Source organism: Canis aureus, chromosome 26 (assembly GCF_053574225.1).
Source record: "Canis aureus isolate CA01 chromosome 26, VMU_Caureus_v.1.0, whole genome shotgun sequence".
Lineage (NCBI taxonomy): Eukaryota > Metazoa > Chordata > Mammalia > Carnivora > Canidae > Canis > Canis aureus.
The window spans coordinates 2,323,598-2,395,686 of record NC_135636.1 but is presented as its reverse complement, the minus strand read 5'-3'; positions in this window follow the sequence as shown (position 1 = coordinate 2,395,686).

Here is a 72,089-nt window from a genome sequence, read left to right as displayed (position 1 = left end):
ACCCGGGGACTATGGTCACCACCTGGGCCTCACCTGGACCTGGTGAATCCGGTCCCCATCTGGGCCTCACTCAGGCCGGGTGACTTTGTTCCCCACCTTGACCTGATTGCTGTGGACTCTTTCATGGCCTCACCTGGACCTGGTGACCTGATCCTATCTGCGTGTCACCCAGACCTGGTGACTCTTTTCCTCTCCTGGGCATAATTGGTACCTGGTGACTCTGTTCCACAACTGAACCTCTCCTGGACATGAGGCTCTGGACTCTCGAACCACTCTGGGCCTAACCCTGACATGGTGACTCTGGTCTCCATTTGGATGTCACCTGGACCAGGTGATTCTGGTAACCCTCTCGGCCTCAACCAGTTCTGGTGACTCTGGCCCTCAACTGGGCCTCACCTGGACCTATTGAATATGCTCCATCTGGGCCTCATTTGGACCTGGTGACTCTGGTCCTTACCTGGTCCTCTCCCAGACCCGGGGACTCTGGTCACCACCTGGGCCTCACTTGGACCTGGTGAATCTGGTCCTTACCTGGTGGTCAGCCGGAACTGGTAACTCTGGTCACCACTAGGATATCACCTGGGCCTGGTGAATCTGGTCCCCATCTGGGCCTCACCCAGTCCTGGTGACGTTGTTCACCACCTGGACCTGATTGCTGTGGACTCCTTCTTGGCCTCATCTGGAACTGGTGACTCTGATCCTACCTGGGCCTCAACTTGATCTGGTGACTCTGGTCCTCACCTGTGGACCATTATGACCTGGATACTCTGTTCCACTCCTGAGCCTCACCTGGATATGATGACTCTCGATCCCCTCTTGGCCTCAGCCTGACGTGGGGACTCTGGTCCCCATCTGGATGTCACCTAGACCAGGTGAATCTGGTACCCCTCTAGGCCTCAACTAGACCTGGTTACTCTGGTCCTCAACTCGGCCTCAACGTGACCTAGTGCACATGCTCCCGACCTGCGCCTCATCTGGACCTGGTGACTCTGGTTCTACCTGGACATCAACGGGACATGGTTACTCTATTCCCACTTGGAGAGACCTGATCCTGGTAACTCTGGTCCTGACTTTGGCCTCTTCTGTAACAGGTGACTCTGGCTCCACCTGGGCCTCACCTGTAACTGGTGTCTGATCCTAAGCATGGCCTCACCTGACCTGGTGACTGTGGTTCCCATCGGGACCTCACCTGGACCTCATGTCTCTGGTCCCACCTGGGCCTCACCAGGACCTGTTGTCTCTGGTACCCACCTGGGTAGCATCAGGATATGGTTAAACTGTTCACTAACAGTTACCCAGCCGGACCTATTAACTCTGGTCTTCACCTAGGCCACACTTGGACATGGTGACACTGGTTCCCACCTGGGTCTCATCTGGACATGGTGAGTCAGATCCCCACCTGGTCCTCACCTGTAACTGGTGATTCTCGTTCCCACATTGAGCTAATGTGGACCTGTTGGATGCAGGGTTTCTAGCTTCTTTTTTTTTAATTTTTATTATTTATGATAGTCACAGAGAAAGAGAGAGGCGGAGACACCGGCAGAGGCAGAAGCAGGCTCCATGCACAGGGAGCCCGACGTGGGATTCGATCCCGGGTCTCCAGGATCGCGCCCTGGGCCAAAGGCAGGGTCAAACCGCTGCGCCACCCAGGGATCCCATGTGTTTCTAGCTTCTCATGTACCTCGTGACTCTGGTCCCCACCAGTGCCTCACCGGGACCTGGTGAGTGTGGTTGCCACCTGCACCACACCTGGACCTGGTCATTCTGGTCTGCACCTGAGACTACCCTGGATCTGTTGACTGTGGTCCCCACCTGGGCTTCACCTGCTTTGGGGACTCTGGTCTCCATCTGGGCCTCACCTGGCCCTCTTGACCATGGTCCTCAACTGGGCAATATTGGGACCCGGTGACTGTGTTCCACAACTGGACCTCACCTGGACCAGGTGATTCTGGTCTCCCTGTGGGTCTCACCGTGCCCTAGTGACTGTGAACCACACTTTGGCCTGATTTGGACCTGCTGACCCTGGTTGGCACCTGCGCCTGACCTCGAACTGTTGACTCTGGGACTTTCAAGGGCCTACCCTGTACCTTGTGATCCTGGTCCCCACCTGGGACTCACCTGGACGTGGTGACTCATATCACATCCGCGTACTCACCTGGACCTGCTTACTGTGTTCCACATCTGGGCCTCAAGTAGACTTGTTGACCATGGTCCCCAAACCGGCCTCACATGGACCTGTTGCCTCTGATCCACACCGGGGCCTCACGTGTACCTGGTAACTCTGGCCCTCACCTGGGCCTCATCTGGACCTAGTGAGTCTGGTCCCCACCTGGGCTTCACCTGGATCTGGTGACACTGGTCCCCACCTGGACTTCACCTGGATCTGGTGACTCTGGTCCCCACCTGGACCTCTCCTGGACCTGGTGACTCTCTTTCCAACACGGACCTCACCTGGATCTGGTGACTCTGTTCCTCAGTTTCGCCTCACCTGGACCTGGTGTCGCTCGTCCCCACTTGGACCTAACACAGAACTGCTGAATCTTGCCCCACCTAGGCCGCACCCAAACCTGGTGACTCTTGTCCCCAGCTATGCCTCAATTCGACCTGATGAATCTGGTCCTCACGTGGGCCTCACATGGACCTGGGACTCAGCTGGATAGAGTGGCTCTGGTTCCCACAAGGGGCTCACCTGATACTGCTGACTGTGGTCTTATTCTATGCCTCACCATGACCTAGTGATTCTGTTCCCCATCTGGGCCTGCATGGCCCTAGTGACTCTGGTCCTCCCCCAGGCATCATTGGGACCTGGATACTCTATGCCACACCTGGGCCTCACTTTGACCAGGGACCTCTGGTCCCATTCTGGGCCTCAAACTAAACTGGTTGCTCTGGTTCCCGCTCTTGGCCTCACCCTTACCTGGTAACTCTGGTCACCCGTTGGGCTTCACTTGGGCCTGGTGAATCTGGTCCTTAGCTGGACCGCACCTGGATCTGGTGACTGGTCGCCACCTGATTCTCCCCTGGACTTGGTGAATCCTGTTGCCACCAGCGCCTCACCTAGACCTTGTGACTGTGGTCCCACCTGGACCTCACCTGGATCTGGTGGCTCTGGTTCCCATATGGGGCTCTCCTAGACCTGGTTCCTGTGGTCTCCATCTGGCCTCACCTGGAAAACAATGACTCTGAACAATATTTGGGCCTCTCCTGGACCTGTTGACTCTGGTCCTTACCTGGGCATCATTGGGACCTGGATACTCTCTTACATACCTGGGCCTCACCTGGACCTGGTGACTGTGGTCCCACATGGGCCTCACCTGGACGAGGTGACTGGTTCCCACAGGGACCTCACCTGGACCTGGTGACTCTGGTCCTCATATGGACATCATGAGACCTGGTTTCTCAGTTCCACATAGGGGCCTCACCTGGACCTAGTGATTTAGTCCCCCTCTGGGACTCACCCTGACGTGCTGACTCGGGTCCCCCCTGGATATCACCAGAACCGGGTGACTCTGGTCCCCCTCTGGGACTCTCCCGGAGCTGGGGACACTGGTCCTCAGCTGGGCCTCAACAGGACTTGGTGAATCTACTCCTCACTTAGGCCTCGTCTGGACCTTGTGACTCTTTTCCCACCTGGCATCAATGGGACATGGTTTCTCTGTTCCCCACCTGGGCCTCACCTGGACATGATAACTTTGCTCCACACTTTGGCCTCAACTGGTCCTGATGACTCTGGTCCCCCCACCTAGGCCTCAATCTGGACCTGGTGACTGTGGTCCCCACCTGGGTCTCACCTGGACCTGGTGACTCTCGTTCCCATATGAACCACACCTGGACCTGGTGACTGTGGTGTTCTTGTAGACTCACATTTACCTGGTGATTTCGACCCCACTAGGGCCTCACCTGGATCTGGTGACTCTGGCCTGCAGGCAGTCCTCACCTGGACCTGGTGTGTGGGGTTGCCACAGGACCTCACCCATACCTGGTGACTCTGTCCCCATGTGGGCCTCTTGGACCTGGTGAATCTGGTCCTTCCCTGGTCCTCTCCCAGACCCTGGGACTCTGGTCACCACCTGGGCCTCTCCTGGACATGGTGAATCTGGTCCCCATCTGGGCCTCACCCAGTCCTGGTGGCTTTTTCGCCACCTGGTCCTTATTGTTGTGGTCTCCTTCTTGGCCTCACCTGGAACTGGTGACTGATCGTATCTGCACGACACCCAGATCTGGTGACTCTGGTCCTCACCTGGGCATCATTGGTACCTGGTGACTCTGTTACACACCTGAGCCTCACCTGGACATGATGACTCTGGAACCTCTCTGGGCCTCACCCTGACCTGGTTACTCTGGTCCCCATCTGCATGTCACGTAGTCCAGGTGATTCTGGTACCCCTCTAGGTCTCAACCAGATCTGGTGACTGTGATCCTCAACTGGGCCTCACCTGCACCTAGTGAATATGCTCCATCTGGGCCTCATTTGGACCTGGTGACAATGATCCCTACCTGGGCATCATCGGGACATGGTTCCATTTCATGGCCTGAAGGTTGTCCTCACCTGCACCTGGTAACTCTGGTTCCTACCTGGGCATCATCGGGACATGTTCCACTGCATGGCCTGCAGGTTGGCCTCACCTGGACCTGAGAACTCTAGTCTCTAACTCGGCATCATCGGGACATGATTCCTCTGCATGGCCTGCAGGTTGGCCTCACCTGGACCTGGTGAGAGGGGTTGTCACTTGGGCCTCACACATGCCTGTTGACACAGGTCCCCACGTGGGCCTCATTTGGACCTGGTGAATCTGGTCCTTCCCTGGTCCTCACCCGGAACTCGTAACTCTGTTCACCACCTGGGAATCACTTGGACCTGGTGAATCTGGTCGGCATCTGGGCCTCACCCAGTCCTCGGGACTTTGTTCCCCACCTGGACCTGATTGCTGTGGACTCTTTCTTGGCCTCACCTGGAACTAGTGACTCTGATCCTATCTTCGGCTCACCCAGACCTGGTGACTCTGGTCCTCACCTGTGTATCATTGGTACCTGGTGACTCTGTACCACACCTGAGCCTCACCTGGACATGATGACTCTGGAACCTTACTGGGCCTAACCCTGACATGGTGACTCTGGTCCCCATCTGGATGTCACCTGGACCAGGTGTTTCTGGTAACCCTCTAGGCCTCAACCAGATCTGGTGACTCTGGTCCTCAACTGGGCCTCACTGGGACCTAGTTATCATGCTCCCCACCTGCGCCCCATCTGGACTTGGTGATTCTGGTTCTACCTGGGCATCATCGGGACATGGTTACTCTATTCCCCACTCGGACTGACCTGATCCTGGTAACTCTGGTCCGGACTTTGACCTCTTCTGTACCAAGTGACTCTGGCTCCACCTGGGCCACACCTGTAACTGGTGACTCTGATCCTAAGCATGGCCTCACCTGACCTGGTGACTGTGGTTCCCATCGGGACCTCACCTGGACTTCATGTCTCTGGTCCCACTTGGGCCTCACCAGGACTTGGTGTCTCTGGTACCCACCTGGGTAGCATCAGGATATGGTTACACTGTACACTAACAGTGACCCAGCCGGACCTATCAATTCTGGTCTTCACCTGGGACACTCCTGGACATGGTGACACTGGTTCCCACCTGGGTCTCACCTGGACATGGTGAGAGGGGTTGTCACTTGGGCTTCACACATGCCTGGTGACACAGGTCCCCACGTGGGCCTCACTTGGACCTGGTGAATCTGGTCCTTACCTGGTCCTCACCCGGAACTCGTAACTCTGTTCACCACCTGGGAATAACTTGGACCTGGTGAATCTGGTCCCCATCTGGGCCTCACCCAGTCCTCGGGACTTGTTCCAAACCTGGACCTGATTGCTGTGGACTCTTTCTTGGCCTCACCTGGAACTAGTGACTCTGATCCTATCTTCGGGTCACCCAGACCTGGTGACTCTGGTCCTCACCTGGGCATCATTGGTACCTGGTGACTCTGTTCCACACCTGAGCCTCACCTGGACATGATGACTCTGCAACCTTTCTGGGCCTCACCCTGATATGGTGACTCTGGTCCCCATCTGGATGTCACCTGAACCAGGTGTTTCTGGTACCCCTCTAGGCCTCAACCAGATCTGGTGACTCTGGTCCTCAACTGGGCCTCACTGGGACCTAGTGATCATGCTCTCCACCTGCGCCCCATCTGGACCTGGTGATTCTGCTTCTACCTGGGTATCATCGGGTCATGGTTACTCTATTCCCCACTCGACTGACCTGATCCTGGTAACTCTGGTCCGGACTTTAGCCTCTTCTATACCAAGTGACTCTGGCTCCACCTGGGCCACACCTGTAACTGGTGACTCTGATCCTAAGCATGGCCTCACCTGACCTGGTGACTGTGGTTCCCATCGGGACCTCACCTGGACTTCATGTCTCCGGGCCCACCTGGGCCTCACCAGGACCTGGTGTCTCTGGTACCCACCTGGGTAGCATCAGGATATGGTTACACTGTACACTAACAGTGACCCAGCCGGACTTATCAACTCTGGTCTTCACCTGGGCCACTCCTGGACATGGTGACACTGGTTCCCACCTGGGTCTCACCTGGACATGGTGAGTCGGATCCACAACTGGGCCTCACCTGTAACTGGTGATTCTCGTTCCCACATGGACATCATGTGGACCTGGTGGCTGCAGTGTTTCTAGCTTCTCATGTACCTCGAGAATCTGGTCCGCACCAGAGCCTCACCGGGACCTGGTGAGTGTGGTTGCCACCTGCACCTCACCAGGACCTAGTGATTCTGGTCTGCACCTGAGACTCCCCTGGATCTTGTGACTGTGGTCCCCACCTGGGCTTCACCTGGATTTGGGGACTCCGGTCCCAATCCGGGCTTCACCTGGCCCTGTTTTCCATGGTCTTCAACTGGACAAAATTGGGACCCGGTGACTGTGTTCCACAACTGGACCTCACCTGGACCAGGTGACTCTGGTCCCACTCTGGGTCTCACTGTGCCCTAGTGACTGTGAACCCAACTTTGGCCTGACTTGGACCTGCTGACCCTGGTTGCCACCAGCGCCTGACCTCGAACTGTTGACTCTGGTTCTTTCAAGGGCCTACCCTGTACCTGGTGATCCTGGTCCCCAACTGGGCCTCAACTGGACGTGGTGACTCTTGTCACCACTGGGGACTCACCTGGAAAGCCTTACAGTGTTCCACAGCTGGGCCTAAGGTAGACCTGTTGACCATATTCCCCAAGCCGGCCTCACGTGGACTTTTGGCTGTGATCCCCGCCGGGGCATCACGTGTACCTGGTAACTCTGATCCTCACCTGGGCCTCATCTGGACCTAGTGACTCAGGTCCCCACCTGGGCTTCACCTGGATCTGGAGACTCTGGTCCCCACCTGGACTTCACCTGGATCTGGTGACTCTGGTCCCCACCTGGACCTCTCCTGGACCTGGTGTCTCTCTTTCCAACATGGACCTCACCTGGATCTGGTGACTCTACCTCAGTTTGGCCTCACCTGGACCTGGTGTCTCTCGTCCCCACTTTGACGTAACTCAGAACTGCTGAATCTTGCCCCACCTAGGCCGCACACAGGCCTGGTGACTCTTGTCCCCAGCTATGCCTCAATTCGACCTGATGAATCTGGTCCTCACGTGGGCCTCACATGGACCTGAGACTCAGCAGGATAGAGTGGCTCTGGTTCCCACAAGGGGCACACCAGATACTGGTGATTGTGGTCTTATTCTATGCCTCACCAGGACCTAGTGATTCTGTTCCCCATCTGGGCGTGCATGGCCCTAGTGACTCTGGTCCTCACCCAGGCATCATTGGGACCTGGATACTCTATTCCACAATGGGCCTCACTTTGACCCGGTACCTCTGGTCCCATTCTGAGCCTCAAACTAAACTGGTTACTCTGGTTCCCCTCTGGGCCTCACCCTTACCTGTTGACTCTGGTCACCCCTTGGGCTTCATTTGGGCCTGGTGAATCTGGTCCTTAGCTGGTCCACATTTGGATCTGGTGACTGGTCGACACCTGGGCCTCACCTGGACTTGGTGAATCCTGTTGCAACCTGCGACTCAAATGGACCTTGTGACTGTGGTCCCACCTGGACCTCACCTGGATCTGGTGGCTCTGGTTCCCATATTGGGCTCTCCTGGACCTGGTTCCTGTGGTCTCCATCTGGCCTCTCCTGGAACACAATGACTCTGATCCATATTTGATCCTCTCCTGGACCTGTTGACTCTGGTCCTTACCTGGGCATCATTGGGACCTGGATACTCTCTTATATACCTGGGCCTCACCTGGACCTGTTGACTGTGGTCCCACCTGGGCCTCATCTGGAAGAGGTGACCTGTTCCCACAGGGACCTCACCTTGACCTGGTGACTCAGGTCCTCATATGGGCATCATGGGACCTGGTTTCTCAGTTCCACATCAGGGCCTCATCTGGAGCTAGTGACTCTCGTCCCCCTCTGGGCCTCATCCTGACGTGCTGACTCGGGTCCCCCCCTGGATCTCACCAGAACCGGGTGACACTGGTCCCCCTCTGGGACTCTCCCGGAGCTGGGGACACTGGTCCTCAACTGGGCCTCAACTGGACCTGGTGAATCTACTCCTCACTTAGGCCTCGACTGGACCTTGTGACTCTGTTCCCACCTGGCATCTTTGGGACATGGTTACTCTGTTCCCCACCTGGGCCTCACATGGACATGATAACTTTGCTCCACACTTTGGCCTCAACTGGTCCTGATGACTCTGGTCCCCCGACCAAGGCCTCAATCTGGACCTGGTGACTGTGGTCCCCACCTGGGTCTCACCTGGACCTGGTGACTCTCGTTCCCACATGAACCACACCAGGATCTGGTGACTGTGTTGTTCTTGTAGAATCACTTTTAACTGGTGACTCCAGTCCCCACTAGGGCCTCACGTGGATCGGGTGACTTGGCCTGCAGGTTGGCCTCGCATGCACCTGGTTAGTGGGGATGCCTCTTGGGTCTCACCCACACCTGGTGACTCAGGTCTCCACGTGGCCCTCTTGGACCTGGTGAATCTGGTCCTTACCTGGTCCTCTCCCAGACCCGGGGACTCTGGTCACCACCTGGGCCTCACCTGGACATGGTGAGTCGGAACACCACCTGGTCCTCACCTGTAACTGGTGATTCTCGTTCCCACATGGACATCATGTGGACCTGGTGGCTGCAGTGTTTCTAGCTTCTCATGTACCTCGTGACTCTGCTCCCCACCAGGGCCTGACGGGGACCTGGTGAGTGTGGTTGCCACCTGCACCTCACCTGGACCTGGTGATTCTGGTCTGCACCTGAGACTACCCTGGATCTGGTGACTGTGGTCCCCACCTGAATTTCACCTGGATTTGGGGACTCCGGTCCCCATCTGGGGCTCACCTGGCCCTGTTGACCATGGTCCTCAACTGGGCACAATTGGGACCCGGTGACTGTGTTCCACAACTAGACCTCACCTGGACCAGTTGACTCTGGTCCCACTCTGGGTCTCACCGTGCCCTAGTGACTGTGAACCCCACTTTGGCCTGACTTGGACCTGCTGACCCTGGTTGCCACCTGCCTTTGACGTCGAACTGTTGACTCTGGTTCTTTCAAGGGCCTCCGCTGTACCTGGTGATCCTGGTCCCCACCTGGGCCTCACCTGGACCTGGTGACTCTTGTCACCACCGGGGACTCACCTGTACCTGCTTACTGTGTTCCACACTGGGCCTCAAGTAGACCTGTTGACCATGGTCCCCAAGCCAGCCTCACATGGACCTGTTGCCTCTTATCCCCACCGGGGCCTCACGTGTACCTGGTAACTCTGGTCCTCACCTGGGCCTCATTTTGACCTAGTTACTCTGCTCCTTACCTGGGCATCATTGGGATCTGGATACTCTCTTATATACCTGGGCCTCACCTGGACCTGGTGACTGTGGTCCCACCTGGGCCTCACCTGGACGAGGTGACTGGTTCCCACAGTGACCTCACCTGGACCTGGTGACTCAGGTCCTCATATGGGCATCATGGGACCTGGTGTCTCAGTTCCACATCGGGGCCTCACCTGGACCTAGTGATTCATGTGCACTCTGGGCCACACCCTGACGTGGTGACTCTGGTCCCCACCTGGGTATCACCAGAACCTGGTGACTCTGGTCCCCCTATGGAACTCACCCGGAGATGGGGACACTGGTCCTCAACTGGGACTCAACAGGACCTGGTGAATCTACTCCTCACGTAGGCCTCGTCTGGACCTTGTGACTCTTTTCCCACCTGGCATCAATGGGACATGGTTACTCTATTCCCCACCTGGGCCTCACCTGGACATGATAACTTTGCTCCACACGTTGGCCTCAACTTGTCCTGATGACTCTTGTCCCCCCACCTAGGCCTCAACCTGGACCTGGTGTCGCTCGTTCCCACATGAACCACACCTGGACCTGGGGACTGTAGTGTTCTTCTACACTCACATTTACCTGGTGACTCCGGTCCCCACTAGGGCCTCAACTGGATATGGTGACTCTGGCCAAAGTTGACCTCACCTGGACTTGGTGAGTGGGGTTGCCACCTGGGCCTCACCCGTACCTGGTGACTCAGGTCCCCGCGTGGGCCTCTTGGACTTGGTGAATCTGGTCCTTACCTGGTTCTCTCCCATACCTGGGGACTCTGGTCACCACCTGGGCCTCACGTGGACCTGGTGAATCTGGTAACCATCTGGGCCTCACCCAGTCCCGGTGACTTTGTTCCCCACCTGGACTTGATCGCTGTGGACACTTTCTTGGCCTCCCCTGGTGCTGGTGACTCTGATCCTATCTGTGCGTCACCCAGACCTGGTGACACTGGTCCCCACCTGGGCATCCTTGGTTCCTGGTGACTCTGTTCCACACCTGAGCCTCACCTCGACATGATGACTCTGGAACCTCTCTGGCCTCACCCTGACCTGGTGACTCTTGTCCCCATCTGGATGTCACCTGGACCAGGTGATTCTTGTACCCCTTTAGGCCTCAGCGAGATCTGGTGACACTGGTCCTCAACTGGGCCTCACCTGAACCTAGTGAATATGCTAAATTTAGGCCTCATTTGGACCTGGTGTCTCTTGTAACTTCCTGGGCATCATCGGGACATGGTTCCACTGCATGGCCTGCAGGTTGGCCTCACCTGGACCTCGTAACTCTGGTCCCTACCTGGGCATCATCGGGACATGATTCCTCTGCATGGCCTGCAGGTTGGCCTCACCTGGACCTGGTGAGTGGGGTTGCCACCAGGGCCTCACCCATGCATGGTGACACCGGTCCCCACGTGGGCCCCAGTATGCCGTGGTGAATCTCGTCGTTACATGGTCCTCACCCGGACCTGGTAACCCTGGTCACCACCGGGAATCACCTGGACCTGGTGTATCTGGCCCCATCTGGGTCGCACCCAGTCCTGGGGACTTTGTTCCCCACTTGGACCTGATTGCTGTGGACTCCTTCTTGTCCTCAACTGGAACTGGTGACTCTGATCCTAACTGGGCCTCACCCAGATCTGGTGACTCTGGTCCTCACCTGTGGACCATTATGACCTGGATACTCTGTTCCACACCTGAGCCTCACCTGGACATGATGACTCTGGATCCCCTCTGGGCCTCAGCCTGCCATGGTGACTCTGGTCCCCATCTGGATGTCACCTAGACCAGGTGAATCTGGTACCCTCTAGGAGTCAACTAGACCTCGTGACACTGGTCCTCAACTGGGTCTCACGGAGACCTAGTGAATATGCTCCCTACCTGCTCCTCATCTGGACCTGGTGTCTCTGGTTCTCCCTGGGCATCACTGGGACATTTTTACTGTATTCCCCACTGGGACTCACCTGATCCTGGTAACTCTGGTCCTGACTTTGGCCTCTTCTGTACCAGGTGACTCTCGCTCCACCTGGGCCTCACCTGTAACTGGTGACTCTGATCCAGAGCATGGCCTCACCTGACCTGGTGAATGTGGTTCCCATCGGGACCTCACCTGGACCTCACATCTCTGGTCCCACCTGGGCCTCACCAAGACCTGGTGTCTCTGGTACCCATCTGGGTAGCATCAGGATACGGCATCATGTGGAACTGGTGGCTGCAGTGTTTCTAGCTTCTCATGTAACTCGAGAATCTGCTCCGCACCTGGGACTCACAGGGACCTGGTGAGTGTGGTTGCCACCTGCACCTCACCAGGACCTGGTCATTCTGGTCTGCACCTGAGACTACCCTGGATCTGGTGACTGTGGTCCCCACCTGGGCTTCACCTGGATTTGGGGACTCCGGTCCCGTTCCCGGCCTCACTTGGCCCTGTTGTCCATGGTCTTCAACTGGACAAATTTGGGACACGGTGACTGTGTTCCACAACTGGACTTCACCTGGACCAGGTGACTCTGGTCCCCCTCTGGGTCTCACTGTGCCCTAGTGACTGTGATCCCAACTTTGGCCTGACTTGGACCTGCTGACCCTGGTTGCCACCTGCGCCTGACCTCGAACTGTTGACGCTGTTTCTTTCAAGGGCCTACCCTGTACCTCATTATCCTGGTCCCCAACTGGGCCTCAACTGGACGTGGTGACTCTTGTCACCACTGGGGACTCACCTGGACAGGCTTACAGTGTTCCACAGCTGGGCCTGAGGTAGACCTGTTGACCATGTTCCCCAAGCCGGCCTCACGTGGACATTTTGGCTGTGATCCCCGCCGGGGCATCACGTGTACCTGGTAACTCTGATCCTCACCTGGGCCTCATCTGGACCTAGTGACTCTGTTCCCCACCTGGGCTTCACCTGGATCTGGAGACTCTGGTCCCCACCTGGACTTCACCTGGATCTGGTGACTCTGGTCCCCACCTGGACCTCTCCTGGACCTGGTGACTCTCTTTGCAACATGGACCTCACCTGGATCTGGTGACTCTTCCTCAGTTTGGCCTCACCTGGACCTGGTGTCTCTCGTCCCCACATTGACCTAACTCAGAACTGCTGATTTTGCCCCACCTAGGCCGCACCCAGACCTGGTGACTCTTGTCCCCAGCTATGCCTCAATTCGACCTGATGAATCTGGTCCTGACGTGGGCCTCACATGGACCTGGGACTCAGCTGGATAGAGTGGCACTGGTTCCCACAAGGGGCACACCTGATACTGGTGATTGTGGTCTTATACTATGCCTCACCAGGACCTAGTGATTCTGTTCCCCATCTGGGCCTGCATGGCCCTAGTGACTCTGGTCCTCACCCAGGCATCATTGGGACCTGGATACTCTATTCCACACCTGGGCCTCACTTTCACCAGGGACCTCTGTTCCCATTCTGGGCCTCAAACTAAACTGGTTACTCTGGTTCCCCTCTGGGCCTCACACTTACCTGGTGACTCTAGTCACCCCTTGGGCTTCAATTGGGCCTGGTGAATCTGGTCCTTAGCTGGTCCACATTTGGATCTGGTGACTGGTCGCCACCTGGGCCTCACCTGGACTTGGTGAATCCTGTTGCCACCAGCGCCTCACCTGGACCTTCTGACTGTGGTCCCACCTGGAACTCACTTGCATCTGGTGGCTCTGGTTCCCATATGGGGCTCTCCTGGACCTGGTTCCTGTGGTCTCCATCTGGCCTCACCTGGAACACAATGATTCTGATCCATATTTGGTCCTCTCCTGGACCTGTTGACTCTGGTCCTTACCTGGACATCATTGGGACCTGGATACTCTCTTATATACCTGGGCCTCACCTGGACCTGGTGACTGTGGTCCCACCTGGGCCTCACCTGGACGAGGTGACTGGTTCCCACAGGGACCTCACCTGGACCTGGTGACTCAGGTCCTCATATGGGCATCATGGGACCTGGGTTCTCAGTTGCACATCGGGGCCTCTTCTGGACCTAGTGATTCTCGTCCCCCCCTGGGCCTCACCCTGACGTGGTAACTCAGGTCCCCACTGGATATCACCAGAACCGGGTGACACTGGTCCCCCTCTGGGCCTCACCCGGAGCTGGGGACACTGGTCCTCAACTGGGCCTCAACAGGACCTGGTGAATCTACTCCTCACTTAGGCATCGTCTGGACCTTGTGACTCTTTTCCCACCTGGCATCTTTGGGACATGGTTACTCTGTTCCCCACCTGGGCCTCACATGGACATGATAACTTTGACCCACACTTTGGCCTCAACTGGTCCTGATGACTCTGGTCCCCCCACCTAGGCCTCAATCTGGACCTGGTGACTGTGGTCCCCACCTGGGTCTCACCTGGACCTGGTGACTCTCGATCCCACATGAACCACACCAGGATCTGGTGACTGTGTTGTTCTTGTAGAATCACTTTTAACTGGTGACTCCAGTCCCCACTAGGGCCTCACGTGGATCGGGAGACTTGGCCTGCAGGTTGTCCTCACATGGACCTGGTTAGTGGGGATGTCACTTGTGCCTCGCCCGTACCTGGTGACTCAGGTCTCCACTTGGGCCTCTTGGACCTGGTGAATCTGGTCCTTACCTGGTCCTCTCCCAGACCCGGGGACTCTGGTTACCACCTGGGCCTCACCTGGACCAGGTGAATCCGACCCCATCTGGGCCTCACTCACTCCTGGTGACTTTGTTCCCCACCTTGACCTGATAGCTGTGGACTCTTTCATGGCCTCACCTGGACCTGGTGACTCTGATCCTATCTGCGTGTCACCCAGACCTGGTTACTCTGGTCCTCACCTGGGCGTCATTGGTACCTGGTGACTCTGTTCCACAACTGAGCCTCACCTGGACATGAGGCTCTGGACTCTCGAACCTCGCTGGGCCTCACCCTGACCTGGTGACTCTGGACCCATCTGGATGTCACCTGCACCAGGTGATTCTGGTACCCCTCTAGGCCTCAACCAGATCTGGTGACTTTGGTCCTCAACTGGGCCTCACCTGGACCTAGTGAATATGCTCCATCTTGGCCTCATTTGGACCTGGTGACTCTGGTCCCTACCTGGGCATCATCGGGATATGGTTCCACTGCATGGCCTGCAGGTTGGCCTCCCCTGGACCTGGTGAGTGTGGTTGCCACCTGCACCTCACCTGGACCTGGTGATTCTGGTCTGCACCTGAGATTACACTGGATCTGGTGACTGTGGTCCCCACCTGGGCTTCACCTGGATTTGGGGACCCCGGTCCCTATCTGGGCCTCACCTGGCCCTGTTGACCATGGTCCTCAAGTGGGAAAAATTGGGACGAGGTGACTGTGTTCCACAACTGGACCTCACCTGGACCAAGTGACTCTGGTCCCCCTCTGGGTCTCACCGTGCCCTAGTGACTGTGAAGCCCACTTTTCCCTGACTTGGACCTGCTGACCCTGGTTGCCACATGCGCCTGACCTCGAACTGTTGACTCTGCTTTATTCAAGGACCTCCCCTGTACCTTGTGATCCTGGTCACCACCTGGGCTTCACCTTGACGTGGTGACTCTTGTCACCACCGGGGACTCACTTGGACCTGGTTACTGTGTTCTACACCTGGGCCTCAAGTAGACCTGTTGACCATGGTCCCCAAGCCGTCCTCACAAGTACCTGTTGCCTCTGATACCCATCGGGGCATCACGTGTACCTGGTAACTCTGGTCCTCACCTGGGCCGCATCTGGACCTAGTGACTCTGGTCCCCACCTGTACGTCTCCTGGATCTGGTAACTCTGGTCCCCACCTGGATCTCACCTCCATCTGGTGACTCTGGTCCTCAGTTTGGCCTCACCTGGACCTGGTGTCTCTCGTCCCCACTTTGACCTAACTCAGAACTGCTGAATTTTGCCCCACCTAGGCCGCACCCAGACCTGGTGACTCTTCTCCCCAGCTATGCCTCAATTCGACCTGATGAATCTGGTCCTGACGTGGGCCTCACATGGACCTGGGACTCAGCTGGATAGAGTGGCTCTGGTTCCCACAAGGGGCTCACCTGATAATGTTGACTGTGGTCTTATTCTATGCCTCACCAGGACCTAATGATTCTGTTCCCCATCTGGGCTTGCATGGCCCCAGTGACTCTGGTCCTCACCCAGGCATCATTGGGACCTGGATACTCTATTCCACACCTGGGCTTCACTCTGACCAGGGACCTCTTGTCGCTTTCCGGGCCTCAAACTAAACTGGTTACTCTGGATCCCCCTCTGGCCTCACCCTTACCTGGTGACTCTGGTCACCCCTTGCGCTTCACTAGGGCCTGTTGATTCTCGTCCTTAGCTGGTCCGCACCTGGATGTGGTGACTGGTCGCCACCTGGGCCTCACCTGGACTTGGTGAATCCAGTTGCCACCTGCGACTCACCTGGACCTCGTGACTCTGGTCCCCACCAGGGCCTCAACGGGACCTGGTGAGTGTGGTTGCCATCTGCACCTCACCTGGACCTGGTGATTCTGGTCTGCACCTGAGACTACCCTGTATCTGGTGACTGTGGTCCCCACCTGGGCTTCACCTGCTTTGGGGACTCTGGTCTCCATCTGGGCCTCACCTGACCCTGTTGACCATGGTCCTCAACTGAGTAAAATTGGGACCCGGTGACTGCGTTCCACAACTGAACCTCAACGGAGCCGGTGTCTCTGGTCCCCCTCTGGGTCTCACCGTGCCCTCGTGACTGTGAACCCCACATTGGCCTGACTTGGATCTGCTGACTCTGGTTGCCACCTGCGCCTGTCCTCGAACTGTTGACTCTGGTTCTTTCAAGGGCCTCCCCTGTACCTCGTGATCCTGGTCTTCACCTGGACCTCACCTGGACGTGGTGACTCTTGTCACCACCGGGGTCTCACCTGGACCTGCTTACTGTGTTCCACACCTGGGCCGCAAGTAGTCCTGTTGACCATGGTCCCCAAGCCGGCCTCACATGGACCTGTTGCCTCTGATTCCCACCGTGGCCTCACGTGTAACTGGTAACTCTGGTCCCCACCTGGGTCTCATCTGGACCTAGAGACTCTGGTCCCCAACTGGACTTCACCTGGATCTGGTGACTCTGGTCCCCCCTGGACCTCACCTGGATCTGGTGACTCTGGTCCTCAGTTTGGCCTCAACTGGACCTGGTGTCTCTCGTCCCCACTTGGACCTAACTCAGAACTGCTGAATCTTGCCCCACCTAGGCCACATCTAGATCTGGTGACTATTGACCCCAGCTATGCCTCAAATCGACCTGATGAATCTGGTCCTCACGTGGGCCTCACATGGACCTGGGACTCAGCTGGATAGAGTGGCTCTGGTTCCCACAACGGGCTCACCTGATACAGCTGACTGTGGTCTTATTCTATGCCTCACCTGGTCCTAGTGATTCTGTTCCCATCTGGGCCTGCATGGCCCTAGTGACTCTGGTCCTCACCCAGGCATCATTGGGACCTGGATACTCTATTCCACACCTGGGCCTCACTTTGACCAGGGACCTCTGGTCCCATTCTGGGCCTCAAACTAAACTGGTTACTGTGGTTCCCCTCTGAGCCTCACCCTTACCTGGTGACTCTGGTTACCCCTTGGGCTTCACTTGGGCCTGGTGAATCTGGTCCTTAGCTAGTCTCACCTGGATCTCGTCAGTGGTCTCCACCTGGGCCTCACCTGGACTTGGTGAATCCTGTTGCCACATGCGCCTCACCTGGACCTTGTGACTGTGGTCCCACCTGGATCTTACCTGGATCTGGTGGCTCTGGTTCCCATATGGGGCTCTCCTGGACCTGGTTCCTGTGGTCTCCATCTGGCTTCACCTGGAACACAATGACTCTGATCCATATTTGGGCCTCTCCTGCACCTGTTGACTATGGTCCTTACATGGGCATCATTGGGACCTCGATACTCTCTTATATAACTGGGCCTCACCTGGACCTGGTGACTTTGATCCCACCCGGGCCTCTACTGGATGAGGTGACTGGTTCCCACAGGGACCTCAACTGGACCTGGTGACTCTGGTCCTCATATGGGTATCATGGTACCTGGTTTCTCAGTTCCACATCGGGGCCTCACCTGTACCTAGTGATTCTCGTCCCCCTCTGGGCCTCACCCTGATGTGGTGACTATGGTCCCCACCTGGATATCACCAGAACCGGGTGACTCTGGTCCCCCTGTGGGACTCACCCGGAGATGGGGACACTGGTCCTCAACTGGGCCTCAATAGGACCTGATGAATCTACTCCTCACTTAGGCCTCGTCTGGACCTTGTGACTCTTTTCCCACCTGGCATCAATGGGACATTGTTATTCTGTTCCCCACCTGGGCCTCACCTGGACATGATAACTTTGCTCCACTCTTTGGCCTCAACTGGTCCTGATGACACTGGTCCCCCCACCTAGGCCTCAATCTGGACCTGGTGACTGTGGTCTCCACCTGGGTCTCACCTGGACCTGGTGACTCTCGTTCCCACATGAACCACACCTGGATCTGGTGACTGTGGTGTTCTTGTATACTCACATAACCCTGGTGACTCCAGTCCCCACTAGGTCCTCACCTGGATCTGGTGACTCTGTCCCGCCGGTTGGCCTCACCTGGACCTGGTGAGTGGGGTTGCCACCTAAGCCTCACACATAGCTGGTGACTCAGGTCCCCACGTGAGCCTCTTGGACCTGTTGAATCTGGTCGCTACCTGGTCCTTTCCCAGACCCGGGGACTCTATCCCCACCTGGGCCTCACCTGGACCTGGTGATTCTGGTCCCCATCTGGGTCTCACCCAGGTCTGGTGACTTTGTTCCACACCTGGACCTGATTGCTGTGAACACTTTCTTGGCCTCACCTGCAACTGGTGACTCTGATCCTTTCTGCGCCTCACCCAGATCTGGTGACTCTGGTCCTCACTTGGGCATCATTTGTACCTGGTGACTCTCTACCACACCTGAGCCTCACCTGGACCCGATGACTCTGGAACCACTCTGGGCCTCCCCCTGACCCGGTGACTCTGGTCCCCATCTGGATATCACCTGGACCAGGTGATTCTGGTACCCTTCTAAGACTCAAGCAGATATGTTGAAACTGGTCCTCAACTGGGCCTCACCTGGACCTAGTGAATATGCTCCATCTGGGCCTTATTTGGACCTGGTTACTCTGGTCCCTACCTGGGCATCATCGGGACATGGTTCCACTGCATGGCCTGCAGATTGACCTCACCTGCACCTGGTAAATCTGGTCCCTACCTGAGCATCACCGGGACATGGTTCCTCTGCATGGCCTGCAGGTTGGCCTCACCTGGACCTGGTGAGTGGGGTTGCCACCTGGGCCTCCTCCATACCTTGTGACACAGGGCCCCACGTGGGCCTCCCTTTGACCTGGTGAATCTGGTCCTTACCTGGTCCTCACTCGGAACTAGTAAGTCTGGTCACAACATGGGAATCATCTGGACCTGGTGAATCTGGTCCCCATTGGGCCTCACCCAGTCCTGGTGACTTTGTTCCCCACCTGGACCTGATTGCTGTGGACTCCTTTTGGGCCTCACCTGGAACGGGTGACTCTGATCCTAACTGGGCCTCACCCAGATCTGGTGACTCTGGTCCTCACCTGTGGATCATTATGACCTGGATACTCGGTTCCACACCTGAGACTCACCTGGACATGATGACGCTGGATCCCCTCTGGGCCTCAGCCTGACATGGTGACTCTGGTCCCCATCTGGATTTCACCAGAATCGGGTGACTCTCTTCCCCCTCTGGGACTCACCCGGAGCTGGGACACTGGTCCTCAACTGGGCACAACTGGACCTGGTGAATCTACTCCTCACTTAGGTCTCGTCTGGACCTTGTGACTCTTTTCCCACCTGGCATCAATGGGACATGGTTACTCTGTTCCCACTGGGCCTCACCTGGACATGATAACTTTGCTCCACACTTTGGCCTCAACTGGCCCTGATGACTCTGATCCCCCCACCTAGGCCTCAAACTGAACCTGGTGACTGTGGTCCCCACCTGGGTCACACCTGGACCTGGTGACTGTGTTCCCCACCTTGGTCTCACCTGGACCTAGTGGTCTCCTTCCTACATGAACCACGCCTGGACCTGTTGACTCTGGCGTTCTTGTAGACTCACTTTTACCTGGTGAATCCGGTCCCCACTAGGGACTCACGTGGATCTGATGACTCTGGCCTGCAGGTTGGTCTCACCAGGACCTGGTGAGTGGGGTTACCACCTGGGCCTCACCCATACCTGGTGACTCAAGTCCCTACGTGGGCCTCTTGGACCCTGTGAATCTTGTCCTTACCCGGTCCTCTCCTAGACCCGGGGACTCTTGTCACTACCTGGGCCTCACCTGGACCTGGTGAATCTGGTCTCCATCTGGGCCTCACCCAGTCCTGGTGACTTTGTTCCCTACCTGGATCTGATTGCTGTGCCCTTTCTTGGCCTCACCTGGACTGGTGAGTCTGATCCTATCTGTGCGTCCGGGTGACTCTTGTCCTCACCTGGGCATCATTGGTACCTGGTGACTCTGTTCCACACCTGAGCCTCACCTGAACATGATGACTCTGGCACCTCTCTGGGCCTCACCCTGACCTGGTGACTCTGGTCCCCATCTGCATGTCACATGGACCAGGTGATTCTGGTACCCCCTAGGCCTCAAACAGATCTGGTGACTCTGGTCTTCAAAGGGGACTCACCTGTACCTAGTGAATATGCTCCATCTGGGCCTCATTTGGACCTGGTGACTCTGGTCCCTTCCTGGGCTCATCGGGACATGGTTCCACTGCATAGCCTGCAGGTTGGCCTCACCTGGACCTGGTAACTCTGGTCCCTACCTGGGCATCATCAGGACATGGTTTCTCTGCACGTCCTGCAGTTTGGCCTCACCTGGACCTGGTGTGTGGGGATGCCACCTGGCCCTCACGAATGCATGGAGACACAGGTCCCCACGTGTGTCTCACTTGGACCTGGTCAATCTGGTCCTTACCTGGTCCACATCCGGAACAAGTAACTCTGGTCACCACCTGGGAATACCTGGATCTGGTGAATCTGGTCCCCATCTTGACCTCACCCAGTCCTGGTGACTTTGTTTCCAACCTGGACCTGATTGCTGTGGACTCCTTCTTGGCCTCACCTGGAACTGGTGACTCTGATCCTAACTGGGCCTCACCCAGATCTGGTGACTCTGGTCCTCACCTGTGGACCATTATGACCTGGATACTCTGTTCCACACATGAGCCTCACCTGGACATGATGACTCTGGATCCCCTCTGGGCATCACCCTGACATGGTGACACTGGTCCCCATCTGGATGTCACCTAGACCAGGTGAATCTGGTACCCCTCTAGGCCTCAACTAGAACTGGTGACTCTGGTCCTCAATTGGGCCTCACCTGGACCTAGTGAATATGCTCCCCACCTGCGCTTCATCTGGACCTGGTGACTCTGCTTCTTCCTGGGCATCATTGGGACGTGGTTACTCTAATTCCACTGGGAGAGACCTGATCCTGGTAACTCTGGTCCTGACTTTGGCCTCTTCTGTACCAGGTGACTCTGGCTCCACCTGGGCCTCACCTGTAACTGGTGACTCTGATCCTAAGCATGGCCTCACCTGACATGGTGACTGTGGTTCCCACCGGGACCTCACCTGGACCTCATGTCCCTGGACCCACCTGGCCTCACCAAGCCCTGGTGTCTCTGGTACCCACCTGGGTAGCATCAGGATATGGTTACACTGTTCACTAACAGTGTCCCAGCCCGACCTATTAACTCTGGTCTTCACCTCGGCCACACCTGGACATGTTGACACTGGTTCGCACCTGGGTCTCACCTGGACATGGTGAGTCGGATCCCCAGCTGGTTCTCACCTGTAACTGGTGATTCTCGTTCCCACATGGACATCATGTGGACCTGGTGGCTGCAGTGTTTCTAGCTTCTCATGTACCTCCTGACTCTGCTCCCCACCAGGGCCTCACCGGGACCTGGTGAGTGTGGTTGCCACCTGCACCTCACCTGGACCTGGTGATGCCGATCTGCACCTGAGACTACCCTGGATCTGGTGACTGTCCCCACCTTGTCTTCACCTGGATTTGGGGACTCCGGTCCCCATCTGGGCCTCACCTGGCGTCTTGACATTGGTCCTCAACTGGGAAATTTGGACCCGTTGACTGTGTTCCAAAACTGGACCTCAACTGGACCAGGTGACTCTGGTCACCCTCTGGGTCTCACCGTGCCCTAGTGACTGTGAACCCCACTTTGGCCTGACTTGGACTTGCTGACCCTGGTTCCCACCTGCGCCTGACCTCGAACTGCTGACTCTGGTTCTTTAATGGGCCTCCCCTTTACCAGGTGATCCTGGTCCCCACCCGGGCCTCAACTGGACGTGGTGACACTTGTCACCACCGGGGACTCACCTGGACCTGCTTAGTGTGTTCCACACCTGGGCCTCAAGTAGACCTGTTGACCATGGTCCCCATGCCGGCCTCACATGGACCTGTTGCCTGTGATCCCCACCGGGGCCTCACGTGTACCTGGTAACACTGGTCCTCACCTAGGCCTCATCTGGACCTAGTGACTCTGGTCCCCACCTGGGCTTCCCCTGGATCTGGTGACTCTGGTCCCCACCTGTACTTCACCTGGATCTAGTGACTCTGGTCCCCACCTGGACTTCACCTGGATCTCATGACTCTGGTCCCCACCTGGACTTCACCTGGATCTGGTGACTCTGGTCCCCACCTGGACCTCTCCTGGATCTGGTGACTCTCTTTCCAACATGGACCTCACCTGGATCTGGTGCCTCTGGTCCTCAGTTTGGCCTCACCTGGACCTGGTGTCTCTCGTCCCCACTTTGATCTAACTCAGAACTGCTGAATCTTGCCCCACCTAGGCCGCACCCAGACCTGGTGACTCTTGTCCCCAACTATGCCTCAATTCGACCTGATGAATCTGGTCCTGACGTGGGGCTCACATGGACCTGGGACTCTGCTGGATAGAGTGGCTCTGGTTCCCACAAGGGGCACACCTGATACTGGTGATTGTGGTCTTATTCTATGCCTCACCAGGACCTGGTGATTCTGTTCCCCATCTGGGCCTGCATGGCCCTAGTGACTCTGGTCCTCACCCAGTCATCATTGGGACCTGGATACTCTATTCAACATCTCGGCCTCACTTTGACCAGGGACCTCTGGTCCCATTAGGCCTCAAACTAAACTGGTTACTCTGGTTCCCCTCTGGGCCTCACCCTTATCTGGTGACTCTGGTCACCCCTTGGGCTTCACTTGGGCCTGGTGAATCTGGTCCTTAGAAGGTCCGCATCTGGATCTGTTGACTGGTGGCCACCTGGGCCTCACCTGGCCTTGGTGAATCCTGTTGCCACCTGCGCCTCACCTGGACCTTGTGACTCTGGTCCCACCTGGGCCTCACCTGGACGAGGTGATTGGTTCCCACAGTGACCTCACCTGGACCTGGTGACTCAGGTCCTCATATGGGCATCATGGGACCAGGGTTCTCAGTTCCACATCGGGGTCTCATCTGGACCTAGTGATTCTCATCCCTCTCTGGGCCTCACCCTGACGTGGTGACTCTGGTTCCCCCTGGATATCACCAGAACCGGGTGACACTGGTCCCCCTCTGGGACTCACCCGGAGCTGGGGACACTGGTCCTCAACTGGGCCTCAACAGGACCTGGTGAATCTACTCCTCACTAAGGCCTCGTCTGGACCTTGTGACTCTTTTCCCACCTGGCATCAATAGGACATGGTTACTCTTCCCCAGCTGGGCCTCACATGGACATGATAACTTTGCTCCACACTTTGGCCTCAACTGGTCCTGATGACACTGATCCCCCGCCCTAGGCCTCAATCTGGACCTGGTGACTGTGGTCCCCACCTGGGTCTCACCTGGACCTGTTGACTCTCGATCCCACATGAACCACACCAGGTCCTGGTAACTGTGTTGTTCTGGTAGAATCACTTTTAACTGGTGACTCCAGTCCCCACTAGGGCCTCACGTTAATCGGGTGACTTGGCCTGCACGTTGGCCTCACATGGACCTGGTGAGTGAGGATGCCACTTGGGCCTCACCCATACCTGGTGACTCAGGTCTCCACGTGGGACTCTTGGACCTGGTGAATCTGGTCCTTACCTGGTCCTCTCCCAGACTCGGGGACTATGGTCACCACCTGGGCCTCACCTGGACCTGGTGAATCCAGTCCCCATCTGGGCCTCACTCAGTCCTGGTGACTTTGTTCCACACCTTGACCTGATTGCTGTCGACTCCTTCTTGTCCTCACCTGGAACTGGTGACTCTGATCCTATCTGCGTGTCACCCAGACCTGGTGACTCTGGTCCTCACCTGGGCATCATTGGTACCTGGTGACTCTGTTCCACACCTGAGCCTCACCTGGACATGAGGCTCTGGACTGTCGAACCACTCTGGGCCTAACCCTGACCTGGTGACTCTGGTCTCCATCTGGATGTCACCTGGACCAGGTGATTCTGGTACCCCTCTCGGCCTCAACCAGTTCTGGTGACTCTGGTCCTCAACTGGGCCACACCTGGACCTATTGAATATGCTCTATCTGGGCCTCATTTGGACCTGGTGACTCTGGTCCTTACCTGGTCCTCTCCCAGGCCCGGGGACTCTGGTCACCACCTGGGCCTCCCTTGGACCTGGTGAATCTGGTCCTTACCTGGTGGTCACCCGGGACTGGTAACCCTGGTCACCACTAGGATATCACCTGGGCCTGGTGAATCTGGTCCCCATCTGGGCCTCACCCAGTCCTGGTGTCTTTGTTCCCCACCTGGATCTGATTGCTGTGGACTGCTTCTTGGCCTCACCTGGAACTGGTGACTCTGATCCTACCTGGGCCTCACCCAGATCTGGTGACTCTGGTCCTCACCTATGGACCATTATGACCTGGATACTCGGTTCTACACCTGAGCCTCATCTGGACATGATGACTCTCGATCCCCTCTTGGCCTCAGCCTGACATGGGGACTCTGGTCCCCATCTGGATGTCACCCAGACCAGGTGAAACTGGTACCTCTCTAGGCCTCAACTAGACCTGGTTACTCTGCTCCTCAACTGGGTCTCACCGAGACCTAGTGAACATGCTCCCCACCTGCGCCTCATCTGGACCTGGTGACTCTGGTTCTCCCTGGGCATCATCGGGACATGGTTACTCTATTCCCACTTGGAGTGACCTGACCCTGGTAACTCTGGTCCTGACTTTGGTCTCTTTTGTACCAGGTGACTCTGGCTCCACCTGGGCCTCATCTGTAACTGGTGACTCTGATCCTAAGCATGGCCTAACCTGACCTGGTGACTGTGGTTCCGAATGGGATCTCACCTGGACCTCATGTCTCCGGTCCAACCTGGGCCTCACCAGGACCTGGTGTCTCTGGTACCCACCTGGGTAGCATCAGGATATGGTTACACTGTTCTCTAACAGTGACCCACCCGGACCTATTAACTCTGGTCTTCACCTGGGCACACCTGGACATGGTGACACTGGTGCCCACTTGGGTCTCACCTGGACATGGTGAGTCGGATCCCCGCCTGGTCCTCCCCTGTAACTGGTGATTCTCGTTCCCACATGGACATCATGTGGACCTGGTGGCTGCAGTGTTTCTAGCTTCTCATGTACCTCGTGTCTCTGGTCCCCACCAGGGCCTCACCGGGACCTGGTGAGTGTGGTTGCCACCTGCACCTCACCTGGACCTGGTGATTCTGGTCTGCACCTGAGACTACTGTGGATCTGGAGACTGTGGTCCCCACATGGGCTTCACCTGGATTTGGGGACTCCGGTCCCCATCTGGGCCTTGCCTGGCCTTGTTTACCATGGTCCTCAACTGGGCAATATGGGACCCGGTCATTGTGTTCCACAACTGGACCTCACCTGGACCGAGTGACTCTGGTCCCCCTCTGGATCTCACCGTGCCCTAGTGACTGTGAACCCCACTTTGGCCTGACTTGGACCTGCTGACCCTGGTTGCCCCCTCGCCTGACCTCAAACTGTTGACTCTAGTTCTTTCAAGGGCCTCCCCTGGACATGGAGATCCTGGTGCCCTCATGGGCCTCACAGGGACCTGGTGACTCTTGTCACCACAGGGAACTCACGTGGACCTGGTTACTGTGTTCCACACCTGGGCCTCAATAGACCTGTTGACCATGGTCCCCGCCGGCCTCACATGTACCTGTTGCCTCTGATCCCCACCGGGGCCTCACGTGTACCTTGTAATCTGGTCCTCACCTGGGTCTCATCTGGACCTCGTGACTCTGGACCCCACCTGGGCTTCACCTGGATCTGGTGACTCTGGTCCCCACCTGGGCCTCTCCTGGACCTGGTGATTCTCTTTCCAACATGGACCTCACCAGGATCTGGTGACTCTGGTCACCACCTGGACCTCTCCTAGATCAGGTGACTCCGGTCCCCATTAGGGCCTCACATGCAACTCGTAACTCTGGTCCCTACCTGGGCATTATCGGGACACGGTTCCTCTGCATGGCCCGAAGGTTGGCCTCCCCTGGACCTGGTGAGTGGGGTTGCCATCTGGGCCTCACCCATACCGGTGACGCAGGTCCCCACGTGGGCCTCACTTGGACCTGGTGAATCTGGTCCTTACATGGTCCTCACTCGGAACTGGTAACTCTGGTCACCACCTGGGAATCTCCTGGACCTGGTGAATCTGGTCGCCACCTGGGCCACACCCAGTCCTGGTGACTTTGTTCCCCACCTGGACCTGATTGCTGTGGACTTTTTCTTGGCCTCACTTGGAACTGGTGACTCTGATCCTATCTGGGCGTCACCCAGACCTGGTGACTCTGGTCCTCACCTGGGCATCCTTTGTACCTGGTGTCTCTGTTCCACACCTGAGCCTCTCCTGAACATGATTACTCTTGAACCACTCTGGGCCTCACCCTGACCTGGTGACTCTGGTCCCCATCTGGATGTCACCTGGACCAGGTGGTTCTGGTATCCCTCTAGGGCTCAACCAGATCTGGTGATTCTGGTCCTCAAATGGGCCTCACCTGGACCTAGTGAATATGCTCCATCTGGGCCTCATTTGGACCTGGCGACTCTGGTCCCTTTCTGGGCATCATCGGGACATGGTTCCACAGCATGACCTGCAGTTTGGCCTCACCTGGACCTGGTGAGTGGGGTTGACACCTGGGCCTCACCCAAACGTGGTGACACAGGTCCCCACGTGGGCTTCACTTGGACCTGGTGAATCTGGTCCTTACCTGGTCCTCACCCGGAACTGGTAGGTCTGGTCACCACCTGTTAATCACATGGGCCTGGTGAATCTGGTTCCCATCTGGGCCTCACCCTGTCCTGGGGACTTTGTTCCCCACCTGGACCTGATTGCTGTGGACTTCTTCTTGGCCTCACCAGGAACTGGTGACTCTGATCCTAAGTGGGCCTCCCCCAGATCTGGTGACTCTGGTCCTCACCTCTGGACCATTATGACCTGGATACTTTGTTCCAAACCTCAGCCTCACCTGGACATGATGACTCTGGAACCCCTCTGGGCCTCACCCTGACATGGTGACTCTGGTCCCCATCTGGATGTCACCTAGACCAGGTGAATCTGGTACCACTCTAGGCCTCAACTTGACCTAGTGACTCTGGTCCTCAACTGGGCCTCACCTGGACCTAGTGATTATGCTCCATCTGGGCCTCATTTGGACCTGGTGACTCTGGTCCCTACCTTGGCATCATCGGTACATGTTTCCACTGAATGGCCTGCAGCTTGGCTTCACCTGTACTTGGTAACTCTGATCCCTACTTGGGCATCATCAGGACATGGTTCCTCTGCATGGCCTGCAGGTTGGACTCACCTGGACCTGGTGAGTGGGGTTGCCACCTGGGCCTCCCCCATACCTGGGGACACAGGTCCCCACGTGGGCCTCTTCTACCTGGTGAATCTGGTCCTTACCTAGTCCTCTCCCAGCTCCGGTCACCACCTCGCCTCACCTGGACCTGGTGAATCTGGTCCCCATCTGGGCCTCACCCAGTCCTGGTGACTTTGTTCCCCACCTGTTCCGGATTGCTGTGGACTCTTTCTTGGCCTTACCTGGAACTGGTGACTCTGATCCTATCTGCGCGTCACTCAGATCTGGTGACTCTGGTCCTCACTTGGGCATCTTTGGTACTTGGTGACTCTGTTCCACACCTGAGCCTCACCTGGACATTATGAATCTGGAACCTCTCTGGGCCTCACTCTGACCTGGTGACTCTGGTCCTGACTTTGGCCTCTTCTCTACCAGGTGACTCTGGCTCCACCTGGGCCTCACCTGTAACTGGTGACTCTGATCCTAAGCATGGCCTCTCCTGACCTGGTGACTGTGGTTCCCATCGGGACCTCGCCTGAACCTCATGTCTCTGGCTCCACCTGGGCCTCACCAGGACCTGGTGTCTCTGGTACCCAACTGGGTAGCATCAGGATATGGTTACACTGTTCACTAACAGTGACCCAGCGGGACCTATTTACTCTGGCCTTCACCTGGGCCACACCTGGACATGGTAACACTGGTTCCCACATTGTCCTCACCTGGACATTGTAAGTCGGATCCCCACCTGGTCCTCACCCGTAACTGGTGATTCTCGTTCCCACATGGAATCATGTAGACCTGGTGGCTGCAGTGTTTCTAGCTTCTCATGTGCCTCGTGACCCTGGTCCCCACCAGGGCCTCACCGGGACCTGGTGAGTGTGGTTGCCACCTGCACCTCACCTGGACCTGGTGATTCTGGTCTGCACCTGAGACTACCCTGGATCTGGTGACTGTGGTCCCCACCTGGGATTCACCTGGATTTGGGGACCCCGGTCCCCATCTGGGCCTCACCTGGCCCTGTGACCATGGTCCTCAACTGGGCAAAATTTGGGACCCGGTGACTGTGTTCCACAACTGGACCTCACCTGGACCAGGTGACTCTGTTCCCCCTCAGGGTCTCACCGTGCCCTAGTGACTGTGAACCCCACTTTGGCCTGACTTGGACCTGCTGACCCTGGTTGCCACCTGCGCCTGACATCGAACTGTTGACTCTGGTTCTTTCAAGGGCCTCCCCTGGACCTGGTGGTCCTGGTCCCCACCTGGGCCTCACCTGGACGTGGTGACACTTGTCACCGCCAGAGACTCACCTGGACATGCTTACTGTGTTTCACACCTGGGCCCGAATTCGACCTGTTGTCCATGGTTCCCAAGCCGGCCTCACATGGACCTGTTGCCTCTGTTCCCCACCGGGGCCTAGGTGTACCTGGTAAATCTGGTCCTCACATGGGACTCATCTGGACCTAGTGACACTGGTCCCCACCTGGGCTTCACCTGGATTTGGTGACTCTGGTCCTCACTTGGACTTCACCTGGATCTGGTGACTCTGGTCCCCACCTGGACCTCTCCTGGACCTGGTGACTCTCTTTCCAGCATGGATCTCACCTGGATCTGGTGACTCTGGTCCTCAGTTTGGCCTCACCTGCACCTGGTGTCTCTCGTCCCCACTTTGACCTAACTCAGAACTGCTGAATCTTGCCCCACCTAGGCCACATCCAGACCGGGAGACCCTTGTCCCCAGCTATGCCTCAATTCGACCTGATGAATCTAGTCCTCACGTGGGCCTCACATGGACCTGGGACTCAGCTGGATAGAGTGGCTCTGGTTCCCACAAGCGGCTCACCTGATACTGCTGACTGTGGTCTTATTCTATGCCTCACGAGGACTTAGTGATTCTGTTCCCCATTTGGGCCTGCATGGCTTAGTGACTCTGGTCCTCACCCAGGCATCATTGGGACCTGGATACTCTATTCCACACCTGGGTCTCACTCTGACCATGGAACTCTGGTACCATTCTGGGCCTCAAACTTAACTGGTTACTCTGGTTCCCCCTCTGGGCTTCACTCTTACCTGGTGACTCTGGTCACCCCTTGTGCTTCACTTGTGCCTGGTGAATCTGGTCCTTAGATGGTCCTCACCTGGATCTGGTGACTGGTCGCCACCTGGGCCTCACCTGGACCTGGTGAATTATGTTGGCACCTGCGCCTCACCTGGACCTTGTGACTGTGGTCCCACCTGGACCTCACCTGGATCTGGTGGCTCTGGTTCCCATATGGGGCTCTCCTGGACCTGGTTCCTGTGGTCTCCAACTGGCCTCACTTGGAACACAATGACTCTGAACAATATTTGGGCCTCTCCTATACCTGTTGACTCTGGTCCTTACTTCGACATCATTGGGAGCTGGATACTCTGTTATATACCTGGGCCTCACCTGGGCCGGGGACTGTGGTCCCACCTGAGCCTCACCTGGAAGAGGTGACTGGTTCCCACAGGGAGCAAACCTGGACCTGGTGACTCAGGTCCTCATATGGGAATCATGGGACCTGGTTTCTCACTTCCACATCGGGGCCTCACTTGGACCTAGTGATTCTCGTCCCCCTCTGGGCCTCACCCTGACGTGGTGACTCTGGTCCCCACCTGGATATCACCAGAACCGCGTGACTCTGGTCCCCTTCTGGGACTCAACCGGAGCTGGGGACACTGGTCCTCAACTGGGCCTCAACAAGACCTGGTGAATCTACTCCTCACTCAGGCCTCGTCTGGACCTGTGACTCTTTTCCCACCTGGCATCAATGGGACATGGTTACACTGTTCCCCACCTGGGCCTCACCTGGACATGATAACTTTGCTCCACACTTTGGCCTCAACTGGTCCTGATGACCCTGGTCCCCCCACCTAGGCCTCAATCTGGACCTGGTGACTGTGGTCAACACATGGGTCTCACCTGGCCCTGGTTATTCTTGTTCCCACATGAACCACACCTGGACCTGGTGGCTGTGGTGTTCTTTTATCTCATATTTCCCTGGTGACTCCGGTCCCCACTAGGGCCTCACGTGGATCTGGTGACTCTGACCTGCACGTTGGCCTCACCGGGACCTGCTGTGTGGGGTGGCCACCTGGGCCTCACCCATACCTGGTGACTCAGGTCCCCACGTGGGCATCTTGGACCTGGTGAATCTGCTCCTTACCTGGTCCTCTCCCAGACCCGGGGACTCTGGTACCACCTGGGCCTCACCTAGACCTGGTGAATCTGGTCCCCATCTGGGCCTCACCCAGTCCTGGTGACTTCGTTTCACACGTGGACCTGATTGCTGTGGACTCTTTCTTGGCCTCACCTGGAACAGGTGACTCTGATCCTATCTGGGCGTCACCCTGACTTGGTGACTCTGACCCTAACCTGGGCATCATTGGTCCCTGGTGACTCTGTTCCACACCTGAGCCTCACCTGGACATGATGACTCGGAACCTCTCTGGGCCTCACCCTGACCTGGTGAGGCTGGTCCCCATCTGGATGTCACCTGGAACAGGTGATTCTGTACCCCGATAGTCCTCAACCAGATCTGGTGACTCTGGTCTTCAACTGGGCCTCACCTGGACCTAGTGAATATGCTCCATCTGGGCCTCATTTGCACCTGGTGACTCTGGTCCCTACCTGGGAATCATCGGGACATGGTTCCACAGCATGGCCTGCAGGTTGGCCTCACCTGGACATGGTAAGTCCTGTCTCTACCTGGGCATCATCGGGACATGTTTCCTCTGCATGGCCTGCAGGTGGCCTCACCTGGACCTGGTGATTGGGGTTGCCACCTGGCCCTCACCCATACCTGGTGACTCAGATTCCCAAGTGGGCCTCAATTGGACCTTGTGAATCTGGTCCTTACCTGGTGCTCACCCGGAACTGGTAACTCTGGTCACCATCTGGGAATCACCTGGACCTGGTGAATCTGGTCCCCATCTGGGCCTCACCCAGTCCTGGTGACTTTGTTCCCCACCTGGACCTAATTGCTGTGGACTCCTTCTTGGCCTCACCTAGAACTGGTGACTCTGATCCTAACTGGGCCTCAACGAGATCTGGTGACTCTGGTCCTGAATTTGGCCTCTTCTGTACCAGGTGACTCTGGCTCCACCTGGGCCTCATCTGTAACTGGTGACTCTGATCCTAAGCATGGCCTAACCTGACCTGGTGACTGTGGTTCCGAATGGGATCTCACCTGGACCTCATGTCTCCGGTCCAACCTGGGCCTCACCAGGACCTGGTGTCTCTGGTACCCACCTGGGTAGCATCAGGATATGGTTACACTGTTCTCTAACAGTGACCCACCCGGACCTATTAACTCTGGTCTTCACCTGGGCACACCTGGACATGGTGACACTGGTGCCCACTTGGGTCTCACCTGGACATGGTGAGTCGGATCCCCGCCTGGTCCTCACCTGTAACTGGTGATTCTCGTTCCCACATGGACATTATGTGGACCTGGTGGCTGCAGTGTTTCTAGCTTCTCATGTACCTCGTGTCTCTGGTCCCCACCAGGGCCTCACAGGGACCTGGTGAGTGTGGTTGCCACCTGCACCTCACCTGGACCTGGTGATTCTGGTCTGCACCTGAGACTACTGTGGATCTGGAGACTGTGGTCCCCACATGGGCTTCACCTGGATTTGGGGACTGCGGTCCCCATCTGGGCCTTGCCTGGCCTTGTTTACCATGGTCCTCAACTGGGCAAAATTGGGACCCGGTCATTGTGTTCCACAACTGGACCTCACCTGGACCGAGTGACTCTGGTCCCCCTCTGGATCTCACCGTGCCCTAGTGACTGTGAACGCCACTTTGGCCTGACTTGGACCTGCTGATCCTGTTTGCCACCTGCGCTTGACCTCGAACTGTTGACTCTGGTTCTTTCAAGGCCCTCCCCTGTACCTGGTGATCCTGGTCTCCACCTGGGCCTCACCTGGACGTGGTGACTCTTGTCACCACCGGGGACTCACTTGCACCTGCTTACTGTGTTCCATACCTGGGCCTCAAGTAGACCTGTTGACCATGGTCCCCAAGCCGGCCTCACATGGACCTGTTGCCTCTGATCAAAACCGGAGCTCACGTGTACCTGGTTACTCTGGTCCTCACCTGGGACTCATCTGGACCTAGTGAGTCTGGTCTCCATCAGGTCTTCAGGTGGATCTGGTGACTCTGGTCCTCAACTGGGAATCACCTGGATCTGGTGACTCTGGTCCCCACCTGGACCTCTCCTGGACCTGGTGACTCTCTTTCCAACATGGACCTCACCTGGATCTGGTGACTCTGGTCCTCAGTTTGGCCTCCCCTGGACCTGATGTCTCTCGTCCCCACTTTGACCTAACTCAGAACTGCTGAATCTTACCCCACCTAGGCCGCACCCAGACTTGGTGACTCTTGTCCCCAGCTATACCTCAATTCGACCTGATGAATCTGGTCCTCACGTCGGCCTCACATGGACCTGGGACTCAGCTGGATAGAGTGGCTCTGTTTCCCACAAGGGGCTCACCTGATACTGGTGACTGTGTTCTTATTCTATGCCTCACCAGGACCTAGTGATTCTGTTCCCCATCTGGGCCTGCATGGCCCTAGTGACTCTGGTCCACGCCCAGGCATCATTGGGACCTGGATACTCTATTCCACACCTGGGCCTCACTTTGACCAGGGACCTCTGGTCCCATTCTGGGCCCCAAACTAAACTGGTTACCTGGATCCCCTCTGGGCCTCACCCTTACCTGGTGACTCTGGTCACCCCTTGGGCTTCACTTGGGCCTGGTGAATCTGGTCCTTAATTGTCCACACCTGGATCTGGTGACTGGTCGCCACCTGGGCCTCTCCTGGACTTGGTGAGTCTTGTTGCCACCTGCGCCTCACCTGGACCTTGTGACTGTGGCCCACCTGAACCTAACCTGGATCTGGTGGCTCTGGTTCCCATATGGGGCTCTCCTGGACCTGGTTCCTGTGGTCTCCATCTGGCCTCACCTGGAACTCAATGACTCTGATTCATATTTGGGCCTCTCCTGCACCTGTTGACTCTGGTGCTTACCTGGGCATCATTGGGAACTGGATACTCTCTTATATACCTGGGCCTCACCTGGACCTGGTCACTGTCGTCACACCTGGGCCTCACCTGGACGAGGTGACTGGTTCCCACAGGGACCTCACCTGGACCTGGTGACTCAGGTCCTTATATGTGCATCATGGGACCTGGTTTCTCAGTTCCACATCGGAGCCTCACCTGGACCTAGTGACTCTCGTCCCACTCTGGGCCTCACCCTGACCTGCTGACTCTGGTCCCTACCTGGATATCACCAGAACCGGGTGACTCTGGTCCCCCTCTGGGACTCATCCGGACCTGGGGACACTGGTCCTCAACTGGGTCTCAACAAGACCTGGTGAATCTACTCCTCACTCAGGCCTCGTCTGGACCTGTGACTCTTTTCCCACCTGGCATCAATGGGACATGGTTACACTGTTCCCCACCTGGGCCTCACCTGGACATGATAACTTTGCTCCACACTTTGGCCTCAATTTGTCCTGATGACTCTGGTCCCCCCACCTAGGCCTCAATATGGACCTGGTGACTGTGGTCAACACCTGGGTCTCACCTGGACCTGGTGACTCTCGTTCCCTCATGAACCACAGCTGGACCTGGTGACTGTGGTTTTCTTGTAGACTCATATTTACCTGGTGAGTCCGGTACCCACAAGGGCCTCACCTGCATCTGGTGACTCTGGCCTGCAGGTTGGCCTCACCTGGACCTGGTGAGTGGTGTTGTCACCTGGGCCTCACCCACACCTGGTGATTCAGGTCCTCATATTGGTCTCTTGGACCTGGTGAATCTGGACCTTACCTGGTCCTCTACCACACCCGGGGACTCTGGTCACCACCTGGGCCTCACCAGGAACTGGTGAATCTAGTCCACATCTGGGCCTCACCCAGTCCTGGTGACTTTGTTCCCACATGGACCTGATTGCTGTGGACACTTTCTTGGCCTCACCTCGAACTGGTGACTCTGATTCTATCTGCGCATCCCGCAGACCTGGTGACTCTGGTCCTCACCTGGGCATCGTTGGTACCTGGTGACTCTGTTCCACTCCTGAGCCTCACCTGGACATGATGACTCTGGAAAATCTCTGAGTCTCACCCTGACCTGTTGCCTCTGATCCCCACCGGGGCCTCATGTGTACCTGGTAACTCTGGTCCTAACCTGGGCCTCATCTGGACCTAGTGACTCTGGTCCCCACCTGGGCTTCACCTGGATCTGGTGACTCTGGTCCCCACCTGGACTTCACATGGATCTGGTGACTCTGGTCCCCACCTGGACCTCTCGTGGACCTGGTGACTCTCTTTCCAACATTGACCTCACCTGTATCTGGTGACTCTAGTCCTCAGTTTGGCCTCAACGGGACCTGGCGTCTCTCGTCCCTACTTTGACCTAACTCAGAACTGCTGAATCTTGCCCCACCTAGGCCGCCACCAGACCTGGTGACTCGTGTCCCCAGGTATGCCTCATTTCGACCTAATGAATCTGGTCCTCACGTGAGCCTCACATGGACCTGGGACTCAGCTGGATAGAGTGGCTCTCGTTCCCGCAAGGGGCTCAAATGATACTGCTGTCTGTGGTCTTATTCTATGCCTCACCAGGACATAGTGATTCTGTTCCCCCTGGGCCTGCATGGCCCTAGTGACTCTGGTCCTCACAGGCATCATTGGGACCTGGATTCACTATTCCACACCTGGGTCTCACTCTGACTAGGGACCTCTGGTCACATTCTGGGCCTCAAACTAAACTGGTTACTGTGGTTCTCCCTCTGGGACTCACCCTTACCTGGTGACTCTGGTAACCCCTTGGGCTTCATTTGGGCCTGGTGAATCTGGTCCTTAGCTTGTCCTCACTTGGATCTGGTGACTGGTTGCCACCTGGGCCTCAACTGGACTTGGTGAATCCTGTTGCCACCTGCGCCTCACCTGGACCTTGTGACTCTGGTCCCACCTGGACCTCACCTGGAACTGGTGGCTCTGGTTCCCATATGGGGCTCTCCTGGACCTGGTTCCTGTGGTCTCCATCAGGCATCAACTGGAACAAAATGACTCTGATCCATATTTGGGCCTCTGCTGGACCTGTTGCCTCTGGTAATTAACTGGGAATCATTGGGACCTGGATACTCACTTATATACCTGGGCCTCACCTGGACCTGTTGAATGTGGTCCCACCTGGACCTCACCTGGACGAAGTGACTGGTTCCCACAGGGACCTCACCTGGACCTGGTGACTCAGGTCCTCATATGGGAATCATGGGACCTGGTTTCAGATCCACATCGGGGCCTCACCTGGACCTAGTGATTCTCGTCCCCCTCTGGGCCTAATCCTGACGTGGTGACTCTGGTCCCCTCCTGGATATCACCAGAACCGGGTGACTCTGGTACCCCTCTGTGACTTACCCGGAGCTGGGGACACTGGTTCTCAACTGGGCCTCAACAGGACCTGTTGAATCTACTCCTCAATTAGGCCTCGTCTGGACCTTGTGACTCTTTTCCCACCTGGCATCAATGGGACATGGTTACTCTATTCCCCACCTGGGCCTCACGTGGATATGATAACTTTGCTCCGCACTTTGGCCTCAACTGGTGTTGATGACACTTGTCCCCCCATTAGGCCTCAATCTGGACCTGGTGTCTGTGGTCCCCACCTGGGTCTCACCTGGACCTGGTGACTCTCGTTCCCACCTGAACCACACCTGGACCTGGTGACTGTGGTTTTCTTGTAGACTCACATTTTTCTGGTGACTCCGGTCCCCACTAGAGCCTCAGCTGGATCTGCTGACTCTGGCCTGCAGGTTGACCTCACCTGGACTTGGTCAGTGCGGTTGCCACCTGGGCCTAACCCGTACCTGGTGACTCAGGTCCCCACCTGGGCCTCTTGGACCTGGTGAATCTGGTCCTTATCTGGTCCTATCCCAGACCCGGGGACTCTGGTCACCACCTGGTCCTCACCTGGACCTGGTGAATCTGGTCCCCATCTGGGCCACACCCAGTCCTTGTGACTTTGTTCCCCACCTGGACCTGATTGCTGTGGACACTTTCTTGACCACACCTGGAACTGGTGACTCTGAACCTATCTGCGCGTCACCCAGATCTGGGGACTCTGGTCCTCACCTGGGCATCATTGGTACCTGGTGACTCTGTTCCTCACCTGAGCCTCACCTGGACATGATGACTCTGGAACCTCTCTGGGCCTCTTCGTGACCTGGTGACACTGGTCCCCATGTGGATGTCACCTGGACCAGGTGATTCTGGTACCCCTCTAGGCATCAAGCAGATCTGGTGACTCTGATCCTGAACTTGGCCTCACCTGGACATAGTGAATTTGTTCCATCTGGGCCTCATTTGGACCTGGTGACTCTGGTCCCTACCTGGGCATCATCGGGACATGGTTCCACTGCATGGCCTGCAGGTTGGCCTCACCTGGACCTGGTAACTCTGATGTCTACCTGGGCATCATCGAGATATGGATCCTCTGCATGGCCTGCAGGTTGGCCTCACCTGGACCTGGTGAGTGGGGTGGTAACCTGGGCCTCACACATGCAATGTGACACAGGTCCCCACGTGGGTCTCACTTGGACCTGGTGAATCTCGTCCTTACCTGGTGCTCATCCGGAACTGGTAACTCTAGTCACCACCTGGGAATCACATGGACCTGGTGAATCTGGTCCCCATCTGGGCCTCACCCAGTCCTGGTGACTTTGTTCCCCACCTGGAACTCATTGCTGTGGACTCTTTCTTGGCCTCACCTGAAACTGGTGACTCTGATCCTATCTGTGCGTCACACAGACCTGGTGACTCTGGTCCTCACCTGGGCATTATTGGTACCTGGTGACTCTGTTCCACACCTGAGCCTCACCTGGACTTGATGACTCTGGAACCTCTCTGGGCCTCACACTTACCTGGTGACTCTGGTCCCCATCTGGATGTCACCTAGACCAGGTGAATCTGGTACCCCTCTAGGCCTCAACTAGACTGGGGGAATCTGGTCCTCAACTGGGCCTCACCGGGACCTAGTGAATATACTCCCCACATGCGCCTCATCTGTACGTGGTGACTCGGGTTCTACCTGGGCATCATCGGGATGTGGTTACTCTATTCCCCACTGGGACTGACCTGATCCTGGTAACTCTGGTCCTAACTTTGGCGTATTCTCTACTTGGTGACTCTGGCTCCACCTGGGCCTCACCTGTAACTGGTGACTCTGATCCTAAGCATGGCCTCACCTGACCTGGTGACTGTGGTTCCCATCGGGACCTCACCAGGACCTCATGTCTCTGGTCCCTCCTGGGCCTCACCAGGACCTGGTGTCTCTGGTACCCACCTGGGTAGCATCAGGATATGGCTACACTCTTCACTAACAGTGACCCAGCCGGACCTATTAACTCTGGTCTTCACCTGGGCCACACCTGGACATGGTGGCACTGGTTCCCTCTTGGGCCTCACGTGGACATGGTGATTCGGATCCCTGCCTGGTCCTCACCTATAACTGGTGATTCTCATTCCCACATGGACATCATGTGGATCTGGTGGCTGCAGTGTTTCTACCTTCTCATGTACCTCGTGACTATGGTCCCCACCAGGGCCTCACCGGGACCTGTTGAGTGTCGTTGCCACCTGCACCTCACCTGGACATGGTGATTCTGGTCTGTACCTGAGACTACCCTGGATCTGGTGACTGTGGTCCGCACCTGAGCTTCACCTGGATTTTGGGTTCTGGTTCCCATCTGGGCCTCACCTGGCCCTGTTGACCATGGTCCTCAACTGGGCAAAATTGGGACCCGGTGACTGTGATCCACAACTGGAACTCACCTGGACCAGGTGACTCTGGTAGCCCTCTGGGTCTCACCGTTCCCTAGTGACTGTGAACCCCACTTTGGCCTGACTTGGACCTCCTGACCATGGTTGCCACCTGCGCCTGACCTCGAAATGTTGACTCTGGTTCTTTCAAGAGCTTCCCCTGGACCTGGTGATCCTGGTCCCCACCTGGGCCTCACCTGGACGTGGTGACACTTGTCACCACCTGGGACTCACCTGGACCTGGTTACTGTGTTCCACACCTGGGCCTCAAGTAGACCTGTTGACCATGGTCCCCAAGCCAGACTCACATGGACATGTTGCCTCTGATCACCACCGGGGCTTCACGTGTCCCTGGTAACTCTGGTCCTCATCTGGGTCTCATCTGGACCTATTGACTCTGGTCCCCACCTGGGCTTCACCTGGATCTGGTGACTCTGGTCCCCACCTGGACTTCACCTGGATCTGGGGACTCTGGTCCACACCTGGAACTGACCTGCATCTGGTGACTCTGGTCCTCAGTTTGGCCTCACCTGGATCTGGCATCTCTCGTCCCCACTTTGACCTAACTCAGAACTGCTGAATCTTGCCCCACCTCGGCCGCAACCAGACCTGGTGACTCTTATCCCCAGCTATGCCTCAAATCGACCTGATGAATCTGGTCCTCACGTGGGCCTCACATGGACCTGGGACTCAGCTGGATAGAGTGGCTCTCGTTCCCGCAAGGGGCTCAAATGATACTGCTGTCTGTGGTCTTATTCTATGCCTCACCAGGACCTAGTGATTCTGTTCCCCCTGGGCCTGCATGGCCCTAGTGACTCTGGTCCTCACAGGCATCATTGGGGCCTGGATTCACTATTCCACACCTGGGCTTCACTCTGACTAGGGACCTCTGGTCACATACTGGGACTCAAACTAAACTAGTTAACTGTTCCCCTTTGGGCCTCACCCTTACCTGGTAACTCTGGTCACCCGTTTGGCTTCACTTAGGCCTGGTGAATCTGGTCCTTAATTGTCCACACCTGGATCTGGTGACTGGTCGCCACCTGGGCCTCACCTGGACTTGGTGAATCCTGTTGCCACATGCACCTCACCTGGACCTTGTGACTGTGGTCCCACCTGGATCTCACCTGGATCTGGTGGCTCTGGTTCCCATATGGGGCTCTCCTGGACCTGGTTCCTGTGGTCTCCATCTGGCCTCACATGGAAAACAATGACTCTGATCCATATTTGGGCCTCTCCTGCACCTGTTGACTATGGTCCTTACATGGGCATAATTGGGACCTTGATACTCCCTTATATACCTGGGCCTCACCTGGACCTGGTGACTTTGGTCCCACCCGGGCCTCTACGGGATGAGGTGACTGGTTCCCACAAGGACCTCACCTGGACCTGGTGACTCAGGTCCTCATATGGGCATCATGGTACCTGGTTTCTCAGTTCCATATCGGGGCCTCACCTGTACCTAGTGATTCCCGTCCCAATCTGGGCCTCACCCTGACGTGGTGACTCTGGTCCCCACCTGGATATCACCAGAACCGGGTGACTCTGGTCCCCCTCTGGGACTCACCCAGAGATGGGGACACTGGTCCTAAACTGGGCCTCAATAGGACCTGATGAATCTACTCCTCACTTAGGCATCGTCTGGACCTTGTGACTCTTTTCCCACCTGGCATCAATGGGACATGGTTACTCTGTTCCCCACCTTGGCCTCACCTGGACATGATAACTTTGCTCCACTCTTTGGCCTCAACTGGTACTGATGACTCTGGTCCGCCCACCTAGGCCTCAATCTGGACCTGGTGACTGTGGTCCCCACCTGGGTCTCACCTGGACCTGGTGACTCTCGTTCCCACATGAACCACACCTGGACCTGGTGACTGTGGTGTTCTTGTATACTCACATGTACCTGGTGACTCCAGTCCCCACTAGGGCCTCACCTGGATCTGGTGACTCTGGCCCGCCGATTGGCCTCACCTAGACCTGGTGAGTGGGGTTGCCACCTAGGCCTCACACATAGCTGGTGACTCAGGTTACCACGTGAGCCTCTTGGACCTGTTGAATCTGGTCCTTGCCTGGTCCTTTCCCAGACCCGGGGACTCTATCCCCACCAGGGCGTCACCTGGACATGGTGATTCTGGTCCCCATCTGGGTCTCACCCAGGTCTGCTGACTTTGTTCCTCACCTGGACCTGATTGCTGTGGACTCTTTATTGGCCTCACCTGGAACTGGTGACTCTGATCCTAACTGGGCCTCACTCAGATCTGGTGACTCTGGTCCTCACTTGGGCATCATTGGTACCTGGTGACTCTCTTCCACACCTGAGCCTCACCTGGACCCGATGACTCTGGAACCACTCTGGGCCTCCCCCTGACCTGGTGTCTCTGGTCCCCATCTGGATATCACCTGGACCAGGTGATTCTGGTACCCTTCTAAGACTCAAGTAGATATGGTGAAACTGGTCCTCAACTGGGCCTCGCCTGGACCTAGTGAATATGCTCCATCTGGGCCTTATTTGGACCTGGTGACTCTGGTCCCTACCTGGGCATCATCGGGACATGGTTCCACTGCATGGCCTGCAGATTGGCCTCAACTGGACCTGGTAAATCTGGTCCCTACCTGAGCATCACCGGGACATGGTTCCTCTGCATGGCCTGCAGGTTGGCCTCACCTGGACCTGGTGAGTGGGGTTGCCACCTGGGCCTCTCCCATACCTTGTGACACAGGGCCCCACGTGGGCCTCCCTTTGACCTGGTGAATCTGGTCCTTACCTGGTCCTCACTCGGAACTAGTAAGTCTGGTCACAACATGGGAATCATCTGGACCTGGTGAATCTGGTCCCCATTGGGCTTCTCCCAGTCCTGGTGACTTTGTTCCCCACCTGGACCTGATTGCTGTGGACTCCTTTTGGGCCTCACCTGGAACGGGTGACTCTGATCCTAACTGGGCCTCACCCAGATCTGGTGACTCTGGTCCTCACCTGTGGACCATTATGACCTGGATACACTGTTCCACACCTGAGACTCACCTGGACATGATGAAGCTGGATCCCCTCTGGGCCACAGCCTGACATGGTGACTCTGGTCCCAATCTGGATATCACCAGAATCGGGTGACTCTGTTCCCCCTCTGGGACTCACCCGGAGCTGGGACACTGGTCCTCAACTGGGCACAACTGGACCTGGTGAATCTACTCCTCACTTAGGTCTCGTCTGGACCTTGTGACTCTTTTCCCACCTGGCATCAATGGGACATGGTTACTCTGTTCCCTCTGGGCCTCACCTGGACATGATAACTTTGCTCCACACTTTGGCCTCAACTGGTCTTGATGACTCTGATTCCCCCACCTAGGGCTCAAACTGAACCTGGTGACTGTGGTCCCACCTGGGTCACACCTGGACCTGGTGACTGTGGTCCCCACCTGGGTCTCACCTGGAGCTGGTGGTCTCGTTCCTACATGAACCACGCCTGGACCTGGTGACTCTGGCGTTCTTGTAGACTCTCTTTTACCTGGTTAATCCGGTCCCCACTAGGGACTCACGTGGATCTGGTGACTCTGGCCTGCAGGTTGGTCTCACCAGGACCTGGTGAGTGGGGTTGCCACCTGGGCCTCACCCATACCTGGTGACTCAAGTCCCTACGTGGGGCTCTTGGACCTGGTGAATCTTGTCCTTACCCGGTCCTCTCCTAGACCCGGGTACTCTTGTCACCACCTGGACCTCACCTGGACCTGGTGAATCTGGTCCCCATCTGGGCCTCACCCAGTCCTGGACACTTTGTTCCCCACCTGGACCTGATTGCTGTGCCCTTTCTTGGCCTCACCTGGACTGGTGAGTCTGATCCTATCTGTGCGTCACCCAGACCGAGTGACTCTTGCCCTCACCTGGGCATCATTGGTACCTGGAGACTCTCTTCCACACCTGAGCCTCACCTGCAAATGTTGACTCTGGAACCGCTCTGGGCCTCACCCTGACCGAGTGACTCTGGTCCCCATCTGGATGTCACATGGACAAGGTGATTCTGGTACCCCCTAGGCCTCAAACAGATCTGGTGACTCTGGTCTTCAAAGGGGACTCACCTGTACCTAGTGAATATGCTCCATCTGGGCCTCATTTGGACCTGGTGACTCTGGTCCATACCTGGGCATCATCGGGATATGGTTCCGCTGCATGGCCTGCAGGTTGGCCTCACCTGGAACTGGTAAGTCTGGTCTCTACCTGGGCATAATTTGGATATGTTTCCACTGCATGGCATGCAGGTTGGCCTCCCCTGGACCTGGTGAGTGTTAATGCCACCTGGGCCTCACCCATACCTGGTGACTCAGGTCCCCACGTGGGCCTCTTGGACCTGGTGAATCTGTTCCTTACCTGGTCCTTTCCCAGAACGGGGACTCTGGTCACCACCTGGGCCTCACCTGGACCTGGTGAATCTGGTACCCCTCTAGGCCTCAACAAGATCTGGTGACTCTGATCCTATCTGCGCGTCACCCAGACCTGGTGACTCTGTTCCTCACCTGGACACCATTGGGACCTGGTGACTCTGTTCCACACCTGAGCCTCACCTGGACATGATGACTCTGGAACCTCTCTGGGCCTCACCCTGACCTGATGACTCTGGTCCCCATCTGGATGTCACCTGGACCAGGTGATTCTGGTACCCTTCTAGGCCTCAACCAGATCTGGTGACTCTGGTCCTCTACTGGGCCTCACTTGGACCTAGTGAATATGCACCATCTGGGCCTAATTTGGACCTGGTGAGTCTGGTCCCTACCTGGGCATCATCGGGACATGGTTCCACTGCATGGCCTGCAGGTTGACCTCACTTGGACCTGGTAAGTCTGGTCCCTACATGGTCATCATCGGGACATGGTTCCTCTGCATAGCCTGCAGGTTGGCCTCACCTGGACCAGGTCAGTGGGGTTGCCACCTGGTCCTCACCCATGCCTGGTGACACAAGTCCCCACGTGGGCCTCACTTGGACCTGGTGAATCTTGTCCTTACCTGGTCCTCACCCGGAACTGGTAAGTCTGGTCCCCACCTGGATATCACCTGGACCTTGTGTATCTGGTCCCCATCTAGGCCTCACCCAGTCCTAGTGACTTTGTTCCCCACCTGGACCTGATTTCTGTGGACTCCTTCTTGGCCTCACCTGGAACTGGTGACTCTGGTCCCCACCTGGACCTCTCCCGGACCTGGTGACTTTCTTTCAAACATGGACCTCACATGGATCTGGTGACTCTGGTCCTCAGTTTGGCCTCACCTGGACCTGGCGTCTCTCGTCCCCACTTTTACCTAACTCAGAACTGCTGAATCTAGCCCAACTTAGGCTGCACCCAGACCTGGTGACTCTTGTCCCCAGCTATGCCTCAATTCGACCTAATGAATCTGGTCCTCACGGGAGCCTCACCTGGATCTGGGACTCAGCTGTAGAGTGGCTCTGGTTCCCGCAAGGGGCTCAGCTGATACTGCTGACTGTGGTCTTATTGTATGCCTCACCAGGACCTAGTGATTCTGTTCCCCATCTGGGCCTGCATGGCCCCAGTGACTCTGGTCCTCACCCAGGCATCATTGGGTGATGGACCCAATGATCCTCACATGGATACTCTATTCCACACCTGGGCCTCACTTTGACCAGGGACTTCTGGTCCCATTCTGGGCCTCAAACTAAACTGGTTACTCTGATTCCCCCTCTGGGGCTCACCCTTACCTGGTGACTCTGGTCACCCTTTGGGCTTCACTTCAGCCTAGTGAATCTGGTCCTTAGCTGGTCCGCGCCTGGATGTGGTGACTGGTCGCCACCTGTGCCTCACCTGGACTTGGTGAATCCTGTTGCCACCTGCGCCTCACCTGGACCTTGTGACTGTGGTCTCACCTGGACCTCACCTGGATCTCGTGGTTCTGGTTCCCATATGGGGCTCTCCTGGACCTGGATCCTGTGGTCTCCATCTGGCCTCACCTGGGACACAATGACTTTGATACGTATTTGGGCCTCTCCTGGACCTGTTGACTCTGGACCTTACATGGGCATCATTGGGACCTCGATACTCTCTTATATACCTGGGCCTCACCTGGACCTGCTGAGTGGGGTTGCCACCTGTGCCTCACCCATACCTGGTGACACAGGCCCTACGGGTTCCTCACTTGGACCTAGTGAATCTGCTCCTTACCTGGTCCAAACATGGAACTAGTAACTCTGGTCACCACCGGAGAATCACCTGGACCTGGTGAATCTGGTCCCCATTGGGCCTCACCCAATCCTGGTGACTTTGTTCCCCACCTGGACCTGATTGCTGTGGACTCCTACATGTCCTCACCTGGAACTGGTGACTCTGATCCTAACTGGGCCTCACTCAGTTATGGAGACTCTGGTCCTCACCTGTGGACCATTATGACCTGGATACTCTGTTCCACACCTGAGCTTCACCTGGACATGATGACTCTGGATCCCCTCTGGGCCTCACCCTGACATGGTGCCACTGGTCTCTATCTGGATGTCACCTAGACCAGGTGAATCTGGTACCCTTCTAGGACTCAACTTGACCTTGTGACTCTTGTCCTCAACTGGGCCTCACCGGGACCTAGTGATTGGCTCCCCACCTGGGCCTCATCTGGAACTGGTGACTCTGGTTCTACCTGGGAATCATCGAGACATGGTTATTCTATTCCCCACTGGGACTGACCTCATACTGGTGTCTCTGGTCTGACTTTGGCCTCTTCTGTTCCCGGTGACTCTGGCTCCACCTGGGCCTCACCTGTAACTGGTGACTCTGATGCTATGCATGGCCTCACCTGACCTGGTGACTGGTTCCCATCGGGACCTCACCTGGACCTCATGTCTCTGGTCCCACCTGGGCCTCACCAGGACCTGGTGTCTGTGGTACCCACCTGGGTAGCATCAGGATATGGTTACACTGTTCACTAACAGTGACCCAGCCGGACCTATTAACTCTGGTCTTCACCTGGGCCACTCCTGGACATGGTGACACTGGTTCCAACCAGGGCCTCACCTCGACATGGTGTGTCGTATCCCCACCTGGTCATCACCTGTAACTGGTGATTCTCGTTCCCACATGGACATCATGTGGACCTAGTGGATGCAGTGTTTATAGCTTCTCATGTACCTCGTCACATTGGTCCCCACCAGGGCCTCACCGGGACCTGGTGAGTGTGGTTGCCACCGGACTCACCTGGACCTTGTGATTCTGGTCTGCACCTGAGACTACCCTAGATCTGGTGACTGTGGTCCCCAACTGGGCTTCACCTGGATTTGGGGACTCCAGTCCCCATCTGGGCCTCACCTGGCCCTGTTGACCATGGTCCTCAACTGGGCAAAATTGGGTCCCGGTGACTGTGTTCCACAACTGGACCTCACCTGGACCAGGTGACTCTGGTCCCCCTCTGGGGCTCACCATGCCCTAGTGACTGTGAACCACACTTTGGCCTGCCTTGGACCTGCTGACCATGGATGCCACCTGCGCCTGACCTCGAACTGATGACTCTGGTTCTTTCAAGGGCCTCCCCTGGACCTGGTGATCCTGGTCCCCACCTGAGCCTCAACTGGACGTGGTGACCCTTGTCACCACCTGGGACTCACCTGGACCTGGTTACTGTGTTCCACTCTTGGGCCTCTTGTAGACCTCTTGACCATGGTCCCCAAGCCGGCCTCACATGGACCTGTTGCCTCTGGTCCCCACCGGGACCTCACGTGTACCAGGGAACTCTGGTCCTCACCTGGGCCTCATCTGGACCTAGTGACTCTGGTCCCCACCTGGGCTTCATCTGGATCTGGTGACTCTGGTCCCCACCTGGACTTCACCTGGATCTGGTGACTCTGGTCCCCACCTGGACCTCTCCTGGACCTGGTGACTCTCTTTCCAACATGGACCTCACCTGGATCTTGTGACTCTGGTGCTCAGTTTGGCCTCATCTGGACCTGGTGTCTCTCGTCCACACTTTGACCTAACTCAGAACTGCTGAATCTTGCCCCACTTAGGCCGCACCCATACCTGGTGACTCTTGTCCCCAGCTACGCCTCAGTTCGACCTGATGAATCTGGTCCTCACGTGGGCCTCACATGGACCTGGGACTCAGCTGGATAGAGTGGCTCTGGTTCCCACAAGGGGCTCACCTGATACTGGTGACTGTGATCTAATTCTATGCCTCACAGGGACCTAGTGATTCTGTTCCCCATCTGGGCCTGCATGGCCCTAGTGACTCTGGTTCTAACCCAGGCATCATTGGGACCTGGATACTCTATTCCACACCTGGGCCTCACTCTGACCAGGGACCTCTGGTCGCATTCTGGGCCTCAAATTAAACTGGTTACTCTGGTCCCCCTCTGGGCCTCACCCTTACCTGGTGACTCTGGACACCTCTTGGGCTTCATTTGGGCCTGGTGAATCTGGTCCTTAGGTTGTCCTCACTTGGATATGGTGAGTGGTCGCCACCTGGGCCTCACCTGGACTTGGTGAATCCTGTTGCCAACTGCGTCTCACCTGGACCTTGTGACAGTGGTCCAACCTGGACTTCACCTGGATATGGTTGCTCTGGTTCCCATATGGGGCTCTCCTAGACCTGGTTCCTGTGGTCTCCATCAGGTCTCACCTGGAACACAATGACTCTGATGCATATTTGTGCCTCTCCTGGACGTGTTGACACTGGTCCTTACCTGGGCATCATTGGGGCCTGGATACTCTCTTATATACCTGGTCCTCACCTGGATCTGGTGACTGTGGTCCCAACTGGACCTCACCTGGACGAGGTGACTCGTTCCCACAGGGACCTCATTTGACCTGGTGACTCAGGTCCTCATATGGGCATCATGGGACCTGGTTTCTCAGTTCCACATCGGGGCCTCACCTGGACCTAGTGATTCTCGTCCCACTCTGGGCCTCACCCTGACGTGGTGACTCTGGTCCCCACCTGGATATCACCAGAACCGGGTGACTCTGGTCCCCGTCTGGGAATCACCCGGACCTGGGGACACTGGTCCTCAAGTAGGCCTCAGCAGGACCTGGTGATCTACTCCTCACTTAGGCTTCGACTGGACCTGTGACTCTTTTCCCACCTGGCATCAATGGGACATGGTTACTCTGTTCCCCACCTGGGACTCACCTGGACATGATAACTTTGATCCGCACTTTGGCCTCAACTGGTCCTGATGACTCTGGACCCACCACCTAGGACTCAATCTGTACCTGGTGACTGTGGTCCCCACCTGGGTCTCACCTGGACCTGGTGACTCTCGTTCCCACATGAATCACACCTGGACCTGGTGACTGTGGTGTTCTTGTAAACTCACTTTTACCTGGTGACTCTGGTCCTCACTAGGGCCTCTCCTGGATTTGGTGACTCTGGCGTGCTCTTTGGCCTCACCTGGACCTGGTGAGTGGGGTTGCCACCTGGGCCTCACCCATACCTGGTGAATCAGGTCCCCACGTGGGCCTCTTGGACCGGGTGAATCTGGTCCTTACCTGGTCCTCTCCCAGACCCGGGGACTCTGGTCACCACTTGGCCTCATCTGGACCTGGTGAATCTGGTCCCCACCTGGGCCACACCCAGTCCTGGTGACTTTGTTCCCCACCTGGACCTGATTGCTGTGGACTTTTTCTTGGCCTCACCTGGAAGTGGTGAGTCTGATCCTATCTGGGCGTCACCCAGACCTGGTGACTCTGGTCCTCACCTGGGCATCCTTGGTACCTTGTGACTCTGTTCCACACCTGAGCCTCTCCTGAACATGTTGACTCTTGAACCTCGCTGGGCCTCACCCTGACCTGGTGACTCTAGTCCCCATCTGGATGTCACCTGGACCAGGTGATTCTGGTATCCCTCTAGGGCTCAACCAGATCTGGTGATTCTGGTCCTCAACTGGGCCTCACCTGGACCTAGTGAATATGCTCCATCTGGGCCTCATTTGGACCTGGTGACTATGGTCCCTCTCTGGGCATCATAGGGACATGGTTCCACAGCATGGCCTGCAGTTTGGCCTCACCTGGACCTGGTGAGTGCGGTTGCCGCCTGGGCCTCACCTATACGTGGTGACACATGTCCCTACGTGGGCTTCACTTGGACCTGGTGAATCTGGTCCCCACCTGGGCCTCACCCTGTCCTGGTGACTTTGTTCCCCACCTGGACCTGATTTCTGTGGACTCCTTCTTGGCCTCACCTGGAACTGGTGACTCTGATCCTAAGTGGGCCTCCCCCCGATCTGGTGACTCTGGTCCTCACCTGTGGACCATTATGACCTGGATACTTTGTTCCAAACCTCAGCCTCACCTGGACATGATGACTCTGGAACCCCTATGGCCCTCACCCTGACATGGTGACTCTGGTCCCCATCTGGATGTCACCTACACCAGGTGAATCTGGTACGACTCTAGGCCTCAACTTTACCTGGTGACTCTGGTCCTCAACTGGGCCTCACCGGGCCCTAGTGAACATGCTCCCCACCTGCGCCTCATCTGGACCTGGTGACTCTGGTTCTACCTGGGCATCATCGGGACATAGTTACTCTATTCCCCACTGGCACTCACCTGATCCTGGTAACTCAGGTCCTGAATTTGGCCTCTTGTGTACCAGGTGACTCTGTCTCCACTTGGGCTTCACCTGTACCTGTGACTCTGATCCTAAGCATGGCCTCACCTGACCTGGTGACTGGGGAACCCATCGGGACCTCACCTGGACCTCATGTCTCCGGTCCCACCTGGGCCTCACCAAGACCTTGTGTCTCTGGTACCCACCGGGATAGCATCAGGATATGGTTACACTCTTCACTAACAGTGACCCAGCCGGACCTATTAACTCTGCTCTTCACCTGGGCCACACCTGGACATGGTGATTCTGGTCTGCACCTGAGACTACCCTGGATCTGGTGACTGTGGTCCCCACCTGGGCTTCACCTGGATATTTTGACTCCGGTCCCTATCTGGGCCTCACCTGGCCCTGTTGACCATGGTCCTCAACTGGGCAAACTTGGGCCTCGGTGACTGTGTTCCACAACTGGACCTCACCTCGTCCAGGTTACTCTGGTCCCCCTCTGGGTCTAACCGTGCCCTAGTGACGGTGAACCCCACTTTGGCCAGACTGGGACCTGCTGATCCTGTTTGCCACCTGTGCCTGAACTCGAACTGTTGACTCTGGTCCTTTCAAGGCCCTCCCCTGTACCTGGTGATCTTGGTCCCCACCTGGGCCTCACCTGGACGTGGTGACTCTTGTCAACACCGGGGACTCACCTGGACCTGCTTACAGTGTTCCATACCTGGGCCTCAAGTAGACCTGTTGACCATTGCCCCAAGCCGTCTGCACATGGACCTGTTGCCTCTGATCGATACCGCAGCTCACGTGTACCTGGTTACTCTGGTCCTCACCTGGGACTCATCGGGACCTAGTGACTCTGGTCCCCACCTGGACTTCACCTGGATCTCGTGACTCTGGTCCCCCCTGGACTTCACCTGGATCTGATGACACTGGTCCCCACCTGGACCTGACCTGCACCTGGTGACTCTGGTCCTCAGTTTGGCCTCACCTGGACCTGTTGACTCTTGTCCCCACTTTGACCTACCTCAGAATTGCTGAATCTTACCCCACCTACGCCGCACCCAGACCTGGTGACTCTTGTCCCCAGCTATGCCTCAATTCGATCTGATGAATCTGGTCCTCACGTGGGCCTCACATAGACCTGGGACTCAGCTGGATAGAGTGGCTCTGGTTCTCACAAGGGGCTCACCTGATACTGCTGACTGTGGTCTTATTCTATGCCTCACTAGGACCTGGTGATTCTGTTCCCCATCTAGGCCTGCATGGCCCTAGTAACTCTGTTCCTCACCCAGGCATCATTGGGACCTGGATACTCTATTCCACACCTGGGCCTCACTCTGACCAGGGCCCTCTGGTCCCATTCTGGGCCTCAAACTAAACTGGTTACTCTGGTTCCCCCTCTGGGCCTCACCCTTACCTGGTGACTCTGGTCACCCCTTTGACTTCTCTTGGGCCTGGTGAATCTGGATCTTAGCTGGTCCGCACCTGGATGTAGTGACTGGTCGCCACCTTGGCCTCCCCTGGACTTGGTGAATCCTGTTGCCAATTGCGCATCACCTGGACCTTGTGACTGTGTTCCCACCTAGACCTCACATGGATCTGGTGGCTCTGGTTCCCATATTGGGCTCTCCTGGACCTGGTTCCTATGGTCTCCATCTGGCCTCACCTGGAACACAATGACTCTGATCCATATTTGGGCCTATCCTGGATCTGTTGTCTCTGGTCCTTACCTGGCCTCATTGGGACCTGGACTCTCACTTATATACCTGGGCCTCACATGGACCGGGTGAATGTGGTCCCACCTGGGCCTCACTTGGAAGAGGTGCCTGGTTTCCACAGGGACCTCATCTGGACCTGGTGACTCAGGTCCTCATATGGGCATCATGGGACCTGGTTTCTCAGTTCCACATCGGGGCCTCACCTGGACCTAGTGATTCTCGTCCCACTCTAGGCCTCACCCTGACGTGGTGACTCTGGTCTCCAGCTGGATATCACCAGAACCGGGTGACTCTGGTCCCCCTCTGGGACTCACCCGTATCTGGGGACACTGGTCTTCAACTGGGCCTCAACAGAACCTGGTGAATCTACTCCTCACTAAGGCCTCGTCTGGACCTTTTGACTCTTTTCCCACCTGGCATCAATGGGACATGGTTACTCTGTTCCCCACCTGCGCCTCACCTGGACATGATAAGTTTGCTCCACACTTTGGCCTCACCTTGTCCTGATGACTCTGGCTCCCCACCTAGGCCTCAATCTGGACCTGGTGACTGTGGTCCCCACCTGGGTCTCACCTGTACCTGGTGACTCTCGTTCCCACATGAATCACACCTGGACCTGGTGACTGTGGTGTTCTTGTAGACTCTCTTTTACCTTGTGACTCCGGTCCCCACTAAGGTCTCACCTCTATCTGGTGACTCTGGCCTGCAGGTTGGCCTCACCTGGACCTGGTGAGTGGGGTTGCCACCTGGGCCTTACCCATACCTGGTGACTCAAGTACCCACAGGGGCCTCTTGGACCTGGTGAATCTTCTCCTTACCTGGTCCTGCCCCAGACCCGGGACTCTGGTCACCACCTGGGCCTCACCTGGACCTGGTGAATCTGTTCCCCACCTGGGCCTCACCGAGTCCTGGTGACTTTGTTCCCCACCTGGACCTGATTGCTGTGGACTCTTTCTTGGCCTCACCTGGAACTGGTGACACTGATCCTATCTGGGCGTCACCGAGACCTGGTGACTCTGGTCCTCACCTGGGCATCCTTGGTACCTGGTGACTCTGTTCCACACCTGAGCCTCACCTGAACATGATTACTCTTGAACCACTCTGGGCCTCACCCTGACCTGGTGACTCTGGTCCCCATCTGGATGTCACCTGGACCAGGTGATTCTGGTATCCTTCTACGCCTCAACAAGATCTGGTAACTATGGTCCTCAACTGGGCCTCACCTGGACCTAGTGAATATGCTCCATCTGGGCCTCACCTGGACCTGGTAACTCTGGACCCTACCTGGGCATCATTGGACACGGTTCCTCTGCATGGCCTGCAGGTTGGCCTCACCTGGACCTGGTGAGTGGGGTTGCCACCTGTGCCTCACCCATACCTGGTGACACAGTCCCCACGTGGTCCTCACTTGGACCTAGTGAATCTGGTCCTTACCTTGTCCTCACCCGGAACTAGTAACTCTGGTCACCACCGGGGAATCACCTGGACCTGGTGAATCTGGTCCCCATTGGGCCTCACCCAGTCCTGGTGACTTTGTTCCCCGCCTGGACCTGATTGCTGTGGACTCCTTCTTGTCCTACCCTGGAACTGGTGACTCTGATCCTAACTGGGCCTCACCCAGATATGGTGACTCTGGTCCTCACCTGTGGATCATTATGACCTGGATACTCTGTTCCACACCTGAGCCTCACCGGGACATGATGACTCTGGATCCCCTCTGGGCCTCACCCTGAAATGCTGACTCTGGTCCCCATCTGGATGTCACCCAGACCAGGTGAATCTGGTACCCCTCTAGGCCTCAACTAGACCTGGTGACACTTGTCCTCAACTGGGCCACACTGGGACCTAGTGAATATGCTCCCCACCTGCGCCTCATCTGACCTGGTCACTCTGGTTCTACCTGGGCATCATTGGGACATGGTTACTCTATTCCCCACTGGGACTGACCTGATTCCGGTAACTCTGGTCCTGACTTTGGCCTCTTCTGTACCAGGTGACTCTGGCTCCATTTGGGCCTCACCTGTAACTGGTGACTCTGATCCTATGCATGGCCTCATCTGACCTGGTGACTGTGGTTCCCATCGGGACCTCACCTGGACCTCATGTCTCTGGTCCCTCCTGACCCTCACCAGGACCTGGTGTCTCTGATACCCACCTGGGTAGCATCAGGATATGGTTACACTGTTCACTAACAGTGACCCTGCCGGACCTATTAACTCTGGTCTTCACCTGGGCCACACCTGGACATGGTGACACTGGATCCCACCAAGGCCTCACCTGGACATGGTGAGTCGGATCTCCACCTGGTCCTCACCTGTAACTGGTGATTCTCGTTCCCACATGGACATTATGTGGACCTGGTGGCTGCAGTGTTTCTAGCTTCTCATGTACCTCGTGACTCTGATCCCCACCAGGGCCTCACCGGGACCTGCTGAGTGTGGTTGCCACCTGCACCTCACCTGGACCTGGTGATTCTGGTCTGCACCTGAGACTACCCTGGATCTGGTGACTCTGGTCCCCACCTGGGCTTCACCTGGATTTGGGGACTCCGGTCCCCATCTGGGCTTTACCTGGCCCTGTTGACCATGGTCCTCAACTGGGTAAAATTGGGACCCGGTGACTGTGTTCCACAAGTGGCCTCACCTGGACCAAGTGACTCTGGTCCCCCTCTGGGTGTCACCGTGCCCTAGTGACTGTGAACCCCACTTTGGCCTGACATGGACCTGCTGACCCTGGTTGCCACCTGCGCCTGACCTCGAACTGTTGACTCTGCTTCTTTCAAGGGCCTCCCCTGGACCTGGTGATCCTGGTTCCCATCTGGGCCTCACCTTTTTGTGGTGACTCTTGTCACCACCGGGGACTCACCTGGACCTGCTTACTGTGTTCCACACCTTGGCGTCAAGTAGACCTGTTGACCATGGTCCCCAAGCCAGACTCACATGGACCTGAATCCTCTGATCCCCACCGGGGCCTCACGTGTACCTGGTAACTCTGGTCCTCACCTGGGCCTCATCTGGACCTAGTGACTCTGGTCCCCACATGGACTTCACCTGGATCTGGTGAGTCTGGTCCACCCCAGGACCTCTCCTGTACCTGGTGACTCCTTTCCAACATAGACCTCATGTGGATCTGGTGACTCTTGTCCTCAGTTTGGCCTCACCTCGACTTGGTGGCTCTCGTCCCCACTTTGACCTAACTCAGAACTGCTGAATCTTGCCCCACCTAGGCCGCACCATGACCTGGTGACTCTTGTCCCCAGCTATGCCTCAATTTGACCTGATGAATCTGCTCCTCACGTGGGCCTCACATGGACCTGGGACTCAGCTGGATAGAGTGGCTCTGGTTCCCACAAGGGGCACACCTGATACTGCTGACTGTGGTCTTATTCTATGACTCACCAGGACGTAGTGATTCTGTTCCCCATCTGGGGCTGCATGGCCCTAGTGACTCTGGTCCTCTCCCAGGCATCATTGGGACCTGGATATTCTATTCCACACCTGGGCCTCACTTTGACCAGGGAACTCTGGTCCGATTCTGGGCCTCAAACTAAACCGGTTACTCTGGTTCCCCTCTGGTTCTCACCTTTACCTGGAGACTCTGGTCACCCCTTGGGCTTCACTTGGGCCTGGTGAATCTGGTCCTTAGCTGGTCCGCACATGGATCTCATGACTGCTCGCCACCTGGGCCTCACCTGGACTTGGTGAATCCTGTTGCCACCTGCGCCTCACCTAGTCCTTGTGACTTGGTCCCACCTGGACCTCACCTGGAACTGGTGTCTCTGGTTCCCATATGGGGCTCTCCTGGACCTGGTTGCTGTGGTGTCCATCTGGCCTCACCTGGAACTAGATGACTCTGATCCATATTAGGGCCTCTCCTGGACCTGTTGACTCTGGTCCATACCTGGGCATCATTGCGACCTGGATACTCTCTTATGTACCTGGGCCTCACGTGGACCTGGTGACTGGTCCCACCTGGGCCTCACCTGGACGAGGTGACTGGTACCTCACTTGGACCTGGTGATTCAGGTCCTCATATGGGCATCATGGGACCTGGTTTCTCAGTTCCATATCGGGGCCTCACCTGGACCTGGTAACTCTGGTCCCTACATGGGCATCATCGGGACACGGTTCCTCAGCAGGTCCCAAAGGTTGGCCTCACCTGGACCTGGTAAGTCTGGTCCCTACGTGGGCATCATTGGGACATGGTTCCTCTGCATGGCCTGCACGTTGGCCTCACCTGGACCTGGTGAATCTGGTCCTTACCTGGTCCTCACCTGGAACTAGTAACTCTGGTCACCACCTGTGCCTCACCTGGACCTGGTGAATCTGGTCCCCATCTGGGCCTCACCCAGTCTTGGTGACTTTCTTCCCAACCTGGACCTGATTGCTGTGGACTCCTTCTTGGCCTCACCTGGAACTGGTGACTATGATACTAACTGGACCTCACCCAGATCTGCTGACTCTGGTACTCACCTGTGGACTTTATGACCTGGATACTCTGTTCCACACCTGAGGCTCACCTGGACTTGATGACTCTGGATCCCCTCTGGGCCTCACCCTGACATGGTGACTGTGGTCCCCACCTGGATGTCACCTAGACCAGGTGAATCTGGTACCCTTCTAGGCCTCAACTTGACCTGGTGACCCTAGTCCTCATCTGGGCCTCACTGGGACATAGTGAACATACTCCCCACCTGCGCCTCTTCTGGACCTGGTGACTCTGGTTTTACCAGGGCATCATCAGGAAATGGTTACTCTATTCACCACTGGACTGAACTGATCCTGGTAACTCATGTCCTGACTTTGGCCTCTTCTGTACCAGGTGACTCTGGCTCCTCCTGGGCGTCACCTGTAACTGGTGACTCTGATCCTAAGCATGGCCTCACCTGACCTGGTGACTGTGGTTCCCATCGGGACCTCACCTGGACCTCATGTCTCTGGTCCCACCTGGGCCTCACCAGTACCTGGTGTATCTGGTACCCACCTGGGTAGCATTAGTATATGGTTACACTGTTCACTAACAGTGACCCAGCTGGACCTATTAACTTTGGTCTTCACATGGGCCACACCTGGACATGGTGACACTGGTTCCCACCTGGGTCTCACCTGGACATGGTGAGTCGGATCCCCACCAGGTCCTCACGTGTAACTGTGATTCTCGTTCCCACGTGGACATCACGTGGAACTGGTGGCTGCATTGTTTCTAGCTTCTCATGTACCTCGTGACGCTGGTCCCCACCAGGGCCTCACCGGGATCTGGTGAGTGTGGTTGCCACCTGCAAATCACCTGGACCTGGTGATTCTGGTCTGCACATGAGACTACCCTGGATCTGGTGACTGTGGTCCCAACCTTGTTTCACCTGGATTTGGGGACTCCAATCCTCATCTGGGCCTCACCTTGTCCTGTTGACCATGGTCCTCAACTGGGCAAAATTGGGACCCGGTGACTGTGTTCCACAACTGGACCTCACCTGGACCAGGTGACACTGGTCCCCCTCTGGGTCTCACCGTGCCCTAGTGACTGTGAACCCCACTTTGGCCTGCCTTGGACCTGCTGACCCTGGATGCCACCTGCGCCTGACCTCGAACTGTTGACTCTGGTTCTTTCAAGGGCCTCCCCTGGACCTGGTGATCCTGGTCCCCACCTGGGCCTCACCTGGACGTGGTTCCTCTTGTCACCACCGGGGACTCACCTGGACCTGCTTACTGTGTTCCACACCTGGGTCTCAAGTAGACCTGTTGAATGGTCCCCAGGCCGGCCTCACATGAACCTGTTGCCACTGCTCCCCACCGGAGCCTCCCTTGTACCTGGTATCTCTGGTCCCCAACTTGACTTCATCTGGACCTAGTGACTCTGGTCCCCACCGGGGCTTCACCTGGATCTGGTGACTCTGGTCCCCACCTGGACCTTTCCTGGACCTGGTGACTCTCTTTGAACATGGACCTCACCTGGATTTGGTGACTCTCGTCCCCACCTGGACCTCACCTGCATCTGGTGACTCTTGCCTGCTGGTTGGCCTCACCTGGACCTGGGGAGTGGGGTTGGCACCTGGGCCTCACACATAGCTGGTGACTCAGGACCCCACGTCGGCCTCATTAGGACCTGTTGAATCTGGTCCTTAGCTGGTCCTCTCCCAGACCCGAGGACTCTGGTAACCACCTGGGAATATCCTGGACCTGGTGAATCTGGTCCAAATCTGGGCCTCACCAAGTCCTGGTGACTTTCTTCACCACTTGGACCTGATTGCTGTGGACGTCTTCTTGGCGTCACCTGGAACTGGTGACTCTGATCCTATCTGCGCGTCACCCAGATCTGGTGACTCTGGTCCTCACCTGGGCATCATTGGTACCTGGAGATTCTGTTCCACACCTGAGTCTCACCTGGACCCTATGACTCTGGAACCACTCTGGGCCTCACCCTAACCTGGTGACTCTGGTCCCCAACTGGATATCACCTCGATCAGGTGATTCTGGTACCCTTCTAATCCGAACCAGATATGGTGAAACTGGTCCTCAACTGGGCCTCACCTGGACCAGGTGACTCTGGTCCCCCTCTGGGTCTCACCGTGCCCTAGTGACTGTGAACCCCACTTTGGCCTGACTTGGACCTGCTGTCCCTGGTTGCCACCTGCGCCTGACCTCGAACTGTTGACTCTGGTTCTTTCAAGGGCCTCCCCCGGACCTGATGATCCTGGTCCCCACCTGGGCCTCACCTGGACTTGGTCACTCTTGTCACCACCGGGGACTCACCTGGACCTGCTTACTGTGTTCCACACCTGGGCTCAAGTAGATCTGTTGACCATGGTCCCCAAGCCGGCCTCACATGGACCTGTGGCCTCTGATCCCCACCGGGGCCTCACGTGTACCTGATAACTCTGGTCCTCACCTGGGCCTCATCTGGACCTAGTGACTCTGATCCCCACCTGGGCTTCACCTGGATCTGGTGACTCTAGTCCCCACCTGGATCTCTCCTGGACCTGGTGACTCTCTTTCCAACATGTACCTCAACTGGATATGGTGACTCTGGTCCTCAGTTTGGCCTCACCTGGACATGGCGTCTCTCGTCCCCACTTTGACCTAACTCAGAACTTCTGAATCTTGCCCCACCAAGGCCGCACCCAGTCCTGGTGACTCTTGTCCCCAGCTATGACTCATTTCGACCTGATGAATATGTTACTCACGTGGGCCTCCCATGGACCTGGGACTCAGCTGGATAGAGTTGCTCTGGTTTCCACAAGGGGCTCGCCAGATACTGCTGACGTTGGTCTTATTCTATGACTCATCAGGACCTAGTTATTCTGTTCCCCATCAGGGCCTGCATGGGCCTAGTGACTCTGGTCCTCACTCAGCCATCATTGGGACCTGGATACTCTATTCCACACCTGGGTCTCACTTTGACCAGGGACCTCTGGTCCAATTCGGGGCCTCAAACTCAACTGGTTACTCTGGTTCCCCCTCTGGGCCTCACCCTTGCCTGGTGACTCTGGTCACCCCTTGGGCTTCACTTGGGCCTGGTGAATCTGGTCCTTAGATGGTCCGAACCTGGATCTGGTGACTGGTCGCCACCTGGGCCTCTCCTGGACTTGGTGAATCCTGTTGCCACCTGCGCGTCACCGGGACCTTGTGACTGTCGTCCCACCTGGACCTCACCTGGATCTGGTGACTCTGGTTCCCATATTGGTCTCTCTTGGACCTGGTTCCTGTGGTCTCCATCTGGCCTCACCTGGAACACAATGACTCTGTTCCATATTTGGGCCTCTCCTGGACCTGTTGACTCTGGTCCTTACCTGGGCATCATTGGGACCTGGGTACACTCATATAACTGGGCCTCACCTGGACCTGTTGACTGTGGTCCCACCTGGGCCTCACCTGGATGAGGTGACTGGTTCCAACAGGGACCTCACCGGGACCTGGTGACTCAGATCCTCAATGGGCATTATGGGACCTGGTTTCTCAGTTCCACATCGGGGCCTCCCCTGGAACTAGTGATTCTCGTCCCACTCTGGGCCTCACTCTGACTTGGTGACTCTGGTCCCCACCTGGATATCACCAGAACCGGGTAACTCTGGTCCCCCTCTGGGACTCACCCGGAGCTGGGGACACTGGCACTCAACTGGGCCTCAACTGGAGCTGGTGAATCTACTCCTCACTTAGGCCTCTTCTGGACCTTCTGACTCTTTTCCCACCTGGCATCAATGGGACATGGTTACTCTGTTCCCCACCTGGGCCTCTTCTGGACATGATAACTTTGCTCCACACTTTGGCCTCAACTGATCCTGATGATTCTGGTCCCCCCCTTCTAGGCCTCAATCTGGACCTTGTGACTGTGGTCCCCACCTTGGTCTCACCTGGACCTGTGACTCTCATTCCCACATGAACCACACCTGGACCTGATGACTGTGGTGTTCTTGTAGTCTCACATTTACCTGGTGTCTCTGGTCCCCACTAGGGCCTCACATGGATCTGGTGACTCTGATCCTATCTGCGCGTCACTCAGACCTGGTGACTCTGGTCCTAACCTGGGCATCATTGGTACCTGGTGACTCTGTTCGACACCTGAGCCTCACCTGGCCATGATGACTCTGGAACCTGGCTGGGCCTCACCCTGACCTGTTAACTCTGGTCCCCATCTGGATGTCACCTGGACCAGGTGATTCTGCCACCCCTCTAGGCCTCAACCAGTTCTGGTGCCTCTGGTCCTCAAATGAGCCTCACCTGAACCGAGTGAATATGCTCCATCTGGGCCTAATTTGGACTTGGTGACTCTGGTCCCTACCTGGGCATCATCGGGACATGGTTCCACTCCATGGCCTGCAGGTTGGCCTCACATGAACCTGGTAACTTTGGTCCCTACCTGGGCATCATCGGGTCACGCTTCCTCAGCATGGCCTTCAGGTTGGCCTCACCTTGAACTGGTGAGAGGGGTTGCCACCTGGGCCTCACCCATACCTGGTGACTCAGGTCCCCACGTGGGCCTCTTTGACGTGGTGAATCTGGTCCTTACCTGGTCCTATCCCAGACCCAGGGACTCTGGTCACCACCTGGGCCTCACCTGGATCTGGTGAATCTGGTCCCCATCTGGGCCTCACCCAGTCCTGGTGACTTTGTTCCACACCTGGACCTGATTGCTGTGGACTCTTTCTTGGCCTCACCTGGAACTGGTGACTCTGATACTATCTGCGCGTCACCCAGATCTGGTGACTCTGGTCCTCACAAGGGCATCATGGTACCTGGTGACACTGTTCCACACCTGCGCCTCACCTGGACATGATGACTCTGGAACCTCTCTGGGCCTCTCCCTGACCTCGTGACTCTGGTTCCCATCTGCATATCACCTGGACGAGGTGATTCTGGTACCACTCTAGGCTTCAACCAAATCTGGTGACTCTGGTCCTCAACTGGGCCTCACATGGACCTAGTGAATTTGTTCCATCTGGGCCTCATTTGGACCTGGTGTCTCTAGTCCCTACCTGGGCATCATTGGGACACGGTTCCACTGCATGGCCTGCAGGTTGTCCTCACCTGGACCTGGTAACTATGTTCCCTACCTGGGCATCATCAGGACATGGTTCCTCTGCATGGACCTCATGCTGACCCTGGATGCCACCTGCGCCTGACCTCGAACTGTTGACTCTGGTTCTTTCAAGGGCCTCCCCTGGACCTGGTGATCCTGGTCCCCACCTGAGCCTCATCTGGACGTGGTGACTCTGGTCCCCACCTGGACTTCACCTGGATCTGGTGACTCTGGTCCCCACCTGGACCTCTCCTGGACCTGGTGACTCTCTTTGCAACATGGACCTCACCTGGTTCTGGTGACTCTGGTCCTCAGTTTGGCCTCACCTGGACCTGGTGTCTCTCGTCCACACTTTGACCTAACTCAGAATTGCTGAATCTTGCCCCACCTAGGCCGCACCCATACCTGGTGACTCTTGTCCCCAGCTACGCCTCAATTCGACCTGATGAATCTGGTCCTCACGTGGGCCTCACATCGACCTGGAACTCAGCTGGATAGAGTGGCTCTGGTTCCCACAAGGGGCTCACCTGATACTGCTGACTGTGGTCTTATTCTATGCCTCACCAGGACCTAGTGATTCTGTTCCCCATCTGGGCCTGCATGGCCCTAGTGACTCTGGTCCTCACCCAGGCATCATTGGGACCTGGATACTCTATTCCACACCTGGGCCTCACTCTGACCAGGGACCTCTGCTCGCATTTTGGGCCCCAAATTAAAGTGGTTACTCTGGTCCCCCTCTGGGACTCACCCTTACCTGGTGACTCTGGACACCCCTTGGGCTTCATTTGGGCCTGGTGAATCTGGTCCTTAGCTTGTCCTCACTTGGATATGGTCACTGGTCGCCACCTGGGCCTCACCTGGACTTGGTGAATCCTGTTGTCAACTGCGTCTCACCTGGACCTTGTGACAGTGGTCCTACCTGGACTTCACCTGGATCTGGTTGCTCTGGTTCACATATGGGGCTCTCCTGGACCTGGTTCCTGTGGTCTCCATCAGGTCTCACCTGGAACACAATGACTCTGATGCATATTTGTGCCTCTCCTGGACCTGTTGACTCTGGTCCTTACCTGGGCATCATTGGGGCCTGGATACTCTCTTATATACCTGGTCCTCACCAGGACCTGGTGACTGTGGTCCCACCTGGACCTCACCTGGACGAGGTGACTGGTTCCCACAAGGACCTCACCTGGACATCGTGACTCAGGTCCTCATATGGGCATCATGGGACCTGGTTTCTCAGTTCCATATCGGGGCCTCAAGTGGATCTAGTGATTCTGGTCCCCCTCTGGGCCTGACCCTGACGTGGTGACTCTGGTCCCAACCTGGATATCACCAGAACCTGGTGACTGTGGTCCCCCTATGGGACTCACCCGGAGATGGGGCACTGGTCCTCAACTGGGCCTCAAAAGCACCTGGTGAATCTACTCTTCACTTAGGCCTTGTCTGGACCTTGTGACTCTTTTCCCACCTGGCATCAATGGGACATGGTTACTCTGTTCCCCACCTGGGACTCACCTCCACATGATAACTTTGCTCCACACTGTCCTCAACTGGTCCTGATGACTTTGTTCCCCCCACCTAGGCCTCAGTCTGGACCTGGTGACTGTGGTGCCCACCCGGGTCTCACCTGTACCTGGTGATTCTCGTTCCCACATGAACCACACCTGAACCTGGTGACTGTGGTGTTCTTGTAGACTCACATTTACCTGGTGACACTGGTCCCCACTAGGGCCTCACCTGGATCTGGTGACTCTGGCCTGCCGGTTGGCCTCACCTTGACCTGGTGAGTGGGGTTGCCACCTGGGACCCACACATAGCTGGTGACTCAATTCCCCTCGTGGGCCTCTTGGACCTGGTGAATCTGGTACTTACCTGGTCCTGTCCCAGACCCGTGGACTCTGGTCACCACCTGGGCCTCACCTGGACCTGGTGAATCTGGTCCCCATCTCACCCAGTCCTGGTGACTTTGTTCCCCACCTGGACCTGATTGCTGTGGACTCTTTCTTGGCTTCACCTGGAACTGGTGACTCTGATCCTATCTGCTCGTCACCCAGATCTGGTGACTCTGGGCCTCACCTGGGCATCATTGGTTCCTGGTGACTCTGTTCCACGCCTGAGCCTAACCTGGACATGATGACTCTGGAACCACTCTGGGCCTCTCCCTGACCTGATGCCTCTGGTCCCCATCTGGATGTCACCGGTACGAGGTGATTCTGGTACCCCTCTAAGCCTCAACCAGATCTGGTGACAGTGGTCCTCAACTGGGCCTCACTGGACCTAGTGAATATGCTCCATCTGGGCCTCATTTGGACCTGGTGACTCTGGTCCCTACCTGGGCATCATCGGGACATGGTTCCACTGCATGGCCTGTAGGTTGGTCTCAGCTGGACCTGGTAACTCTGTTCCCTACCTGGGCATCATCGGGACATGGTTCCTCTGCATGGACTGCAGGTTGGCCTCACCTGGACCTGGGGAGTGGGGTTGCCACCTGGGACTCACCCATGTTTGGTGACACAGGTACCCACGTGGGCCTCACTTGGACCTGGTGAATCTGGTCCTTACCTGGTCCTCACCCGGAACTGGTAACTCTGGTCACCACCTGGGAATCACTTGGACCTGGTGAATCTGGTCCCCATCTGGACCTCACCCAGTCCTGGTGACTTTGTTCCCCACCTGGACCTGATTCCTGTGGACTCCTTCTTGGCCCTCCTGGAACTGGTGACTCTGATCCTAACTGGGCCTCACCCAGATCTGGTGACTCTGATCCTCACCTGTGGACCATTATGATCTGGATCTCTGTTCCACACCTGAGCCTCACCTGGACATGATGACTCTGGGTCCCCTCTGGGCCTCACACTGACATGGTGACTCTGCTCCCCATCTGGATGTCACCTAGACCAGGTGAATCTGGTACCCCTCTAGGCCTCAACTAGACCTGGGGATTCTGGTCCTCAAGTGCGCCTCACCGAGACCTAGAGAATATGCTTCCCACCTGCTCCTCATCTAGACCTCGTGACTCTGGTTCTACCTGCGCATCATCGGGACATGGTTACTCTATTCCCCACTGGGACTGACCTGATCCTGGTAACTCTGGTCCTGACTTTGGCCTCTTCTGTACCAGGTGACTCTGGCTCCTCCTGGGCCTCACCAGTAACTGGTGACTCTGATCCGAAGCATGGCCTCACCAGACCTGGTGACTGTGGTTCCCATCGGGACCTCACCTGGACCTCATATCTCTGGTCCCACCTGGGCCTCACCAGGATCTGGTGTCTCTGGTACCCACCAGGGTAGCATCAGGATATGGTTACACTGTTCACTAACAGTGACCCAGCCGGACCTATTATCTCTGGTCTTCACCTGGGCCACACCTGGACCTGGTGACACTCGTTCCCACCTGGGTCTCACCTGTACATGGTGATTCGGATCCCCACCTGGTCCTCACCTGTAACTGGTGATTCTCGTTCCCACATGGACATCCTGTGGACCTAGTGGCTGCAGTGTTTCCAGCTTCTCATGTACCTCGTGACTCTGGTCCCCACCAGGGCCTCACCGGGACCTGGTGAGTGTGGTTGCCACATGCACCTCACCTGGACTTGGTGATTCTGGTCTGCACCTGAGACTACCCTGATCTGGTGACTGTGGTCCCCACCTGGTCTTCACCTGGATTTGGGGACTCCGGTCCCCATCTGGGCCTCACCTGGCCCTGTTGACCATGGTCCTCAACTGGGCACAATTGGGGTCCAGTGACTGTGTTCCACAAATGGACCTCACCTGGTCCAGGTGACTCTGGTCCCCCTCTGGGTCTCACCGTGCCCTAATGACTGTGAACCCCACTTTGGCCTGACTTGGACCTGCTGACCCTGGTTGCCACCTGCGCTTGACTTCGACCTGTTGACTCTGGTTCTTTCTTTTTTTTAAATTTATTTTTTATTATTGGTGTTCTATTTACTAACATACAGAATAACCACCAGTGCCCGTCACCCATTCACTCCCACCCCCCGCCCTCCTCCCCTTCTACCACCCCTAGTTCGTTTCCCAGAGTTAGCAGTCTTTACGTTCTGTCTCCCTTTCTGATATTTCCCACACATTTCTTCCCCCTTCCCTTATATTCCCTTTCACTATTATTTATATTCCCCAAATGAATGAGAACATATGATGTTTGTCTTTCTCCGACTGGCTTACTTCACTCAGCATAATACCCTCCAGTTCCATCCACGTTGAAGCAAATGGTGGGTATTTGTCATTTCTAATAGCTGAGTAATATTCCATTGTATACATAAACCACATCTTCTTTATCCATTCATCTTTCGTTGGACACCGAGGCTCCTTCCACAGTTTGGCTATCGTGGCCATTGCTGCTATAAACATCGGGGTGCAGGTGTCCCGGTTTTCACTGCATTTGCCTCTTTGGGGAAAATCCCCAACAGTGCAATTGCTGGGTCATAGGGCAGGTATATTTTTAACTGTTTGAGGAACCTCCACACAGTTTTCCAGAGTGGCTGCACCAGTTCACATTCCCACCAACAGTGTATGAGGATTCCCTTTTCTCCGCATCCTCTCCAACATTGGTTGTTTCCTGTCTTGTTAATTTTCCCCATTCTCACTGGTGTGAGGTGGTATCTCATTGTGGTTTTGATTTGTATTTCCCTGATGGCAAGTGATGCAGAGCATTTTCTCATGTGCATGTTGGCCATGTCTATGTCTTCCTCTTTGAGATTTCTGTTCATGTCTTTTGCCCATTTCATGATTGGATTGTTTGTTTCTTTGGTGTTGTGTTTGATAAGTTCTTTATAGATCTTGGAAACTAGTCCTTTATCTGATATGTCATTTGCAAATATCTTCTCCCATTCTGTAGGTTGTCTTTGAGTTTTGTTGACTGTATCCTTTGCTGTGCAAAAGCTTCTTATCTTGATGAAGTCCCAATAGTTCATTTTTGCTTTTGTTTCTTTTGCCTTCGTGGATGTATCTTGCAAGAAGTTACTATGGCCGAGTTCAAAAAGGGTGTTGCCTGTGTTCTTCTCTAGGATTTTGATGGAATCTTGTCTCACATTTAGATCTTTCATCCATTTTGAGTTTATCTTTGTGTAAGGTGAAAGAGAGTGGTCTAGTTTCATTCTTCTGCATGTGGATGTCCAATTTTCCCAGCACCATTTATTGAAGAGACTGTCTTTCTTCCAATGGATAGTCTTTCCTCCTTTATCGAATATTAGTTGCCCATAAAGTTCAGGGTCCACTTCTGGATTCTCTATTCTGTTTCACTGATCTATGTGTCTGTTTTTGTGCCAGTAGACTCTAGTTCTTTCAAGGGCCTCAACTGTACCTGGTGATCCTGGTCCCCACCTGGGCCTCACCTGGACGTGGTGACCCTTGTCACCACCGGGGACTCACCTGGACCTGCTTACTCTGTTCCACACCTGGGCCTCAAGTAGACCTGTTGACCATGGTCCCCAAGCCGGCCTCACATAGACCTGTTGCCTCTGATCCCCACCGGGGCCTCACGTGTACCTGGTAAGTCTGGTCCTCACCTGGGCCTCATCTGGACCTAGTGACTCTGGTCCCCACCTGGACTTCACCTGGATCTGGTGACTCTGGTCCCCACCTGGATGTCACCCAGACCAGGTGAATCTGGTACCCCTCTAGGCCTCAACTAGACCTGGTGACACTGGTCCTCAACTGGGCCTCACCAGGACCTAGTGAATATGATGTCCACCTGCGCCTCGTCTGACCTGAACACTCTGGTTCTACCTGGGCATCATTGGGACATGATTACCCTATTCCCCACTGGGACTGACCTGATTCCGGTAACTCTGGTCCTGACTTTGGCCTCTTCTGTACCTGGTGACTCTGGTTCCACCTGGGCCTCACCTGTAACTGGTGACTCTGATCCTATGCATGGCCTCATCTGACCTGGTGACTGTGGTTCCCATCGGGACCTCACCTGGACCTCATGTCTCTGGTCCCTCCTGACCCTCACCAGGACCTGGTATCTCTGATACCCACCTGGGTAGCATCAGGATATGGTTACACTGTTCACTAACAGTGACCCTGCCAGACCTATTAACTCTGGTCTTCACCAGGGCCACACCTGGACATGGTGACACTGGTTCCCACCAGGGCCTCACCTGGACATGGTGAGTCGGATCCCCACGTGGTCATCACCTTTAACTGGTGATTCTCCATCCCACATGAACATCATGTGGACCTGGTGGCTGCAGTGTTTCTATCTTCTCATGTACCTCGTGACTCTGATCCCCACCAGGGCCTCACCGGGACCTGCTGAGTGTGGTTGCCACCTGCACCTCACCCGGACCTGGTGATTCTGGTCTGCACATGAGACTACCCTGGCTCTGGTGACTGTGGTCCCCACCTGGGCTTCACCTGGATTTGGGGACTCCGGTCCCCATCTGTGCTTTACCTGTCCCTGTTGAACATAGTCCTCAACTGGGTAAAATTGGGACCCGGTGACTGTGTTCCACAAGTGGCCTCACCTGGACCAGGTGACTCTGGTCCCACTCTGGGTCTCACCGTGCCCTAGTGACTGTGAACCCCACTTTGGCCTGACTTGGACCTGCTGACCCTGGTTGCCACCTGCGCCTGACCTCGAACTGTTGACTCTGGTTCTTTCAAGGGCCTTCCCTGGACCTGGTGATCCTGGTCGGACCTGGGCCACAACTGGACGTGGTGACTCCTGTCACCAATGGGGACTCACCTGGACCTGCTTACTGTGTTCCACACCTGGTCCTCCAGTAGACCTGTTGACCATGGTCCCCAAGCCGGCCTCACATGGACCTGTTGCCACTGATCCCCACCGGGGCCTCACGTGTACTTGGTAACTCTGGTCCTCACCTGGGCCTCATCTGGACCTCGTGACTCTGGTCCCCACCTGGGCTTCACATGGATCTGGTGACTCTGGTCCCCACCTGGACTTCACCTGTATCTGGTGACTCTGCACCCCACCTGGACCTCTCCGGGACCTCGTGACTCTCTTCCCAACATGGACCTCACCTAGATCTGGTGACTCTGGTCCTCAGTTTGGCCTCACCTGGACCTGGTGTCTCTCGTCCCCACTTTGACCTAACTCAGAACTGCTGAATCTTGCCCCACCTAGGCCGCACGCAGACCTGGTGACGCTTGTCCCCAGCTATGCCTCAATTCGACCTGATGAATCTGGTCCTCACGTGGGCCTCACATGGACCTGGGACTCAGCTGGAGAGAGTGGCTCTCGTTCCCACAAGGGGCTTACCTGATACGGCTGAAAGTGGTCTTATTCTATGCTTCAACATGACCTAGTGATTCTGTTCCCCATCTGGGCCTGCATGGCCCTAGTGACTCTGGTCTTCACCCAGGGGTCATTGGGACCTGGATACTCTATTCCACACCTGGACCTCACTTTGACCAGGGACCTCTGGTCCCATTCTGGGCCTCAAACTAAACTGGTTACTCTGGTTCCCCTCTGGGCCTCACCCAACCTGGTGACTCTGGTCACCCGTTGGGCTTCACTTGGGCCTGGATAATCTGGTCCTTAGCTGTTCCGCACCTGGATCTGGTGACTGGTCGCCACCTGGGCATCACCTGGACTTGGTGAATCCTGTTGCCACCTGCGCCTCAACTGGACCTTGTGACTCTGGTCCATCCTGGACCTCACCTGGACGAGGTGACTGGTTCCCACAGGGATGTCACCTGGACCTGGTGACTCAGGTCCTCATATGGGCATCATGGGACCTGGTTTCTCAGTTCCACATCGGGGCCTCACCTGGACCTAGTGATTCTTGTCCCCCTCTGGGCCTCACCCTGACGTGGTGACTCTGGTCCCCACCTGGATATCACCAGAACCGGGTGACTCTGGTCCCCCTCTGGGACTCACCCGGATCTGGGGACACTGGTCCTCAGCTGGTCCTCAACAGGACCTGTTGAATCTACTCCTCACTTAGGCCTCGTCTGGACCTTGTGACTCTTTTACCACCTGGCATAATGGGACATGGTTACTCTGTTCCCCACCTGGGCCCCTCCTGAAAATGATAACTTTGATCCGCACTTCGGCCTCAACTGCTCCTGATGTCTCTCGTCCCACCACCTAAGACTCAATCTGGACCTGGTGACTGTCGTCCCCACCTGGGTCTCACCTGGACCTGGTGACTCTCGTTCCCACATGAACCACACCTGACTTGGTGACTGTGGTGTTCTTGTAGACTCACATTTACCTGGTGACTGCGGACCCCAGTAGGGCCTCACCTGGATCTGCTGACTGTGGCCTGCGGGTTGGCCTCACCTGGACCTGGTGAGTGGGGTTGCCACCTGAGCTTCACCCATACCTGGTGACTCAGGAACCCACGTGGTCCTCTTGGACCTGGTGAATCTGGTCCTTACATGGTCCTCTCCCAGACCCGGGGATTCTGGAAGCCACCTGGGCCTCACCTGGACCTGGTGAATCTCTTCCCCATCTGGGCCTCACCCAGTCTTGATGACTTTGTTCCCCACCTGGACCTGATTGCTTTGGACTCTTTCTTGGCCTCACCTGGAACTGGTGACTATGATCCTCTCTGCGCGTGACTCAGGCCTGGTGACTCTGGTCCTCACCTGGGCGTCATTGGTACCTGGTGTCTGTGTTCCACACCTGAGCCTCACCTGGACATGATGACTCTGGAACCTCTCTGGGCCTCACCCTGACTTGGTGATTCTGGTCCCCATCTGGATGTCACCTGGACCAGGTGATTCTGGTACCCCTCTAGGCCTCAACCAGATCTGGTGTCTCTGGTCTCCAACTGGTCCTCGGCTGGACTTAGTGAATATGCTCCATCTTGGCCTCATTTGGACCTGGTTACTCTGGTCCCTACCTGGGCATCATGGGGACCTGGTTCCACTGCATGGCCTGCAGGATGGCCTCACCTGGACCTGGTAACTCTGGTCCCTATCTTGGCATTATCGGACCCTGTTACTTTGCATGGCCTGCAGGTAGGCCTCACCTGGACCTGGTGAGTGGGGTTGCCACTTGGGCCTCACCCATACCTGCTGACTCAGGCCCCTACGTGGGCCTCTCTTGGACCTGGTGTATCTGGTAATTCTGCTCACCACCTGGGAATCACCTGGACTTGGTGAATCTGGTAACTCTGGTCACCACGTGGGAATCACTTGGACCTGGTGAATCTGTGTCCCCATCTGGGCCTCACCCAGTCCTCGTGATTTTTTTCCCCACCTGGACCTGATTGCTGTGGACTCCTTCTTAGCCTCACCTGGAACTGTTGACTCTAATCCTAACTGGGCCTCACCCAGATCTGTTGACTCTGGTCCTCACGTGTGGACCATTATGACCTGGATTCTCTGTTCCACACCTGAGCCTCACCTGGACATGATGACTCTGGATCCCCTCTGGGCCTCTCCCTGACATGGTGACTCTGGTCCCCATCTGGAAGGTACCTAGACCAGGTGAATCTGGTACCCCTCTAGGCCTCAACTAGACCTGGTGACTCTGGTCCTCTACTGGGCCTCAACAAGACGTAGTGAATATGCTGCCCACCTTCGCCTATCGGGACCTGGTGACTCTGGTCCCACCTGGACCTACCCGGATCTGGTGGCTCTGGTTCCCATATGGGGCTCTCCTGACTTGGTTCCTGTGGTCTCCATCTGGCCTCACCTGGAACACAATGACTCTGATCCATATTTGGGGCTCTCCTGGACCTGTTGACTCTGGTCCTTCCCTGGGCATCATTGGGACCTGGATACTCTCTTATATACCTGGTCCTCACCTGGACCTGGTGACTGTGGTCCCACCTGGGCCTCACCTGGACGAGGTGACTGGTTCCCACAGGGACCTCACCTGGACCTGGTGACTCAGGTCCTCATATGGGCATCATGGGACCTGGTTTCCCAGTTCCACATCGAGGCCTCACCTGGACCTAGTGATTCTCATCCCCCTCTGGGACACACCCTGACGTGGTGACTCTGGTCCCCACTTGGATATCACCAGAACCGGGTGACTCTGGTCCCCCTATGGGACTCACCCGGAGATGGGGACACTGGTCCTCAACAGGGTCTCAAAAGGACCTGGTGAATCTACTCCTCACTTAGGCCTCGTCTGGACCTTGTGACTCTTTTCCCACCTGGCATCAATGGGACATGGTTACTCTGTTCCCCACCTGTGCCTCACCTTGACATGATAACTTTGCTCCACACTTTGGCCTCAACTTGTCCTGATGACACTTGTCCCCCCACCTAGGCCTCAACCTGGACCTGGTGACGCTCGTTCCCACTTGAACCACACCTGGACCTGGTGACTGTGGTGTTCTTGTAGACTCACATTTACCTGGTGACTCCCGTCCCCACTAGGGCCTCACCAGGATCTGGTGACACTGGTCTGCAGGTTCCTCACCTGGACCTGGTGAGTGAGGTTGCCAACTGAGCCTCACCTATACCTGGTGACACAGTTCCCCACTTGGTCCGCTGGGACCTGGTGACTCTGGTCCTTACCTGGTCCTCACCCGGAACTGGTAACTCTGATCACCACCTGGGAATCACCTGGACCTGGTAACTCTCGTCCCTACCTGGGCATCATGGGGACATTGTTCCTCTGCATGGCCTGCAGGTAGCCCTCACCGGGACCTGGTGAGTGGGGTTGACACCTGGACCTCACCCTTGCCTGGTGACACAGGTCCCCACGTGGGTCTCACTTGGACCTGGTGAATCTGCTCCTTACCTGGACCTCACCCGGAAATGGTAACTCTGGTCACCACCTGGGAATAACCTGGACATGGTGAATCTGGTCCCCATCTGGGCCTCACCCTCTCCTGGTGACTTTGTTCCCCACCTGGGCCTGATTGCTGTGGACTCCTTCTTCGCCTCACCTTGAACTGGTGACTCTGATCCGCACTGGGCCTCACCCAGATCTGGTGACTCTGGTCCTCACCTGTGGACCATTATGACCTGAATACTTTGTTACACACCTGAGCCTCACCTGGACATGATGACTCTGGATCCCCTCTGGGCCTCAGCCTGACATGGTGACTCTGGTCCCCATTTGGATGTCACCTAGACCAGGTGAATCTGGTACCCCTCTAGGCCTCAACTTGACCTGGTGACTCTGGTCCTCAACTGGGCCTCACCGGGACCTAGTGAACATGCTCCCCACCTGCACCTCATCTGGACCTGGTGACTCTGGTTCTACCTGGGCATCATCGGGACATGGTTACTCTATTCCCCTCTGGGACTGACCTGATCCTGGTATCTCTGGTCCTGACTTTGGCGTCTTCTCTACCAGGTGACTCTGGCTCCACCTGGGTCTCACCTGTAACTGGTGACTCTGATCCAAAGCATGACCTCATCTGACCTGGTGACTGTGGTTCCCATCGGGATCTCACCTGGTCCTCATGTCTCTGGGCTCACCTGGACCTCACCAGGACTTGGTGTCTCTCGTACCCACCTGGGTAGCATCAGGATATGGTTACACTGCTCACTAACAGTGACCCAGCCGGACCTATTATCTCTGGCCTTCACCTGGGCCACACCTGGACATGGTGACACTGGTTCCCACCTGGGCCTCACCTGGAAATGGTGAGTCGGATCCCCACAGGGTCCTCACCTGAAACTGGTGATTCTCGTTCCCACATGGACATCATGTGGACCTGGTGGCTGCAGTGTTTCTAGCTTCTTATGTACCACGTGACTCTGGTCCCCACCAGGGCCTCACCGGGACCTAGTGAGTGTGGTTGCCACCTGCACCTCACCGAGACCTCGTGATTCTGGTCTGCAACTGAGACTACCCTGGATCTGGTGACTATGGTCCCAACCTGGGCTTCACCTGGAT